Source organism: Sciurus carolinensis, chromosome 1 (assembly GCF_902686445.1).
Source record: "Sciurus carolinensis chromosome 1, mSciCar1.2, whole genome shotgun sequence".
Taxonomy (NCBI): Eukaryota; Metazoa; Chordata; class Mammalia; order Rodentia; family Sciuridae; genus Sciurus; species Sciurus carolinensis.
This window is the reverse complement of record NC_062213.1, coordinates 23299415-23371503: the sequence shown is the minus strand read 5'-3', so window position 1 is coordinate 23371503 and position 72089 is coordinate 23299415. Positions and strand designations below refer to the sequence as shown.

The following is a 72089-nucleotide window of genomic DNA, read 5'->3' as shown; positions in this document are numbered from 1 at the left end:
TTATAGGAGGCTCCTATAATTCAAAAGCAAAACAAAACTAAATAACACGAACCACCAAAGTAACTGAATAAAAAGATAGAAAAAGAACTTGGGTAGACTTTTCCTCAAAGAACACATTCACATGGTCAAAAGGAAGTAGGGAAAGATATTCAACATCACTAATCTATTGCGCTCCCTCTGGCCGCAGAGAGAGACACGACAAACGTCTGAAGCTTTGGAAGTTTATTGTGCACAGTCTTCCTTTCTTTCCCTCTTTTCTATCCCCTTCTCTCTTTTCTTTCTCTCGCTCTCTTTCCCTCTGCTTAACTCTCGCCTGCTCTGGTCGCTCCGCTTCTCCTGCTCGGTTCTCGCCCTCGCTTGCACGCCTCTACTCCCAGCTTCTACTCCTACTCTCAGTTTCTTCTCTCTTTTCTTTCTCTTGTTCTCTTTCCCTCCGCTTAACTCTCGCCTGCTCCGGTCGTTCCGCTTCTCCGCTTCTACCCCTACTCTCAGCCTCTTCTCTCTCAGCTTCTGCTCTCAGCTTCTGCTCTCAGCTTCTTCTCTCAGCTTCTGCCCTCAGCTTCTGCTCTCAGCTTCTGCTCCTACTCCCAGCTTCTTCCTCTCTCAGCTTCTTCTTACTCCCAGCTTCCGCGCCCTCCCAGCTTCAGCTTCTGCTACTCCCCCACCCATCAAGCTTATATACACCTCAACCAATCAGGGGAGAGCACACGAGGTAAACACGCGGACAGCTGCAGGTATAGAATAGGTAAACGAGGGGGGCATGCTCTAATCACATCGTTAACTAGCCAATCATTGGAATTTGCTGGTTGTTTACTGTATAGCTGGCCGCTTTTGGCTCAGCGCCAGGCGCCATCTTGACCGTGCCCAAGGCTGGGGGTCCCAGAAACCCTGACACTAATCATCAGAGAAATGCAGCTTGAAACCATAATGGGATATCACCTCAAATCTGTTAGGATGTTAGGATGGACATCATAACACAAAAGCCTCCAAATAGCAAGTATGGGTAAGGATGTGGAAAAACTAGAATCCTTGTGTACTGTTGGTGGAAAAATAAAATGATGCAAATACTATGGTAAGCAATGTAGGATTCCCTTCACAAATTAGAACTATCACATGATCCAACAATTCTGCTTCTAGATATATCCAAAAGAGTTAAAATCAGGATCTCAAAGAGATATTTCCAGCCCTATGTTCACTGCAGCATTATTCACAATAACCAAGATGTGGAAGCAACCTTAATGTCCATCAGTGGACATTGAATACAGAAAGTATGGTACATGCATACAATGGAATATTGCTCAATCTTTAAAAGAAGGGAATCCTACTGTCTTTGTCTATTTGTACTGCTACAACAACTACTATAAACTAAATAGCTTTTAAACAAACAGAAATTTATTTCTCACAGTTCTAGAATCTGGAAAGTCCAAGTCCATGATGCTGAGGGATTCAGTGCCTGATGAGGTCCTGCTTTTCAATTCACAGATAGTGCTTTTTTTTTCTGTGTTCTCATATGGTGCTGTCTGAAACGTCATCCATGAGGTTTCTTCCCTCATGAACGAATCACTTCCAAAAACTGTACTCCCTATTACCATCACATTGTTGATTGGACATGCAGATATGAACTTTGGGGGAAGAAACCATCAAACTATACAGCACCTCTCATAAGCTGTAACATAGATGAATCTTAAGAACATTATGCTAAGTGAAATAAGTTGATCTCAAAGTGACAACTACTGAATCATTCCACTTATATGAGTTACCTAAAATAGACAAACACATAGAGGCAGAAAGTAGAGAGTTGCCAGGGGCTGGGATTAGGGGGAAAATGTTCTATGGTTTGATTTGACGTGGTTTGTTCCCCAAAGGTTCCTTAATTGGAAACCAGGTCTTTGGGTGGAAACTTTAAGAGGTGGGGCCTAGTGGAACTTGTTATTACATTATTAGGGGTGTTGTCCTTGGAAGAGATTAAGGATAAGAAGATTCTTATGGGGCTGTGAGTTAATTCCTGTAAGAGGGGTTGCCATGAAAGAGCAAAGCTGACCAGTTCCACCATGGTCTCTAGCTTTCTGTCTCACCATATGATTCCTTTTCCACATATACCTCCAATGTGATGTCACCTGCCATCATGGAAGCAGCCAGGGGGCCCCTCACCACAGCCAGCAACATGCTGTTTGGACTATCAATCTCCAAAACAGTGAGCTAAATAGACCTCTTTTCTTCAGAAGTTATCTAGCCTCAAGTTTTTGTTATAGTAATAGAAAACAGAATAATACAAATGAGTATGAAGTTTCACTTAAGCAAAATGAGTAAGTCCTAGAAATCTGATGTCCAGTATTGTGCTTATACTTAGCAATACTATCCACTTAAAAAATTTAAGGGGATAGATTTCACATGTTTTCTTGCCAAAATGAAACAAAAAGATGAAATGTAAGGTGTTCTTAAGTATCATCTATGATGTGTGAATTTTACTAAAATCAAAACCAGAGTATTAGAGTGATAATTTACAATTGATCCTGTTTTACTGGATATTTACAGTCAGGCTAATTACTTATTAATAACTAGAGCTTAGAAGCAATGATAACAGGGGCTTTTGTATGGTCTATATAAACTTACTATAATTGGTTTATAGTAGGGATTTATGTGGGAAAATGAGATTAAGAGACCTACTTGCAACTGCAATGGTTAGGTCTGACATTCTTTAGTAATGGTAACATGTCTTGACAGCTTGTGGAGTGTTAAGCAATATTCTAAGTATGGTTCATATGTTGTATTTAATAATTAAGACAATCCAGTGCATTAGATATTGTTACAATCATCTACCTTTTGTACATAAGGAAATGAAACAAGACACTTTCCAAAGTTATCCAACTCACAAATAGCAGAGTTGGGATTCAAGTCCAGGCCTTCTGCCTGCAAGAACCATAAGGATTTGTCCTTGCCCTCTCATCATTTAACTCCGCAGTTTCCAACAGCTGGACTCACCATCTAATGTGGCTCCAGATGATTCCACAGTTAAAACAGACAATTTTAAACATGTTCATACTCTCTAGGAATGGGTTCTACACCATACAGAAGACCTCCCTCATTGAGGTCTATGTCTCTTTTCTGGTGAGTAAGGATCTTATGGCCTCTTTTGTGTCCTTGTTGATCACCACATGCTTCCTTTACTCCATAGAGTATGTCAATCTCTGCTTCGCTTCCTGTTTTTGCTCCTCTGTTTAGAAATCCCTGAGTCAGTTGCTCCCCCAGTCATGCTGGAGCTTGTTATGATCTGTGATGCTGAACTAGACATTTCCTCTATGATTAGACTACATACCCCAGTGGAGAGAGACCTGTTGGATTTATCCACCATTGCTACTTCAGCACCAAGCATATTGCTCAACACAGTATAGACATTCAGCCAATGTGCACTGGGTAAATTAATCCACAGTTCTCCATCCTAAGGAGGGTAGACCTCAGGCCTGTCTTCATCTCCCCAACCTGCACCATTTGCTCTTTGCCACTGGGAAATTAAACAGCCTCTTCTGGGCCCAAGTTTTAATATATGACAACAGACAGACTGTGCCAACATTTAAACTTTCTCATTTATTCAGATGACACAGACCAAAGGTCTATTCCCTGACCAGACGAGTTCATGTTTTAAAAATGTGACCTAGCTCATTTTATGCAATGTATAAACAGACTTCAGAATAAGACTAATGAATGACATTTGCATAAACAGGCTATCAATATTAAAATAACATGATGGAAACTTTAAATGTAACATTAATTAGAAACCTGAACTAATTTCATTATTAGTCATTAATACCCTTGGACCATGATTGCACCTCTTGAAGTACTGAAATGAAAGTTTATATGGCATCTTTTGTGTGCAGAATAACGTGACAATTTCATTACATAAAGCAATATTTTATTTTAGAATTTGTACTTTGTTTTTAAGACACATTTTAAATTGTCATTTTATAGCTTTTTTTTCAGATATAATTCACCTACTACAAAGTTCTCTTGTTTTAAGGGTACAATCCAGTGATTTTTAGTAAATTCACTGAATTGTGCAGTATCACCACATTATAATTTTAGAACACAATGTGTCATTCTTGTTGTGACACACACACAAGGTTCTTTAATTTCTCATTCATTAATAAGCCAAGAAAGGACGCTGAGATATTAGGTATTACTGATGAGGAAAGTGAACAAAGAACTTGCATTGGATATTAGCTGGTATAATTAGCTGTGAGGAAACCTCCCTTCTCACACCTGTTGGGTGCACATCTTCATTATATTCTTGGCAAGCAAGCGCCTGGTTAGTTTCAACTTAATAGAAAATGTTCAAGGCAAAGCAAAGCTATAGAGAGGTATGGATGGGTATAAAGACCAACTGATTCTCATGAGCACAATCCCCCACAGTGGTGCCTTAGCAGGCATTGAGACTCACAGAGAACCCTGTCAGAGGATAGAATCTGATTTGAATACTCACTTCCCTTACAGTAAGGTCTGGTCTAAGTTGGAGCAGGTATAATCTTTGGTCACAGGATGAGCAGAGAAAAGGATCGTGCTAATCTTTGACCATAAGACTATTATATTAGTTAGAAGAGGCTGGTTTGTGCTGCAAAAAGAATCAAGTCACAGATCTCAGATGCTTACCTCAATGAAGATTTGTTCTCTCTCATATTAGAAGTCTAATGCAGGTCAATGGCGAGACTGATGATTCATTGATATCATTCAGGCAACCAGGTTGATGCTGGCTGAATTTCTATTCATAGAAGGGAGGTCTCAAATTGGTATTTAAATACCTCAACCAGAAAGAGATTCATGTGACTTTCATTCTAAACCCACTGGGCATTAACACCATGACCACATCCAATTTCCAATCTCAAGGAGGCAGAGAAGTCTTGTGTTCATAAAGAAAAGAAAAAAATAATTGAAAATCAGTACATAATTGTGAAGATGCTACGTATCTAGCACTATTTAATGAAATGAGGAAAATAATAAATTGAGATACCAAAATTCTAGTGTCAGAATTGTTTTTAGTGAGAGAACTCTTCATTTGAGAAGCTATCTTAATAGATGTCAGTGAGAACTAAACTAATACACAGGGAAACAGAAGATTATCAAGAAATTATTCCCAGGGTCTAAGTTTCAAAATTTGCTATGATTTTATGAGGAACAAAAGAGAAGAAAATCAAAAGAATAAAGAAGTAGAAGTTGGCAAGATGGTAAGACTGAGATAAGCTGGGTGAAAATCTTAAATGTACTAATAAAGTCACTGAAATACCTTTCCAAGACAGTGATGTCTATGGTTCCATTTCACATGGCTGCAATATCACCCCTCATTGGTCTCTGTCCCCAATCCTTGGTAAAGTCTGCTACATTCACCCACACATTGTGTGCATAGACTTCCTCTGTGAAGACATGAAGGAGAGTTTCTTTTCCAGCATAATCCAATGCTAAATGAAGGTAACTTACGTAGAATCAGACCCTGGAAGCAGGCATCTTCTTTCCCCTTCTGCCCCTTTTTGTTCTCCATGAAATTTGCAAAGATACAGGAAAGACTGGATTTCCATAGGGTCTGGAATTTAAGGTTAAAGTCTGTGTCTCAAGGAGCTAGGAGATCACTAGATGGTCAAGTCAATCTATATCCAGGATTTTTATGAGTTTTTGTTCTATTCTTTTTAACTTCCCCATGGCTTTTTATATATTTACCATTCTTTCTATATTCATATGAAGAGACGCCAGCCGAGATTTGCCTGATGCTAATGTTGTCAGTGGAGGAGGAAGCAGATATTGATGCCACCAATTTTCATTTCTACTTCTGGAACCTCAGAAAACATAAATTTTAGGAATTTTTTTCAGCTCAAGGAAAATAAGTTATGAAATGTTTTGAATGGAAGTGTGCATGGGAAACATGCTATTGGTGGGAGAGGCACTGGGGAGAATAAAACTCTTTATCAACAACAGTTCTTGAGGCTTGGAAAATCAATGTGGTCAGGCTGCTGGGAAATGAAATCCCTCCCACTGCAGATTTTGCCAGTTAGTTGTGCCCTTTTTACTAATTCCAGCTGCAATTATAAGGATGATAAAATGGAAAAACAAATATTTGTGCAATGACTGAGAAAAGCCAATTAGTTTTGCACCAATGAAAAATAATGCAGAACTTCTCATGTCCTATAATAAACTGGCTTTCTCCATATGTATCTTAAAATGCATGCTTGCTGAACAAATGTACTTAGAAATTGAAGTGGCATAGAATAAAGTAATACAAACGAGACAACAAAATATCAGTATTTTAAGCAGAAAAAAATAATACAAATAAGGTCTAGGTGTGTAATAATTTCTCTAGTAAATGTCAGAATTGTTTTTGTTTTTCCAAAATTCATCAGCTTTCTCACTATCTTCTCTCCTTAGCTGTCTTTTTCCTGCCTCAAGGAAACATAGAGGTGACCAAGACTTGCCAGTAGGCAGTGCAATTTCAGGCTTAATACCCCTGACACCTCCAAATATTATTGCTTTTTCAGAGACATGAACGTCCAGTCTAGGGTAGCTTTTTTCCCATGTTACTTGTCTTGACAACTGGAGCTGAAAGTACCTTTGATTTTCTTTTTTTGCTATTGTACATTTGATGTATTAATTTATAGTAGACTTTATGTATTGAGCAATGACTATGAGTTTTATATTTGATATGTACCTTGTCTGAATTATAGCACTTAATTTGTATAACAATGCCAGAGAAATTAGAGAAAAATCTACTTATCCCTGTTTCGCAGATAAGAAAACAGGTTCAGAAAGATTATAATTCAGCTGGTGATGCTGAGTATACCTGACTTCAAAGTCTTTATTCTCAATCACTATGTAACACATTCTTAGCAGTATATTCCATCCACCCATCATCAATCCAATCACTGATTCCTAAAACTGTGCTTTTCTTCCGTGGTGTGCTAGACAGTCCATAGAAATCAAGAACTGGTGATACAACAGTGTGAAAACAACCCAAACCCCTGCCCACCAAGAGCTTACATTCTTTTATGGTAGATGAGAGAAAACAAGCAGACAGAAACAGAACCAGAGATGATATCAGAGAGTGCAATGAGGACTCTGAAAGGAAGCAAGAGTGCAGAGTGAAATAGAAACAGAGGTCACTCTGCTTTTCATAGGGAGAACTGAGAAGGGCTCTGTGAGGAAGTACTGTCTGCTAGGATGAGAAGACACCATCCTTGATCCATTTTGAGTTGAGTTTTGTGCAGGGTGAGAGATAGGGGTTTAGACCTCAGAATCAGACCAGAGACCTCTTGCACCTTATAGAAGAAAAAGTAAGTTCAAATCTTCATCATGTCTGCTTAGGACCAGATTTCCTTAACAGGACTCCCAAAGCACAAGAAATAAAAGCAGGAATCAATAATTGGGATGGATTCAAACTAAAAAGCTTTCTCTCAGCAAAGGAAACTATCAACAATGTGAAGAGAGAGCCTACAGAGTGGGAGAAAATCTTTACCACACATACTTCAGATAGAGCACTAATCTCCAGAATCTATAAAGAACTCAAAAAACTCTACACGAAGAATACAAATAATCCAATCAATAAATGGGCTAAGGAAATGAGCAGACACTTCACAGAAGAAGATCTACACACAATCAACAGATATATGAAAAAATGTTCAACATCTCTTGTAATAAGAGAAATGCAAATCAAAACTAGCCTAAGATTTCATCTCACCCCAATTAGAATGGCGATTATCAAGAACACAAGCAACAATAGGTGTTGGCGAGGATGTGGGGAGAAAGGTACACTCATACATTGCTGGTGGGGTTGCAAATTAGTACAGCCACTCTGGAAAGCAGTATGGAGATTCCTTAGAGAAGACACCATCCATGTGCACAGAGAGGGGACTGGTCCAGGCAGAGAAGGCATTATCAGGGCCATTTACATGTAACTGAAGCTCACTCTTTGGAGTGCCAATTTTAAAAACAAGGCAACCGGTGGAAATATCTACAATTAATAATACACTATTGTATTGTTCTTTAGAATCAAGGCCTTTGGGGCTGGAACTGCAATTCTGTGGTAGAGCACTTACCTAGCAAGTACAAGGCCCCTGGGTTCAATCTTCAGCACTGCAAAAAATAAAATAAATAAAGAGACCACTGGACATGTCCTTGGGTTTTTGTTAAATACATTGAGATCACTGTTATATCCGCAGGTGTTCATTTTAGCTCGGCAACTCTAAAGTCTAATTACTATGTGAAGCACATTTGTTTTTGAAACTTAAGAAAGCATATCTCATGTGGAAGTTCTTAGGGGAAAGCGGTGGGCACCCCACACTTCTAAGGAGTCTTTTCGCATGTTTTAATGTCTTAGTTAAGTTTCTCTTTTGGTAACCTTCCCATTTCCTCTCATCTGCTGAATAATAAGTTGCTGAGTGTTTGTAAACACCATGCTCAAGAGTAATAACTGAAACTCTCCAAGCAAAAGAGATCTGCAATGCAGAGTGACAGGATAATTTTGCCCTTAGGATGTTGGAAGAGATATTATTTCTTGTGCACTGTCATTACTCCCACAATTAAACTAAGCCAGAAAGATTCACCTTCTTGTGACATTTTTCAAGGCAGGAAAATATTTGCATGCATGTGACAAAGTGAATGTTTCATTTAAATCATCTAACTGTTCAGAACAATAAGTTTCAGTGTCTACAATTCAGAGTCTAGAGATTGAGATTTTTTTTTAAGCCATGAGAAACTACAAGATAATATGTGATGTGTAATATTGTTTTTGATTGACAGAGTCAGAGGCAATAATCCAAGGAGAATCCTATTCCTAATTTTCAGTGTTGACACTGAGGTTGACTGGGCTGGCAATATTCACTTTTGTTCTTCCTTATTCTTTGTTCAGGTTTTGCTAATAAATATTATAGAATTTAAGGATAAACTATTGGCAGTACTGTGACAAATTTGCTGGTTTGTTATTGTGGTGGCCTATCGCCCACTACCAAGTGGCAGTTCTCTCTTGCATTATAAATCCTCAGAGAGTAGAAGTTATAGCTGTCTAAATTGCTGAAGCTCAGCAAGGACTTGGAGCTTCATCATGAGACAAAGGCATCTCCTTAGGGGTTTGGAGGAAGAGGAGGATGGAAATGAGGTGGCATTCATTGGGAGAGCACTGAGCTCAGTTGTCTCCCAAGGCTCCTTGCTTTTGTCTTTCACTTTTTTCCCAGTGAAAAGCAGCTTTTGTGCACATCAGTCTGTTTTCTTTGCTAGTAAACAAGATAGGAGGTGGGAAGTGGCGTTGCCCTTGCTGATTCACAGGGCATTATGGAATAGCAGCCACAAGCATCAAGCCTCCTGGTCCAGTGGGTAGAGGACAGACCTGGGAGCCTCCCAGGAACAGTCACAGGGAAAAAAAAAATAACTTCATTATTGATGCTACCTTAGCAGTCCCAAGTCAGTGGCCTTACAAAAAATCTGGCAAACTTGGTTTAAAAAGATATGTGTGTGTGTATGTGTCCATAAATGCACAAAGAATTTTGTGAAGATATTCAGAATAGTCTTTAAAAATTGACTTATTCCTGGATCCCAGGATCTGATGTAAGAGGAGGACTTAATGTTCATTGTCTACCTTCTTGAATTTTGAACATACTTTACCAACCAAACCTGAATGCTACTTTTTAGAAAATGTTATTTAACTAGCATATTTTTCTGACAGCATATTTTATTTATTAATAAATGACTTATCAATCTTTAATGGAAAGTGTTTTGTTTAGTCTGAAGGAGGAGGATTTTTTCCTGATGAGAGTCTTATTAAGATTTGACTTCATAGATAATGACCATGAGGACTAGAGTGGGATGCTCTGAAGTTTTTACTCTGGCCAGTCAGTCATGCAATAAATGTATGTGGGCAGACAGTGAATCCATTGTATCTGAACTTTAGGACTAATCAGCATTCCACTTTCATTAGAGGCCTGGTCTTTATTAAAAAGTTGAAGAGAAATGATTATTTGCTAAAAAAGTAGATTAAAAACAACTGTTTCTCACTTGACAGCAGCATCCTTAATAGTAAAGATTCTAAGAAGTGATGGAATTTTAGTATTCATTGGAACATTACATTAACCATAGAACTGATTTCTATGTATGTTTCCTTCAACAGAAAAAGTCCAAGGGACCTCTGAGTTTACTATTTGCCAGATTTCTTGGGAACTAACTTGTGACAGGGAAAGGCATGTTATGCCAAATCCCATTCTAACCAACTCTATCAAAAACTGCTTATGCTGACTGTATTAATTTTCATTCCCTCCGACAGCAGCAAAATTCACAATAGCCAAGTTATGGAATCCACCTAGGTGCCATCAACAGATGCATGGGTAAAGAAAGTGTGGTGCATATATACACAGTGGAGTTTTATCCAGTCATAAAGAAGAATGAAATTAGGTCATTTACAGGAAAATGAATGGAACTAGAGAACATCATGGTAATCTAAATAAGTCAGACTCAGAAAGGCAAGCATCATATGTTTCCTCTCATATGGAGAAACTATAGGGAAAAAAATGAAAGAGAAAAAGATCCCATAAAAGTAGAAGGAAAACCATTATGGTGGAGAAAGGATTGAGGGAGAGAGGAGAGGAGGAAAAAGAGATACTGAGGAGTGAAACTGTTCAAACTGAATTGTACCCATGTGAATATGCCACAATGAAACCCTTTATCCAAATAATTAATATGCACCAATAAAAACTTCATACTGTTTATCATATTGACTTTTGCTGCATAAATAACACTTAAAATAGGAGGACATTATCATTGTGTCTTGGATTTTTTGTGATAGCGTAATATGAACATTCATAATGATTAAAATGAAGGAAATATCTTGAATGATGCAGTATCACATTTCTGGTGAAGACACAGAATAATATAACTCTGGATGTTCAAAGGGAATATTATCCTAGGCACATAAGGCTTTTAAGAAATCTATGGTTAAATACAATATTTTTGATGATGTTTTGTGTTTGCTCATAATTAAATATTTGTTCTCTTTCAGAGTTAACTGACTGCAAAGAAAGTGCAATCTCCTGTCATCTGTTGCCTGGTCAACATCTGGGGATTTGAGTGTAAAGGTTAGGCTGTACTAGGTAACATAATGCCTCACTTGTCTTCGTTGGATGCAAACTCCAAGAAATTATTCTTTGCTGGTGGTGATGATTTACTACAATCGGATTAACAGCATTTTCAAATGTATGCTCACTGGAAGCAAATTCACTAATATCAAAAGAAGAGATGAATTAGTTGCAATGCCTTATGGTTGTGCTTCCAAGCAGAAAAGACAACTGCTGTCCCTTGCTGCATTTTGGATTCCATGTGACAAGCAATGGTTCAGTCTTTTGAGGGGAAAGCTCTGAGGACGGTTTTGTCTTGTCTCTGGGACTATCTCCTGAGAGGTAGTCCTGTCAGCTAGGATTCAAATAAATCCAGGCTTCCAGACTCAGAGGAGAAGATGAGCTGTGCGCTTGCTCTCTTGGCAAGCATCCAGGGCTCTCTGTGAAGATCCTTCTCCTTAAGACAAATCATGGGCCCCTAAGGTCTTTCACCAAAGGAAACATTACTCATGCAAATTAAATTGTGCGTTCTAGAGGGGGTGAGAGGGCTCTATTACTAGTATTTTTTTTAATTCAGGAACTTAGGGTTTGAGTTTTCAGTGAAGCACTGTGCTATTTATAGACCATGAAGCTGGAATATTAGAAAGAATGTATTTGTCTACCTTTTGTATCCCGATGGCTTAGGTCTTTGTAATCCTTCCTTGCTCGCTGGTATAAATATGAGAGACAAGCATATTTATGAGTTTGTGAAACAAGAACACTGTTGCTTTAAAGTTTGTAAGACGTAATCAACCATGTCTAGCCTGCTGGGTGATTTTAAGGGTTAATTAGTTCAAATTTACAGAATGCTTGGAAAAGAAAGTATGGTATAAAGAAACTAATTAATAAAATATACACTTCATAAACATGTCAACCATCTCACCCTAATCTTCCTCCCTCCAAAATATTTCTATTTATTATTGTATTGATGTATTTGCATTTATGAGACCCAATAAAATATTTCTCTTATTGTTTTATATCAATATTTTATCAAGTATTTCTTTTCTCAATAAATACAAATTGCATTTTTTTGGAACATTTCTACAGCTCAATCTCTTAAAAAATAAAAATGGTAAAATAAAAAAGTTATATGGTCTTCATTAATCAAGAAGAAAATAAAATCCGATGACTTTCAGTCTGTTTTCCAGTAATGTATGAAATATTGGAAATGGTTGGTGTTTTATATATGTTTACTTTAGATTTAAATGAAATTTTTATAATGCTGTCTAAAATACAACCCAATTAAATTTCCAATGTCTTTGTTTTCATTTGTCTGGATAAAACTTTTGAAAAACTTACTCTATAGCAATAACCATAAAATCACCTTGCTAAGGAAATTCTGCAGGACTTGGAAATAGTATCTTTCTTGTCTGTGTGGGGGTACATAAGTCTAGACTCTTTAATAGCAGATTGCCCTGGTTGAGTTTGAATTTTTTCCACTGGTGTGGAAGAGACCCGTTCTGAATGGCACTGTACTGGTCAGGGGGTGTTATGGGCAGGCATAGATTTATCATTCGCGAGAGCCACCTAAACCATGCCACCAGTGGCAGCTTTGGGTTCCCAGGACTTCTCAATAACCTCCACTTCATTAATGGCTACTTCCATTCATGGGTAATTATGGGTAATTTTTAACCTTTTGTCAAGACTGGGGGCAATTCCTCAGGGGTAGTCAAGATAATTTACTTAGACATAGCAACACACAGCTATGTAATGCTGGCTACAGTAGAAACTATACCTAGACCTGTTTGTACATATTTACTCCTTTCTGTTCTCAGGAGCTCTGTTAGATAGATTCTCTTACTGCCCCCATTTTATAGATGGGAAATTGAATAACTCAGAGGTCACTCAACTTGTTCAAGGTCACATATCTAGGAAGTGGTCAAACCAGAAACCTATACTAAGTCCCTCATATCTGAAAGTTCACATACTAAGCCACTCCGCCCCTCCACGAAAGGGGAAAGAACCAAATGTGATGAAAGTCCACATTGTTATTTAAAAATAGGCACGTTTTGTGTCACTTTTGAGAAGATAGTCATAGGCAAACAGTGGCATCATGAGACATTTTCGAAATGTGGGTTTAAATTTGGGGAGCACTAATTGTAAAACCTTGGTACTTTTGTATCTAGGGATGATCACAGTCACTTTGCATAAATACGAAATCCTTTTGGCAAGTAAAATATCGAACACTGCTTAAGGTACTTGTGCATGTTATTTTTACCCAAGTATTAGCTACTGTTTGTAAAATTCTGTTAAGAGACGGTTTGCTGACATGAGTTAGCACTGGGAGCCAAACCGGTCCTTCCATTATGTCAGTGACGTTCTTGTGACTGACAGAATATTTATTCCAGGAGGTAACTGTTATGAATTGCGCTTTGCCCCTTCAGTTGCTACGAGCTGGTGATGGAGAGTGAGTGGGAAGGACAACCTGTAATTCAGGGTGGTTTGGAAGCCAGTTGCCTAGGAAACTAAGATGAGCAGCATAATGCCCACCCAAACCAACTGTCAAGAAGAGAGGGGATTTTCTTATTTGAGCCAAGCTGCTTTCTGAATACATACCCTGTGCCTCTTGTGGAGCCTAATTAGGGTCGTTGACCCTTGGTAGCCATGCCAGAGTGCACCACAAGTCAGTGGATGGGAAATTTTTCATCAACTGTGCTGACAAAATATTTGGGAGGGGGCATTATGGTGCCCTTGAAATGAGTTTGTAAGAGGATAAGGTGATCAAATGACGAATAGTTCTATAGCATAACATACAGGCAGTTGGTGATCATAACTTCTGTGTGTCTACATTTATAGCAGCAAAGCTCACCTTTTTCTAAACATGAAAGTTTCATTTGCTGTAATCCACTGCTCCCTGCTCTTATGCTACTCATACCAGATGCTCTGGTTTATAGTCATTATCTTTAAGAGTAACACTTAGACATTCATGAATCTTTGATGAAAATGGTATCTAATTTCTCAAAACTTTTAAAACATGCACATTTAATTTTTAATTTGAAATGTATCAAGCACGTCTACACATGTATTTTTTTCTGTACGTACATATTTAAGTTGAACCATATGAAATTGCTGATATTAGACCAAATGGAGACTATGACAATAGTAATTTTATGTAGTTCAACACATAATATATAGAAGAAATTGTAGAATAAAATTTTGTGCAGTGTTTTCTTTTCCAATTTTGCTTGAATCCCCTATTCCCTCTTTCTCATCTCTTCCTCACACTACCCCATACCAACCTATCCTACCCTCATTCTCTTTTTGTCCCACAGGCAATCTACATTATAACCAACTATGTAACTTCTACACTTACTGTTATAGTTTGGGTCTGGAGTGTTCCCCAAAGGCAGATGTGTTAAAGACTTTGGTGCCCAATGTGACAATATTCAGAGATGGGGCTTCTGGGAAGTTATTGGATTGAGACCTTTGATCTCATCAGTGGATTAATCCATTGAAGGATTCATAACTGAATGGATTATTGGGAGGTGGTGGAACCTACCTGGAGGGAGTAGGTCCTTAAGGGCACACTCTTGGTGACTACCTCTTGTCCCTGGCCACTTCCTTTCTCTGTTTCCCTACTGTATGAGGTGAACAGTCTTCCTTGGTCATGACCTTCCACCATGATGTTCTGCCTCACCTGAGGGCCAAAGCAATGAAGCCAGTCAACCAAATAAGGCTTTCCTTCTTTTAGTTGTTTTGTCAGGTAATTTTCAGGGATGGAAAGCTGATTCACACACTCACAGACTCAGATAAAAGTATGTCTGTGTATTCATGTTCACACTAGTGACAAAAGCTGTGGTATGGAATCTCAGACTCCCAGACTGATTTTTGGGTTTGTTTTGCCTGTTATCAATAGCTATGTATTCTTTTTCTTATATTTGAATATTGCTTCTCTTCCCTCTTTCCTCCTATCCTTAATTTCAGCCTGGTTTTAAATAGTTTCCTTATTTTTTAACATTAATTCATTTGAATTCTAATTCTCTTATATGTGCTAGAAGGACTGATAGCCTCCCCAGAGTTATTTCTCTGGTTCCCCTCCATCAAAGGAAAGGTAACATCAGTTAGGCAATAGGGCCATACGAGGAGCCCTGGAGATTTATGTTATATGTGATGGTGTTTGAAGTCTTATGATTTATAAGCGGTGCAGCTCCACACAGATGTGACAGGAGCTCGTACACCCTTCCTCTCAGTCAAGGGTAGCTTCTCCACTCACTGCCAACTTCCATTATGATTGAACCCCATTCTTCTGAGAGGGGATGATATTTATTTTATTAGGCTATTGTGAGAGATCTTAGCTGGACAAGATGGGAACATTTCTGTGACACTGAGCCGCAGGGTTATTCTGGAACTAAATCACTGTTTTCAGCAGAGGGAGCACATAGGGAGAAAGCAGTGAGGGCTCATGGTCAGGGGCTCATGGCTTTTTCCAGTCTGCCCTCACCTACCTCTCTCCACATCTGTGCAAGTCTTTGGCCACATACAAGTGCCTGCTGTTGACCCAGCTCTTGTCATGGGTGATAACTCCTTCGCTTATGTGGAAAGGAAAATGCTTTGCAATGAAGTAGAATGTCAATTCCTAGGAGTTGTGAATTGAAGGTCTCTTGGGAACAGCTCTGGAGGCTCCATTCTTGAGAGCTGTGATTGGTATGCCTCATAGGTTTTCCTGGGTGAGTCATTCATCCTCAGCAGTGGAGACCCTGGCCAAGGACAACACGATTCACTCCAGTTCTCATGTGAGGGAGGGATGTTATTTACTTGGAAGCAGAGTCTACCCTTCTTCTGCCTGTCAAAGGGTTTCAAAGCTGCCGTACCAGGAACAGGAACAGGTTCAGAACACAGACTTCAGTGACTAATGACCCTTGTCCTCCCCTTCAGTAGTGAAATCCCTCAATAGTCCTAGGGGAGAAGAAGCAAATCCTGACAGCTGCTTAGAAATCATCTTAGAACTCAGTCCCAGAAGAAATACTTTTAAATAGAAGGAAAGAGTGAGATCAAAAAAGAAAAAAAAAAAAAAAAAAAGAGGAAAAGAAAACAAAAAATCCAAGAGTTTGGTGTACAAAAGGGTAACTATTTGCAACTCACTCAGGTGTGCTCTGAAGGTCAAACCCCTACATCAGCATTTGGTAGGAACGCTTAAGCTCCTCTACCTTTTAGAAAGCACAGTTGAATCACACACACACACACACACACACACACCACACACACACACACGCACACATACACTTCATATGATCCCACCTGCAAATCTCCTAGGGAGGCAGTTTCTGTGGCCAGGTGATGTTCTAAGGAGGCTGTAATTTTAGCAAATCTACCAAGAAGATTGATGTGGGAGGCTCCTTAATTTAAATCCTAGAAGCCTTTTTCTATTTTCTTTGGGAAGTGTGTGAATAATTGCAGTACCGCTTTGTGTAAAAACTGGACAGTGAATCAAACAACAACGTCGAGGACAACAGCGCTAATCCTGGTCACCATGGAATTTCTTGAAAGAACTTCCCTGGTGAATGACAGAGCCCCTAAGATGTACGCCTTCACCCTAGACAGGTAACAGATATCTGTGTCTGCTTCTTCATTTTCCATGTCTTAAATACTCAACAAATGCCCTGATACTGTTGCTTCTGAGTGGTAAATCTTTGTTTTGCAACTTGGGGTCATTTTGGAACATTTTAGAAAACAACCGATTGACTCATATAATACCTATGCTGAAAAATGCGATATTCTATATAGTTGATTTGATTCCTCAAATATCTATTAAGTGCATGAAGAAAACATTTTTATTGTTTTTTTTATTCTCTAGTTTTTCTTACAGAAAATAGACATGTACAATCTAGTATGTTTCCTTTTCATTCTCTCAATTACTCCCACTTTTAAGATACATAATAAAATTAATAAGTTGTATTTAGAAAAAAAATTGACTTTACTACAATAGATGATATTAGTTTATATTGATCATAAAATTATTTTTTATCCATAGATATAGCAATTATTGCAAAATTTAATGTTCTACATATTTTCAATGCCTCCCACATTGCTATATGCAATCTAATATAATTGCTATATGCAATATAATATCTCCCACAGTGCTATATGCAATATATTTGTTCATTTTTTACATGTTCAACAAATTTTTATTGTGCTGAATTCTGGATGTATAATAGAAAAGAAAATATTCCTGGTGCTAGGTTTCTGTCCTCTTGAAACTTTAGAGTCTAATGTGGAATGCACACAATAAAAGGCAATTAAAAATAGCCTGCTAGGGTCATTGGATGAGACTACATCAAGGGAACGTAGGTCCTGGTTGAATTTTAGCTTCAGAGAACTATTTTCCCCCCAGAAATAACAGTGTAAGGACTGAAAAATAAAATGGAATTGGAGGAAGTTCGGGGAATCCTATGTAATATGTAGGATTAGGGAAAGTTTACCAAACTGAGACCATGACACAATAAAGATAGAGATGTGTGAGAAAGAGATTTTGGTGTGCTAAGGAAGTTCAATCAGAATGAAATGCATTCAGTATATACAAATGAATGAATTAACATCTGAAACGAATTCACCTTGGGAATAGAATTTGAGAGAATACTTACCCACTAATAACATTAGTAATGCTTTTGTTTGTTTCCTGGGACCAAATTAATATTATAAAGAGTAACAATATATGTTTGATAGCATCAAATATTTTAGTAACTGCAGAGCAATTTGTTGCCTAAAGGACATTTATGAGTTTGCTTTTAAAAGAGTATATAACAAAGAATCTAGCACCTGTACTATGTCACACTGGAAGAGCTATTTCTTAGACAATAAAATGAGATGTGATTTATTGTGGTCATGAACACCAAAAACAAAGCCTCATGTTAGGCCAGATAGAAATTTGGGGTGACAAATTTTTAACACTAAGGACACTCTAACAGAGCATCTCTATGTCATAGAAGCCACAGTATTTCTTTCCTTGTTAAAATAGACTATTAGCACTCTGTGGTGCATGCACACACACACACACACACATACACACAAACACAAAGTCAGTTATAATTCTCATTCTTCTCATTGATGGACATGGTTTATAGAACATAGTATTTTTCAAAGTCATCTTTATTTGCTGGTTGAATAAAAAGATTAAATCTAGGAATGATTTTTCCTGCTCCTTCTTTCTATCAGGTAGGCAACTGAATAGCAGAGTTAGCAAATGCTTTCCTTAAGGTCAGATGGTTCAGTATGGCAGAGCTGACACATGACCCAGGCCCTCTGTCAGTCTAGGGATCCCTTTCATCTGCACCTGCATGTCCATCACGTGCCCTCTGCATCCTTAATTCAGGTCCTCCAGAAGTCATGTGCACCTCAGTTATCATGCTCACTTCCTTTCCTCACCTCTTCCATCTCCTTTGTCATGTATTTTGCTCTGTCTCTATTTAATAAATGAGTGTGTTCCTTCATATTCCTTCTCTTTTCTCGTTCCTTTTATTTCCTTCTATTCATCACTAGATTTCTATTTAAATTTTTACCTACTGTTAAGTAATCTGGAGGAAAACTTACCATCTACTTCCGCAAAGGGAGTGTTTCATGTATCTGTTGCTATCCAACAAACTACCCCCAAACATAGTGACTTGAACAACACTTCATTTTATTACTCACAATTCCGTGGTTTGGAAATTGGGCAGAACTCCATGTGTAGTCAGCTGGCTTTGCACAGGAGGCTACATTCTGCTGGTGTCTAGGCTGGACAAGGAGGTCCAAGATGTCTCCACCTGCATGCCTGGAGTCTTTGTGCTGGCTTTTGCCTGGGGTTTTTTTTCTTCTTCCCATGGCTTCTCTCTCTTTATGGGTACTCATTTTATCAGGTTAGCCTGGGGTTCTTTACATGGCAGTGCAGGGTAGCAAGAAAGCAACTGTGGACACCAGCTGCTCTCAGATGGTCTAGACCCAGCACTGGCACAGCATCATTTCGCCACACTTAATGGGTTAAAGCAAGTCTCAAGATCCAGATTCCTCGAGTGGGTCAAAAGATTCTACCTCCCGGTGGTATGTTACAGACCGGATGAAAAATTGTGGGCAGTCATTTTATACACATTTTTATCACAAGAAAGCATAACAGCGGGCCCTGAAGGTACCAAGAACACAATTGTGCACTCTTCAATTTCTTCTCAATTCCTGGTTCAGTGATGGGATTCATGGTAGAAAATGATATTTGTATAAAATTGACATACATGATTGATATGTTTTTCTTGGTACTGGTGGGAGGAATAGGGTTTCTCTTTTTCTCAAGTTATATGATAAAGGCATGCAGGGAAGCAAGGGCAGGGACTGCTGGTAGGGATAAACTGCTGGAATCTTTTCAACAACAATTTAACTGGTGAAAATTTATATTATCTATCCATTTTATCTATCTATCTTAAGGGTATGCAGAAAGTAAAAAACTACTTATTCAAGAAAACCTAGTAAGTCTCAGTGAGAAGTGAGATTTGGGGCATTTGAGTTAGGACCTGTCTATTACCTCCTTCCTTTCAAAAGTTCAGCATGAAGGTAGCTGTGTTCTGAATTGGTATAGCCAAAAGACAGGGATCCCCCTCCTCCAAGCTTCTAATTAAAGGCTATAGTTCATCCTTGGAGAAAAAGGCACCTGGAATCACTCATTGCCTCAGATTCATGTTTCAGGACCTCCATGCAAAGTGTATGTGGCAAAAAGGACCAATGTTCCTTTTCTTCACCCAACCCACATTCACAGGGTAAAATGTCTATTCAGTAAGGTTTGGAATATCCCTGTACCAACTTGCTCATAAAATAGGAGTTCTATTTTAGGGGGCACAAGCAAAGAAGACTAGGTGTTACCATCCTCATTTAGTGCTTCACTTATAGACCAAGAGAGTCACCCCAGCACAGGTAGGTCACTCTCCATCCCACCACCTCTGGTGCAATGGTGAAAGGGTACAACTCATGGGAAAGACAAGGCATGAGAATAAAGAACCATATGTCTTTCCATTAGAAGATTGATGATACACAAGTTTAAACATCATTGGAACGAAGAATAGAGATTTTGAAGCATAAGGGTGCTAATTGAAAACAACAGAGATTTTTCTGGTGAGCAACTATGGGTAGACTGGTTACTCCATGATAGTAACAAGCTAAAGGTAGAAATAGATAGACATTTAACAGGGGTGGACTAGGAAGGACAAAGATAAGAAGATTCCTTCTGGACTTGTTGCTAACCTCAAAAGTTGTTCTCAAAATACCCCTAAAATAGTCTGTTATTAAAAGTTCCTCCCAAATTCATATGTTGAAACCTGAATGCCCAGGGGACTAACTTAGAGATGGAGACCCCAAAGAATGAATTAAGGTTAATTAAGGTTGTAAAAGTGGGGCCTTCATCTGAGAGGATTAGTGTTCTTGTAAGAAAAGAAACCAGAGAGATCATTCTGTCTTCCTTCTGTGCATATATACTGAGGAAAATCTCTGTGAAAACAACAAAAAGACAGACATCTACAAACTATACTGTGAGAAAGTAAAATTCTGTTGTTTAAGTTACCCTATCTGTGATATTTTGTTATAGCATCTTAAGCTGACTAATATAAGGCCCAAATTTATTGAAACATTTTGTGTCTCAGGGCATTGTTGAAAACAGTGGAGTAGTCATTAAGCAATTAAAGAAGCCAGAATCTGAGTGTAATACCAATATAGGCAGAGTAATCAGAAGATTAATACTGAGGCCACAGGAAGAATCAGCCAAAGTGAACACAACCAAAATAGTCACCACCCCCAGGGGATGAAAAAATGGTAAGGATGACTATAATGTGCCCAGCGATATGCCTAAGAGGAAATGACAAGAGAGTCTGCACATAGAGAAAAGCCAGAGAAAATAGATTCCACTATCCTAGACAAGCCAAGACACTAAACAAATAAATAAGTAAACAGTAGTAAAAAGAAATAAAGGATCAGTATTCAGAACTACCACAATATACTATTTAAAATTTCCAGTTTTCAACAAAATTTCATGAGATGCAAAACAACAGGAAATAAACAACCTATATATGGTAAAAAGCTAGGCAACAGAAACCATTTTTAAGGGGGCCCAGATGTTAGATTTGGATTTCAAAGATTTAAAGCAAATATTATAAATATACTGAAAGCATTAAAGGAAATAAAGTTTAAGGATATAAAGATAGATGTGACCCTAATGCTACACCAAGTAGAAGATAACAATGAAGAGATAATAGAATTTTTTAAAAAATTGTAAAAAATGGAAATTTTCAGGTTTATGTGTATAATAAATGAAATTTGAAATATTGCTATAGGGGCCTAACAGTAGAACTCTTCTACTGGTAGAATGCAACATTAAAAAGAATCAGTGATCTTGAAAATAGAGCAATAGATATTAAATAGCATAAAGATCAAAGAGAAGAATAAGTATTGAAAAGAAGTTAACAGAACCACAGGGAAATATGTTATGGAATTTAACATTAATATATGCATAATAGGAATACCAGAAGGAAAATGAGAAAGGAGCAGAAAAATATTTAAAGCAATAATGACTGGAAGCTTTTAAAATTTGGTGGATACTAATGTAGATATTAATGATGTTCAATGTACTCCAAGAAAAAACAAGCAAACATATCTATATCCTGACTTTCCATAGGAAATAATCATTGAAAGTAAAACACAAAGAGAATATCTTGAAAGCAGTTTCAAAAATCCATAATGTGACTTTGTTTCATCTTATTGAGACTACAGTGTCTCTGTATGATTAAAAACAGAGAACAAGAAACAAGAAACAGAGAAACAGAAACAAGAGTAGAAGACAGTGGGATGCCATATTCAAAGTGCTGAAATTAAAAAACAAAACACAGCAAGACAAAAAAGCAAAGAACTGTATTGACCAATGATGTCCAGCAAGACTTTCTAAATAAAAATCTAAATAAATGCCTAAATAATTATCTCAATAAAATGAAATAAATACAAAAACAAATTTGTTGCTAACATCAGTTTGTGAGAAATAGTAAAGAAGTGGTAAAATAAATAGTAAAAAAAAAAAGTGACACCAGACATTAACTCAAGTCAACATGCACTCACACACACACACACACACACACACACACAAATGGCATCAGCAAAATTAACTATGTAGGTAATTATAAAAAACAGCATATTTAGTGTCCTTTTTTAACTGATTTAAGGATAACCTGTATAAAATGAAAGGTATATCATCTTCAAAGAAGTGTACAAATGCATAAGAACACCATCTACCAAATTAACTCAAGAAGAAATAGAAAACCTGAGTAAACCTATAAGAAGCAAAAAGGTTGAATTACTAATAAAACTTCACAGAAAGTCCAAGACCAGATATCTCCACTGATGACTTTTACTGAATATTTAGAGGAGAATTAATATCAGTTGTTCACAAATTCTTCCAAAAAATAGAAACCAAGTGAACACTTCCCAATTCACTCTATGAGGCCAGTACTATGCTAATATCAATAAAAGAATGGAAGCTATTAAAGAATTCAAGAAGATATGAATAAGTGAAAAGGGAGTTTTGGGAGTGGAGGAATTTATATTGCTAACACAGAAAATTCTCAAAATTGGGCTGTGGTTGTGGCTTAGTGGTAGAGCATTTGCCTGGCATGTGTGAGGCCCTGGATTCGATCCTCAGTACTGCATATGAATAAACAATTAAATAAAATAAAGGTCCATTGATGACTAAACAACCTTTTTTTTAAAAAAAAAATTCTCAAAATTGATGGAAGAATTGATGGAATCACAACTAAAATCACAACTTCCTTTTTTGAAGAAATAAACAAGCTGATCCTATAATTCATATAGAAACAAGAGAGATGTAGAAAAAGCAAAACACTCCCTAAAAAGGATAAATTTGGAGGGATTACACATCCTGATTTCAAAAGTTAATACAAAACTACATTAATCACAATGGTAATATATTGGCATAAAGTTTAGACATTTAGAATCGAAAATCCAGAAACAGCCCTTAGGATGTGTGGTCAATTGTTTTTCAATAAGGGTTCCAAAACAATTCAATAATGGAAAAAGCCTTTTCAGTCAATATTGCTAGAACATCTGGATATCCATATGAAGAAGAATTGACTTCTGTATCTTTCTGACACCTTACTAAGAAATTCATTAAAAATGAATCATAAACCTAAATGTAGGGGTTAAAACTAGAAAACTCCTAAAAGAAACATAGATATAGGACTTGTGGTATAGCTCAACAGGAAAGCATGTGCTTAACATACACAAGGCTTGAATTTGCTCCAACCCCACTAAAATTACCATAAGTATAATCCCTTGTGATCTTGGGTTAGCCTATAATGTCTTGATACAAATCCAAACCATAGGTGACAACATAAAATTTACATAAATAGAAGAGCATTGAAATTTAATACTTTATTTTATGAATAATATTATCAATAAAATTAAACCACAGATTAAGGGACAATATTTCCTAATTATCTGATAAAGGATGTGTATCAGAATATATAAACGATTATTACAATTCAATATTTTAAAGATAAATAAATGAACTTAAAAAGTGTAAAGAATTCAGGTAGACATTTCCCAAGAGATCAATAAATGTATAATAAGCATGTTAAAAGCACATTAAATAGGCTCAACATAATTAGTCATCAGGGAGATAACAATCAATATCACAATGAGTTATTACTTCATACCCATTAGGATGTTTACACAAAAGAAAAGATAAAAGAAAAGAAAAGATAAAACAATAACAAGTGTTGACAAGGATATGGAAAAATAGGAGTTCTCATATGTTTTATATGGGAATGTAAAATGATAACAGTGCTTAGAAAGACAGTCTGGTAGTTTCACAAAAATGTTAAACAGTTACTTTGTGACACAAGAATTCCATCCCTAGATATTTATTCAAGAGAAATAAAAAATTTACATACAAAATTTTATAGCAGTATTATTCATAATTATTCCACTGTACCCCCAAGAGGAAACAACTCAATGTCTATTAACTAACAAATATATGAAATATTATATGTCTATACAACGGAGTATTATTTGGAAGTAAAAACAATGAAATGTTTATGTAATAATATTTTCTATATCACGGATGAACCTTGAACACATAATGCCGAATGAAAGAAGTCATTCACAAAAGTGTACATATTATTTCATTCTATTTATGTAAATTGTCCAGAATAAGCAAATTTATAAGGATAGAATGTAATTAGTGGTTGCCTGAAGAGAAGGATGTCAAAGGACTGGAAAATTACTGCTAATGGATACGGTGTTTCTTCTTTTGGGTGCTGACTATCCAACTCTGTGAATATGCTGAAAACCATTATGTTATATACATTAAATGGGTCATGGTAGGCCAATTTTATCTTAAAAAAACTGCTAAAAGGAAGGTGGATGATTGGCTAATTTCCAGGTCAAGAAGTTACATCTAATTATGTGAACGTGTCTATCCCTTGCTCCCTCCAAACTACTTCTTTTTCCCCTTAAACTGCTTCTTTCACATCACTCATTTCACAAGTATTAAGTGAAATATAATCCCAACACATATGTATTGAACATCTACTATGTTTGAGAAAGACTTCCATGTTATGAATGTGCAGAATTATCTCAGGGTAGACGAGGGAAGTGGTTAAGCAGGGGAAAGAGAAGCCAAGAAGTGCTAAGGGATCATAGGAATGATGTCTCTCTCTGTGACATTTATTCTCTTTTAGGAATGGACGGTCTATCTCCAGTACACATAAAACTTTTGTTGTCACTGGAATTGGCTAGAATAATGGGTGTAGACAAAGGGGAAACAAAACAAATTGTTTTTGATTATTTAAGACTGTTTTAGTCAGGTTTTTTTTTTTTTTTTTTTTTTTTGCTTCTATGACTAAATGACTTGACAAGAACTATGGTAGAGAAGGAAAAGTTTTATTTGGGGGCTCAGGGTTTCCGAAGTCTCAGTTCATAAGCAGCTGGCTCCATTCCTGGGTACTCGAGGTGAAGCACAGCATCATGGCAGAAGAGTATGGTGGACAGAAGCAGCTCCAAGATGAAGCAGCAGATGAAGCAGCAGAGAGAGAGAGACTCCACTCGCCAGATATAAAATATATACCCCAAAGGCACGTCCCCAATGATGCATCTCATCCAGCCACATCTTACCTGTTCTAGTTTCCACTGATTGTATTGAAACTCTCATAACCCAATCATTTCACCTCTAAGCCTTCTTGCTTTGTCTCATACATGAGTTTTTTTGGGGACACCTCACCTCCAAACCATAATAAAGGCTTATATAAAAGTACATATTCTAAAAGTTGTTTTCCAACCCTGTCTACTTTATTCTTTCTGAAGAACAATGGCAATTATGGAATGTAGTTCCATTATTTAAGAACAACTTTAAAAAATATGCACTTATCTTGCTCCAGACACACTTTGAAGTCTTTATATGAATTATTCAATCTCACAGCCACCCCATGAGAGATATGCTATCATGAAGAGACTGAGGCACAGAGAGGTTAGGTAGTTATCTTATGGTCATGATTAGTGAATGGTAAGGCTGGGAGTTCCTCTTTGGTGGTGGGAGGCCAGCACCCAAGTCCTCAGCCTCCACACTGACTGCCATCTACTTAACCTCATCTCAGCAATCTGTATGCCCATCTTCCTGCTGCTGTAAACAGAAACTTAGAAGCCATCTGTAGGTCCCACCCTTCTCTTATTCCCGTTGACTGATGTAGTAGATTAGCAAGCCCTGTCAATTGTATCTCCCAAATATCACTCAACTATGTCTACTTTCCATTTTCATTTTCAGCACATGGGCTGAGCTGCCAGTGTCTTCACCGTAGTCATCTCCTAAAGGATCTTCCTCTTTTGTCCCTCTACATTCCAGCCACCCATGAAGTACCCAAAGTGCTTTGGAAATGCAAACCACAGAAAGTTACTTCCCCTGTGCAAAACTTTCCAGCTGTTTCCATTTGGCTCCTTCTTGCTGCCCTGACTTTGCTTCCTGGCCAATAGACAGAAAAGCCTCCCTCCACAGCCCCCTCTGCCATGATGTTCTTCCTTATCTTGGGCCCAGAGCAATGGTGTCAGCTGACAGTGGACTGAACCTCTGAAACCATGAGCCAAAAAAACCTTTTCCTTTGTTCTTTTTTTTTTTTTTTAATTATTGTAAACAAAAGGGATACATGTTGTTTCTCTGTTTGTACATGGCGTAAAGGCATACCATTTGTGTAATCATACGTTTACATAGAGTAATGTTGTTTGATTCATTCTGTTATTTTTTTCCCATTCCCCCCACCCCTCCCACCCCTCTTTTCCCTCTATACAGTCCTTCCTTCCTCCATTCTTGATAGGTATTTTGGTCACAGTGACGCAAAGCTGACCAATAAAATGCCACAGGAGCCAACAATATACTTTCCTTTCTGTTCAAGCTAACCTTCCAAGCAAGAGAATACCATTCCTGCCTTTGGGCATTTGCACCAACCATGTCCTCTTCTTGTGGTATTCTTTGCTCACAGAGGTCTTCTGATCATCCTTTAACTGGCTGCTAAGACATGACTTCCCTAGAGGGGCCTTTCCCTACCTCTTCCTTTTGAGTAGCTATTGCACAGCATTGACTACAGATAACAACAGTATCATGTATTCTAAAAGCTAGAAGAAAGGATTTTGAATGTTTTCACCATAAAGAAATAATAAAAGCTTGAGGAGATAGTTATGTTTAACCTGATTTGAACATTTTGAAAAGTATTCAAGCATCAAAACATCATGTTGCCACAATAATACGTATAAATTTTTTTTTGGTTTTAGTTATAAGTTAAAAATATTTTTAATTAAAAAACCAAGTTGTCTTCCTCTTCAACTTCCCAGTCTCTGTCCATTATACATAGCCTCTGTTACCATTGACCCAGTTACTGCTTCTCTCTATTTGCTGGGTATAAACTCTTCCATCTGAATCTTCACTGTCTCAGGATACAGTATCATTAGCTCCTCTGGGAGTGAGGGCACATCTTAAGCATGCAACAAGTGTCGTTGAATGAATAAATGAAGTGCTGGAAAATGCATGGTGAGATCGAGGCCTTTTCCCCCTTTTCTGACAGGAATAGTGATTTGAGGTTCTTGGGAGAAGTAATGAGAAAATGAAAAAGCACGTGCAGTCATATCTCATATAGTGAAAACAAGAGGGTAAAAAATAATATTACCAACTCCATTTCAGAGCTATGAAAGCAAAGGGGCTTAACTTCTATCACCAAAGATAAGATAAAAAACAAATTTAAAAACCTACCCAACATTATACAAATAAAGCCTCATTTCCTAAATCCTATTTTAACAGACAAACTTAGTTCAAGGCTACTTGCACAAATTTTTCTGAAGTTTCTGTTTTCTTCTCTCTACTCCCCTCCCCGCCTTTTCTTTTTGATGCATTTTGACCACATTTGAATGCATGAGAATCTTTTGGTATTTATTCATTAATATCAAATTCATATTTAATTTTCTAATGCCTCATAGCATTACTTTTCTATATAATCTTTTTCAAAAATAATACTTGTTAGAATTCACATCGCTTTTCAGATCCAAAGTCAGTTCTGAGTCTAGAGACAGATCATGTTGCCTTAATGAGGGATGAGGAATTTATTTTGACTTTGGTGTTTAACTTCTTGTGGGGTCATGGGCCCTTTGGGGAGCCCACTGAAGATCGTGAGCTCTTGCCTCCTGCTTAACACACACATAGATAAATATAAACACCATATCCAATGCTAAATCCAACCAGGTTGACTCTAATTGCTGAGAATAGGGTACCTTCTTCTCAAACCACATGACTGCAACTCAGTGGATATGAATGACAGAACCACAGCAGGATCCTAACAGATGCAGCTTCGGAACCTGATTCCTAGCTCTACAGTTACAAAATTTTCAGTGCTAAATCTTCTATATCATATTTTTAACATATGGAGAACTTTTATTTAATATAGATGTGTCATAGTATAATTAACTGGTATGATTACCAGTGATTTTTGTCTTGGTTTTGTACTTTTCTGTAATTCTAGATTTTCTATAATGAATATATATATATATATATATATATATATATATATATATGCACACACGCATATACATATATATATCTAATTTGTTCTAAAAATATAATATAATGATAATTAGAGGCCACATAATAATAATCAGCTAAGCCCAAATCATCAGGTTTTTAATGGAGATAGGCCAAATGAAATAACTCCTCCAGGAGAAACTAATTTATTGCCTTCTTTCTTTCTTTCTTTCTTTCTTTCTTTCTTTCTTTCTTTCTTTCTTTCTTTTTTCTTTCTTTCTTTTTCTTTCTTTCTTCCTTTCTTTCTTTCACCTTTCAGAGCCAGAATCATGAAGTTCTTAATTCCAGAATCTTACTAATATTTTCAAATAAGTTTATTTTAAAATTTAAAAATCTTATTAGTTTAAGATCCTTGGATATTGACATCTGCATGAGGGAAATGAGTTTTAGGCACACCGATATGGAGACAGGGAGGCAGCAGGTGGTATGATAGAAAGAGAGTTGGTTTGGTCTCCGTCTTATCACTTGCTCATCTTTTAGCCTCTGCCAGTTACTTAACCTCTCTGAATCTTAGTTACTTCAGTCGAGAAATTCTGTGGTTGGACTAAATGCTATCCACAATCTTTCCATCAGTAAAATTCTAGGATTCTCTGAATGACTCTAAATCACACTTTATGTTTGAGCAGAACTGATAACTCACTGCCTACTTTGAGAAGGGTAAGTAGGTTTCACTCTCATGATATTGACTGGTAGAGATTGTCTACCAAGGAGTGGGGGTAAGAAAGTTTCTAAGGTCCCCACCGGCTCAGCAGGACAAATGGTAACCGGGTTGGCCTTTGTCTGAATCCTCAGTCTGGCTCATATAAACATATCATGCAATGTCCCCTGTTGATTTTATTATCGTACAGCTCTCAGTGAAGTAACTGGGGAAGACTTGCATTAAAGTCCTGTCCTTTGATGTCTCTAAATCTTTGGATAAGATTAATATTAATAAGAAAATATTTTTGCTGAATAAAAGTAAAACTTGCAGTAGGTGTGAATTCAGAAGGGAATTCCTTGCTTGCTCCTTACACGTGATACTTTGTCCTGGGAGAAGCTGTGAACTAAAACTTCCGGGCTAGTTAGCAAATGTCCTAACGGTGGCTCTGAGAACGGTAAGGCTGCCAGCGAGGTGTTTGCAACGATGTTCACTTCTTGCTTCTGTCAAACTCAACCACAGTGCGGAACTCCAACAGAAACCTGTGAATAAAGATCAATGTCCTGGAGAGAGGCCAGAGGCACCGGAGGCAGGAGGCATTTATCACTGCCACAGCAACTCCAAGGCCACCGAGAGCCGGGTGAATGAGCAAGCGCACGCCAAGTGGAAACTGTGCGTGGCCTCCGCAATATGCTTCATCTTCATGATTGCGGAGGTCGTGGGTGAGTAGTGCCCAGGAATATTTCTCGGACTAACAAAGCAAACAAAGAAAATCCTGCAGAGTTATGGGAGGGGTGCCTAAATTCTTCCTTAAAAGTAAGATTTATTATTTTCTGTAAGAATAAAGTTACAATATGCTCTCTGTAGATAAGTTGGAAAATAGAAGAAAGCAAAACGAAATCATCATTTTACCACATTTGAGTGTTAACCTCAATAACATTACCGAATATTTTCTGCAATATATTTTTTATGCATGGCTCATGGCTCACAGGTTGTTTCTTTTACATAATTGAGAGCATACTGAATGCCTTTCACTATGCTTTTGCATACTGTTCGAAAACATTTTTATGCCTGAACAATATTCTATAATATGCTCACTGTAATTTCCATAACCATTTCTTTATTGTTAGAGAGTTTTTTCCTCCTTGTGGACAATACTGCAATGAAAAATCTTGAATAACTGTCTGCCTTTCTGTTAACATTTTCAAAGAAAATTTTTAAAGTAGAAGTCATTGGTTGAAGGACATTGTTTTAAATCAGCTTTTTCATTGCTGTGGTCAAAAGACCTGACAAGAACAGCATAGAGGAGGGAAAGTTTATTTGGGGCCTATGATTTCAGAGTTCTCAGATCCTAGATGTTCAGTCCATGGTCACTTTGATCCATTATTCCTGGGCTCGTAGTGAGGCAGAACATCATGGAGGAAAGCACACGCAAAGCAGAACTACTTATCTCATGGTAGCTGAGAAGAAGGGAGAGAAAAAGAGAGAGAGAGAGGGAGAGAGAGAGAGAGAAGAAGAAGAAGGAGCAGGAAGAGGAGAAGGAGAAGAAGGAGGAGGAGAAAAAAAGAAGAGAAGAGAGGAGAGGAGAGATGGACCAGGAACAAAATATACCTTTCAAGGGCAGAGAGAGAGAGAGAGAGAAAGAGAGAGAGAGAAATGGACCAGGAACAACATACGCCTTCAAAGGCATGCCTCCAAATGATCTATTTCCTCCAACTAGGCTTCTCCTCCCAAAGTTTCCACCACCTCCCAACAGTCCATTAATTATGAATTATGATTTACTAATCCACTGCTAAGGTTAGATCCCTCATGTTCCAATCACTGCCCCAAAGTACCCCCTCTGAACTTTCCAGCACTGAGAACCAATCCTTCAACACATGAGCTTCTGTAGGACTTTCCAGATCCAAAGCATAGTTGTCGTTTACCTTTTAATTTTTGCTTTGTCTTCTAGAAGTTTTAAATTTTACATAGGTAGTGTATAAAACTTCTCATTTTGAGATGGTTTCTTTTACTATTTTAGTGTTTAATAATCCTTCCCCTTTTACAGAGAAGATAAATGACATTTTTTGGTAGTTGTTCAAACTTGTGCATTTAAGTTTTAAATCAATGTGAATTAAAATGAATTGAAAATTATTTTTTAAAATAGCTAACATTTCTCAGCTTAATTTATGGTAAAATTAATTATTTTCCTTATTAATATTTGATTTTTTATTATCTATCAAACTTTTATAAATAGTAAAGTATGTATTTAAGGTCATTCACTGATCTGAGTTCTTATTCTGTCAATAACATAATTAATGTAAAATGTTTATATTATAATATCTGTTGTCTCCTCCTCACTATTCTTTTCTTAAGAGAAAAAATAACAACTATTCATCCCTGCTTGTTATTCTAATTAAATGTGTGTATCATTTCTTTCAGTTCTCCCACAAATCTAATTATGATTTTATTGGATATAAGTTAATTTGGGAATATGAACAGTAGTTAATAATTGAAATTTAACTATAGTTTTCTCTTTGTTGTTCTTTCTTCAGGGTTTTAAAATTTAAGATTATGTGTGCTAAAAATGGAAAATGATTTTAATAATTTTCCATCAATAAAGTTGTATGTTCTCACCAGTCATAAGATGTCTTTATTTTTTAAGATACAATTTGAAACATTTTGTCAGAAATGAAAAAGTTGTATCTCTTTGTGAAAAAAAGAAACAAAAATCATAAAACATTATGGTTATCTCTTCCTTTTTAGATAACACTATGAATATTGGCTTTAGAAGTTTTTTGCAGATAAGTTTTTGATATATTTTTTAGTTTCCTTGTCATTCATTGATATAATTCCATGTTCTAGTTCTTAAGTACATTTTAACCATTTGTATATTTCTAAAGGCATTCATCTTATTGAAATTTTCACATTTATTATTATACAATGGAACATGATAGACTCGTACTGGACTTTACTCAGTTGAAAGATTTTGGTATGTATTGTTATTTTATTTTTTCCCCCAAATATAAAAAAGAATTAAACAAAACACTGTGGGCTACTTGGTTTTTGGACCCATAAGTGACTACCACTCTGTTATTACTGATAACTGTCACTCTCTGCTACCAGTATTTTGGTTGCTTCCTTTCCTTTCTCTTCTCTAAAAGGAAGCGACTAGAGAAAGATAGACTCTGCTAAGTTGCTTTTGAATTATAATATCTAACAACCAGAATTAGCTGTTTTTTTCTAACTGTAGTCTTCTGGCCTATACACTTGTATTTAGATGTTTATAGCTTTTGAAAACAAGAAAAGAGCTTACACCCATCCAATTCAAAACAACCTCAGTATTGGTACATACGTTTACAATCAAAATTTACAAGACTAATTAATGCCATACAATTTCTAGAACCAAGACAAGTCCTTTGAGCAAACTGACTTCTTAGCTTAAAGTAATTGCAAAAGAATTTAGGCAGTTCCAATCCATAAAATACCCTTTGGAAAATCCACCAACCTTGTACACACACACACACGCACACACATAGAACCTACCTGACAGTAATAATTGCTTTCTCAGACAGGGTCAAGAACAACTTTGGAGAGGAGGTGAACTGTGGACAGGAGTCTTGAATTATGGCCAAGATTTCGATTATTGTAGAGGACAAGGAGAAGGATTTATATATATTTCATAAGACTGTGGACAATATTCAATTGCTCATGTAAGAGATGACAAAATGTAAACTAAGCTCCTCCTTTCCTTTTCACTCCTACAGTTAGAACCCATGAATTCTAATCTAAATTACTCAGAGTCAGAAGTGATGTCAGTCAGTAAGGGAATGAAACAGGTACTGACAGTCATCTGGATTTTGAACTGTATTGATATTAAGGTGATTTTCCTAAAACAGTGCTCTTATCATGTTACTACTATCTTTGAAATTCTCCATGTGGCTTCTCTTTGTCTAGTTTGGTTGTTGTTCACAGACTTTTCCCTATTGTGGCAGGCAGAAGAACTTTTCTGAACACTGGGCTAAACTGATAAGTGTGCTTATAGCTGGAAGAGACTGGTTTACAAGCTGCCTCTATGTTGGATCTCACTTGACAGCCCCAAGTGAAAAGAGATCAATATGTGGGAAAGCTCTGGCATCTAGAACAAAATGAAAAATTTTTTCTTTGGTTTCTCAAACATTCTACAATCTTTCTGCAAAACTGACTGCTAATTCTTACCCCATCCTTACCTGACTACTCTGTTTCAGTCAATCCATGTGTTCCATGTATTCATTCTCTGCAAAGTAACTATTGTACCTTAGAGTCCCTATGTAAAAGCTTTTGCTTTTGATGTTGTTGAATGCAAAAGCCCTCTCCTTATTCTTTGTAATAGTTGAAATCCTGGTCATCATTCAGGACTCCTGTCCACAGTTCACTTCCTCTCCAAAGCAGCTTTTCTTGACCCTATCTGAGAAAGCAATTATTACTTTCAGACCACTTTTGGGAATCTAGGAGGTCTTTCTGCAGGATATGCACTTTAAGCAAGCCCTTAAAGAATGGAAATGTGGACAAACAGAAGATGAGAAGGACCTGAATAAGCAGCACACTATTTACTGCTATAGTCAAGAGGTAATAAATATGAGACCTTATCTTGAAAGATTTCTAGTGGATAGGTGTGAAAGAGAACAGGGAATGGTGTTTTTAGAAATGTGGGTGCCATTGTTTGAAGTGGACTGGCATTTCATATTCAGAAAGCCTTTTCATCTGCTTTACTCTGGTTGTCATTCTGGTCCTTTTGACTTGAATACTTCATGCTCACAGGATGCCAAACTGGCTTATCAATCTGAGTCTCTGGATGTTCATAAAGGAAGGCTGAGTAAAAACTCTCTCCCTTTCCTCTACAAACACTAAGCTAAAGTGATAGAGGCCTGGAGTTTCTGGAGATAGAGCAGAGTCCTGATGACATCTTTTGAATCTTAGGAGAAGGCTATATCTGATCCAATCCCAATCAGATTCATTTAGGTGAACCAATAATTATGAGGTCATTGTTGTTGTTTAAGCTAGCTTGGGTTAGCCCCTATCTAGGGGCAGTGTTAAGTGCAGTGGTTACTGGAAGGTATAAACAGAATGATAGTTGGAGGGTCAAGAAAGACTGAAGCCCAGTTGGGGAATGAGATTTATTCTATAGGCCTCAGGGAGAAATTGACATTTAGAATAAGGAGAAGTAAGTCATTGAGTTGGGTTTAGGGAGATAACTTTCACAGGTTACAGAGCACAAAGGAGAAAGAACTAAGAGAGGAAGGATTTGAGCATAATATGTCCACTCTTAATGGGCCTTTGAACTTGCTGAGTCAGGACTGGTTTTGGTTACTTGTGAAAATTCCTCACTGGAGAAAATTCATAAGGAGGAGTTATGCTGCAGATATAAACTCATATCTCTGTTTGAAAAGATGAATGTTCAGACACTGAGAACTCAGAGAAATAAACTCAAGTATGTCATTGTTGGAAAAAATTGAGAATGGTCAGGGAGAGGCATCAGAAGCAGGCCTATTCAGAGCTGAAGAGGGTAGAGGAAATGAGATAACTTGACAGGAATACAGAGCTGGGAGCTCATTGGGGAAAATGCTAAATATCTGAGAGTGAAAAATTTCTCACTAAGAGAAAGATACAGCTGGGTGGGGTGAGAACCACAAGCTTTTTGATAGGGGTACAGCCAAGGTGTCTCAGTGGCTCAGGTCGCAAGTATTTTTCAAGGTTCCTAATATCAAAAACTTAAGAAATCTTAAAACGTGGCTATGAAAACTGTGGTAGATTTTAAATACTTGTTAAACCATAACTCAATGAGATTTTGATATAGTATATTATTTAGTACAGTATAATACTGATATTCATAATATAATTAAAATAGTTTTTAAAATGTCAACTAATAGTATACAATGGTGTAACTCAGTCATGGGACACAAGGCTAATGTTGTCAGATGAACATTTGCCTTTTTCTGAACTGTCAGTATCTCTGTTCTTCATGGGAAATATCATAGGGATTGTTATGGTTTTGATATGAGGTATTGCCAAAATTCATGTGTGAGACAATGCAAGAAAGTTTAGAACTGAAATGATTGGATTATGAGAGGTTTAACCTAATCAGTGTATTAATCTGCTGATACGGATTAACTGGGTGGTAACTGTAGACAGGTAGGGTGAGACCAGAGGAGGTGGTCATTGGGGGTATTCTGTCCCTGGTGAGTGAGAGCTCTCTGTGATTCCTGATGGTCATGTCCTGAACTGCTTCCCTCCACCACACACTTCTGCCATAATGTTCTGCCTCACCTGGGGCCAGAGCAATGGAGTTGGTCATCTATGGATTGAGACCTCTGAAACCATGAGCAAAAAATAAACTATTTGTCCTCTAAAATTGTTCTTATTAGGTCTTTTGCTCAAAGAAGCCAAAAAGTTGACTAGAACAGAAATCGGTACCAAGAAGTGGGATTGTTGCTTTGACTAACCTAACCATATGGTTCCAAAGCCTTTGGAGCTGGTTTGTGGGGGGAGAAATTTTGAAGTTTAGAGATGCAAGCTGGAAAAGCTTTATATTGTTGTAAGCAGAGCCTAATGGGTGATTCTGATGGAAGCTCAGAAGACCAAAATGCTGATAGGACTGTGGACAGTAAAGATTGGGCTCAAAAGGTTTCAGAGGAAACGAGGGACTCTATTGGAAACTGGAAGAGAGGACATTCATGTTACATTCTGACTAATAAGTTGTCTATATTTTGCCCATGTTCTGAGACTTTATGTGAAGTTGAACTTAAAAGTGATGAATTTCTTGATTTGGCACACAAAATTTCTAGGTAGCATAGCATTCAGACAGTGGCACAGATATTATTAGAAGCTTTTAGACAAGTTTACTCTACTAATCAGGAGCAGAAAGTGGCAGAAAGATTTGAAAAATTTGCAGTTTGGCCAGAAAACTGTAAGTACAACTGGGGTTAAGGAAGCTGTGGTAGTTAAAAAGAATATAACCACTAAAGAGATGTTGCTAAGTATTCTATCAGAAAAAAACCCAGAAAAGATGGCATGAAGGCATCTCAGGAATTGGCAAGACCACACCCAGCTAGGATCAATAGTGTAAAAGTAAAAATTCCTTTGAAAAGAGACCAGTGGGACACCCGGCTTTTATAGGAGAACCTTGGAAGTTGTGTCACTATGCTCAGCCATCCAGGCACTCAGAGGCTGCTGCAGAGGCTGCTGTAGCCAGTTCAAGGGGTTTAACTACTGCTTAAGGTGGCAGCAGACCTTGGCATCAACCATGTGGTGCTGGATTTTGAGGATCATGGAGGTTTTCACCAAGATTTCAAAGGAAGGCTTGGGAGGCCAGGCAAAGTGTAGCAAGGTTGGGATTCCTGCAGGAAGCTCCTGAGAGAGCAATGGTGGAAGTAAGAAGGATGCTAAAGCTACAGTGAATACCTCTGAGATTAAGAGATGCCAGTATCATAGGATGTCTGTTGAGGAAAGCTGCAGGAATTGAGCAGAGGTGAATCAAGAGAGATACCATTGTGGGCCACAATCAGAAGTGGAGCTACTCAAGCTCTGTGAAGAGAACATCATGGTGCCACGTACCCCAGATGCTGGATGTGGAGCTACAGGACTTGCTTGCCCAGCTAGATTTCAGTGTTGTTTTGATCCCAATTTTTCTGTGCCCCTATTTCTCCCTTTTTGAATGGAAATGTTTATTCTGTGCTTTTGTATGTTAGATGTATTTAACATGCTTTTTATTTTTACAGGGACTCACTCTGTCTCAGTGGAGATTTTGGAGTTGGCGTTTGGGCAATACTGGAACCGTTAAGATTATCAGGGTTCTTGAAAATAGACTAAATGAATTTTGCATTATGAGATGAGCATGATCTTTTGGGGCCAAGGGCAGAATGTTACGGTTTAGATATGAGGTGAGACAATGCAAGAAAGTTTAGAGGTGAAATTATTGAATTACAAGAGGTTTAACCTCATCAGTGCATTGATCCATTGGTAGGGATTAACTGGGTGGTAACTGTAGGCAGGCAGGGTATGACTGGAGGAGGTGGGTCATTGGGAGTGTGCCTTTGAGGTTTATATTTTGTCCCTGGTGAACGGGAATTCTCTGCTTCCTGACTGTAGTGTTCTGATCTGCTTTCTTCTGTCATGCCCTTCTTCCTTGATGTTCTGCCTCAGGTTGGGCCCGGAGCAATGGAATCAGCTATTTGTGGACTGAGACCTCTGAAACCATGAATGACAAATAAACTAACTTTTCCTCCTCTAAAATTGTTCTTTTACTCACAGTCATTTACTCACAGTGTTAAAAAAAAAAAAAAAAAAAAAAAAAAAACCTGATTAAAACAGGGACTTAATACCAGCTGTCTAAACTTAAGGTGGCTAGTGAATATGAGACCCAGGCCCAGGGCTGTTCTGTTGTCACCTTCACCCCAAGGTCCTAATAGGGTCTATTTCTGGGACTGAGTCCTCTTTGTGCCTCCCCTACCTTGTTATAAGTGAGCTGTTGTGCATGTCTTGCCAAGAATTCCAAAAATATGACTGCTACTACCTTAGTTCATGCCTTTATCATATTTTTTTCTATGGCTATTATGGTAGCATTTTAACCCCTAACTCCTCATCCCTCTAGGTCATCTTCCATATTGCTGACAAAGATCTCCCCCAGATTGCAAATGCAATCATGTCACAACTTTGGCTCAAAATCTGAAATAGATCCTCTTATCCCATTGAATAGCATTCAACTTCTTTGGCACGACAGATAGTACCTCACACAAGAATCCCTAGTCTGCTTTTCAAGTTCGATTTCTAGTATCGCCAATATTTCATACCTCCTGATTTCCACAAATATGCCACATCCTTCCATCTCTGTATCTTTGTCCCTGTTCTTGTCTCTTCCTGAAAAAATGCTTTTCTTCTTGCTAGTTATTATTTCTCTCTTTTTTCAAAAGTTCCTCAATGCTTCCAGTGCTCGCTGGTCTGCCAGCTCTTTAGCAGGTCTTCGGTGCAGTGAGGGTTAGATCACTGAAGAGAGGACTGTGATTTATTTACCTTTGTGTACCCTGTCTCTGGTACCATGCACAGTAAAGCTCAATAAATACTGGCTGGATGATTTAATTAATTGCCAATAACCTTCCATGCTTCCAGGAGCAAGTGCAAGTGCACTCATGAACTTCCTCTTGCAAACAATTTGTTCTATTGAATTCAGCAGTGGTTGTCCACAGTTTTCTGGATAGCTCTCATAAGCAGCTTCGACTGTTACAAAATGATTCTCAGGTCCTGGACTTCCATATTAGCATGCTTCTTCCAAAGCAACGCTTCTTTCTCAGTTGTTTCCTGACTCTGCAAAGCCTGCTGAAGAATTCCTCTAGGACTATCTCCTTGACTTAGACTACAATTTCAGTGCAGCTCACAGGATCATCATCATTCATTGTTGAGATTGCAGCATGCTGCTTATCTGCATGAAGTCATTCTCCAGGCAAGAAATAATGCATTATTAACACAGCTTTATTATCAGGACCAAGTTTGGCAGATATAGCAACATTAGAGGATAATTGGAAGGACAGCTGATTTGTTAGCAAAATGTTGCCTTTTGGCTAATGAATCATTCCGATTTTTGCACTGACAGCTCAGTAACAAGCTTGAAGACTACTTTGCTTCAGACCATTAAACTTTGACAAACCAGTTATTAAGTATAGCTAGAGCCAACGGTCTGTGGGGATTATTGCAATTATGAGCCATCTCTGTAATTTTTTTTAATCATTAGGCGAGACAAGGTGAGTGTGATGATGGAGAGCCTGATGGCGGACAGTCCCTTGCTTTGTAGTACACACAGCAATAAACAGCTTCAGGAGGACTAATCAGTCAGCAAAAGCTCTTTGCTGGGAAGATGTAGGAAGAGCAATAAAGGTTATTGCTCTCAAACGACAAACCCTGTTCAGGAAGAGAATGATAAGGCTTTTCTTTAATTTCTACTTCAGAGGCCGGAGGTCTTTTCAAAGGAGAATTAGAGGGATGGAGAGGGAGCATTCTACATGGACAGAAAAGCAAGGCGGGGTTCATGTTAGGAGTTTTGCTGGGCTCAATTCCTGTGCTGTTTTGGATCATTGTGTCATTCAACCTGCCCATTGGAAAGTACCTGCCCTTTTTCTTCCTGTTCTTCCCTATTTGTGATAGGGATCTTGAATTCAGGTGGATAATAAAAATTAAATGAACAAAAAGAACTGATGAAGACTATGGTAAAATTACAAGTTAATTAATTATACATCTATGGGCCAGATGGAAGCATCTGGTCTGCAGACAGAGGTCCAGGTCCTCAGTCTGAACTTTGAGACCCTTTGAATCTGCCTATACCTCACTAGCAGTACCTTTCCACATTCCCCTTTTCTGAATCCATATGCCCCAGTCCAACTGTGATGTTCTCCATATGTGCCCTACACTTCCCAATCTATGTACCTTTATTCTTCCTTGAAATTCATTTTTACATGATCAAATCTCATTGATTTTGTGGGTCTGTTTCTTTATCTGTCAAATTAAGAAGAAGAAATGAATTAAGACAACTTGAAGATGCCTTACTCCTCTAAAGTTGGGTGTGTCTGTAGCATTTCCATCAGCTATGATTAGAATCGCTGTGAATCTAGCTGCATTCCGGGGCCTTATGATATTTTGCATTCCTTAGGTGGGCACATTGCTGGGAGTCTTGCTGTCGTCACGGATGCTGCCCATCTCTTAATTGACCTGACCAGTTTCCTGCTCAGTTTCTTTTCCTTGTGGTTGTCATCGAGGCCCCCTTCTAAGCGGCTGACATTTGGGTGGCACCGAGCAGGTACAGTTCTTCTTGAGCAATAATAACAAAGTAGTGCTACAGAGTCAAACCAAGGGTTAAAAAGGAAGGTAAAGAGCAAGTCCTAGTTCAAAAATCTCTTAGGGATACACCTTTGTGCACAGGATAAAATAGATGAATGTTGTCAATATTAATTCAACTAACAACCAGATGAGTGGTGCTGCCTCCTCTTTTAAAAGACAGTTGGAACACGTGTGTCATTTTCGTAGCTACCCCAGCACCAGGATCTCAGTGTATGGTAGCAATATGATGTTATTTATTTAATTTCTTTGTATTTCTGGGAGAGAGGATTAAGCCAAAGCTTCTGCCATATTGTGGAACAAGAGCCAGAGAGCCTAAGAGAGTTGCAGAGATTGAAGAACTTCTCCCTAGGGAATCAAGATCAGATAATGGGCTTTCCTGCTCACAGACAGCATTTAGTCATTGCTATGGTTTGAATGATGCCTCCAAAATGAAAGTTGCAATGTAACTGCCATTGTGATACCATTAAGAGGAGAAACCTTAAGGAGATGATTACGTCATGAGGGTTCTGTTCTCACTAGTGGATTAAAGCCTTAATTGCAGGAGAGGGCTCTTGACAGAAAGGATGAGTTTGACCCAACTCCCTCTGTCTCGTGTGTGCTGTGTCTTGCCCTTTCACCCTCCTATGATGCAGCATGGAGGCCCTTGCCTGATGCTGACATCTTGCTCTTGGACTTCCCAGCCTCCAGAACTGTGAGAAATAAATCTCCTCTCCTGATAAATCACCCAATGCATAGCATTTTGTTTTAGCTTCAAAAAATGCACTAAGACAGTCATCAGAGAATGTCTGACTATCTTGCTCCACCAGTCATCACCAACAACAACAAATGAAAAAGAGGAGAAGTAGGGAATGAAATTTCACTTTGGGGAGCTTTTTATTTAACTGAGTAATTGCTTCTTCTTGTCTAGGAACTGGTCCAGGTCATGACAAAGGTTTAATCTCTGGAACTTTTTAATTTTGGCTCATTTTTACAATTCACCTGCCATTTCCTTATCCCCCACAACTGCAATTCTACTTGTCTTCCTCTGTCATGGGAACCAATAGTTACAGCTCCATATTTTTACATTGTTTGAGAAAATCAATATAAAGGGGAAGAGGGCAGAGCAAGAGTGCCCACATTGCCTAACTAAAGTGTGCCGGCGGACACAGACCACAACTCTAACTACAGACTGTAGGTTTTCAAGGTTAGAATGGTAGGAAGTTCTAATTTCATACTAAACAATTTATCATTGCAGATATTTTGGATTGCTTTCCCTTCAGCATTCAGAGAGAGATGTGGCAATTAAAGCAATAAAATGTTTGTCACTAGATAATCTGAGAATGCTTCCACCAGTCCCTGAACAGAGTCACACCTGAAAAATCAAGATTCCATCATTTGTCTGTATAATTTTTTTGCACGTGTCTCATCCTTAACAATACCATCAGACAGAGCTGTTTTGTAAATGTAGGATAGCTTGTAAACACAGGATGGACTCAGAATTTAGATCATTAATGCACTTTGTCAACTTGACCATGGAAATTCATGAACATTGATATTCTAGAAGACCAGGGCTGTTCAGTAGAACTCCTTGCTATGAGGGAAAATATTTCATAATTGAGTATAATATGGCTATTGAGAACTTTAATGTGGTTGGTACAACTGAAGAATAGTGTATTTTATTTTATATATTTTCATTTAAGTAGCCACATGATTGGTAGCTATCATGTTCCAGCCCAGCCCAACCCACCCACAGACTGGTTTGGCTAACCTGATGACCTTACTCATCTCATGGTTTTCTTAGCAATCATAGTACCACTTATAAGTGGTTCCTGAGGTGCTTTTATATTTTATTTTTTTAACTAGTTCCTTTTGGATTCCTGTCTTAAGACCTGACTCTTGAGTCTTGGTGTTTGGGCTTTTCTCCATTTTATTGCTTTAATTGCCACATCTCTCTCTGAATGCTGAAGGGAAAGTAATCCAAAATACCTGCAATGATACATAGTTTAGTATGAAATTAGAACTTCCTACCATTCTTGGGTACAGTGAGTTCCTTGCCTCACTGTATACCTCTCTATCCATGGCTTTAGAGTGGGACGTGCTCTATTTCCATATCCTGATTTGGATTTTTACAGGTAGAATATTCAGGACTTGACATTGATGAACCCAATTTCTGTTTCTAGATAACCATAAATTCTTGAGCCTGGTCCTCATTAACTTTTGCAAAGGAAGTTTCAGATAGTCTGAGGAGACTAATAAAATAATAAATATTTCTTGAATGTTTGCTATATGTTATGTTGGTTTTCAGAGTTCCCTTATCAAAGTGCTTCAAACTGGATGGCACAAATAGAAAATTTATCATCTCACAGTTCTGGAAAACAGAAGGCAAGGTTGAAGACATCAACAAGATTGGTTCCTTTAGAGGTCTGTGGGTGAAATCTGTTTGTCTCTGAGCTTCTGGGGATGGCAATCTTTGTCGTTCCTGGGTTTCTAGATCTCTGCTTTGATCTTTACACATCATTTGTCCTGTGTGCATGTCTGTGTTGAGATTTCCCCTTAGAATATAGGATTATGGGACCACATGACTCCAATAAGGCCTTATCTTAACTAATTACATCTTTAAGGACCCTATTTCTAAGTAAGTTCACAATAAGAGGTACTAATGGTTAGCACTTCAATATATGAATTTTGGGAGAACACAATTGAACCCATAACATATGCTATGTTGTACATATATGGCATTTATTATACCTACTTTATAGATAAGGAAACTTAGGCTCAAATAAGTCAACTTACTTGTATAAAGTCACATGGTTAGTCACTGACAGATGATCTATCTGACACTTGAACTCATGCCCTAAATACCTGCACCAGCATTTCCCATAGTATGGGAAATATTCCATGGTTGGATGGATAAAAGATGATTTTTAACTGTCATATGGACAATAATTACACATCCTAATATGCATTAGAAAATAAACTAGCATATCAAATTTGTAATTTCATGGATAAATTTGTTTAGGAAGAAGCTAAGGGTACAAAGTGAATTTATTTGAGGAAAACATGAAGTGACTAATGAGATGGGTGGCATGTGAATATGGAAAAAAATCATGAAGTTTTTATGTAAGTGACCGAGGTCTGGGAAACAATAGCCACACACTGGATAACAGCACTTTACATCATCCAGATTACAGGTAACTGACATCTGAGATGAGTTTAAAGCAGGTAAGTACAGTATAGCATGTGCCTGACCATGGCTCACAGAATATTCTAGACCCCCCTGGGTCTGTAGAATCCACCAAAGAGACTGAGTTAAAGAGCAGGGTAGGTGTTAAGTCATGCCTAAGTAAGCAAAGGTACTTTCCTTGGTGGGTAGATTGAATGCCATCTTACCTTTAAATATTAATGTAATTGTCTCCATTCTGATGGTTCTTTTCCTTGCAGTTGCTTTTAAAAGGCAGTTAGGGTGTTGATAAGGCTCCGAGCTTGCCTCTGTGTTTACAATATGTTGGGCTGGCAAATGAAACTCATTTTCATCAAGTACGATTTTATTCCACTAAAGGTGCTAGTACTGGCAAGTCGTAAATGTTTTATGGTAAAATTAAGAGTTTCTAAACACATTTTACTCCTTGTGTCTCATTATTTCATCCCCTAATAAGTTTCCATCATTTTAGCACCTGTTTAAATTAAAATCCCTAAGGAAAACAGTGAGGGCAGGCAGCAATTAATATGTTCTAAAGATGCTAAAATTGCTTAGAAACATGGTTCATAATGAACTCAGACACTGGTGTTTTATGAATGCTATGTTAATAGTGCCTCATGTCAGCTCTAAAATCCACCCACATTTTTGCTTCATGAATCACTGAGTGAACTATGTTGAAGCTTCCTTCTCCAGGGAGAAAGGCAGAGTCTTATGACTTGCATGTAAGTAGGTGATGTGTGAGTCATTTGTGAGGGCTGTCTTTGTGTTTTTGCATCCCTAGAGATCCTTGGTGCCTTGCTGTCCATCCTTTGCATCTGGGTGGTGACTGGCGTGTTGGTGTACCTAGCCTGTGAGCGCCTGCTGTCCACTGACTACCAGATCCAGGCGACTGTGATGATCATCGTCTCAGGTTGTGCAGTTGTGGCCAATATTGTGTAAGTCACCCCCATGCTTAGAGCCCACATGCCTTATCTTCAACCCCGTCTGGTCAGGCACTGTTTTGGAAACTCCTCTACTTGAGAATACGGTAGAGATCTGACACAGAGTTTCAATGGCTCTAAGAGTGACGATAAGGCTGTAGACCAAAGTAAAAGGATTTTAAATATTGGCTTCTGTGACCTACCAATTTTAAAAGTCTCCACTGTGCCAGGGACAGGGCTAGGATCCTTTGATACACATCAGGTTTAGGGTGCACAACACTCCAACTTTACTGATTAGGAAACTTCAGTGCAGTGGGTTAAATATGGTGCCACTTAGGCAGAGTCAGTATTTGAATCTAGAACCACAGATCAGAATTGAGCTCCAAGTCATTCTGTTCTTTCATGTATGTTGACAGTTCTGTGTGGAATATGACTTTCTCCTGTTTAATTTTTGTTGGTTGAACAGATTATGAGTTTCCAGAAAGCTGAGTAGGAAGGCATCTTAGAGTTTATTCACTTCAATCATCTTTCTACTTTTTAATTCTCTTTCTCAGTAGCTCTATAAAATTGCCATTCATTTTGTATATTATCACAGAATTAATAAGAGAGAATTTATTTCCCTCAAAACCAATTTTTTGTCTTTGCTTCACTGTGCCGGCATGAAAATTCTTTAAGATATGTTAGCTAGACTCTCCCTTTAGTTTTCACCCATAGATTCATTCTCTCATCCAGCCAACCTTAAATCAATCTTATTGGAAATGATGATTAAAAATTTCTTGCCTATAGGTTTACTCTTCCCAAAGTTAACTATTGGATTCCTCATGCCTGTGGAGTTTGAATCCCAGGGTTTTGATACTTTTGGGTAAATTTTCTCCTTCCTACTTGATGATCTAATTTTAATTCTAAAACTATCTGTCTGTCTATATATCTATCTACCTGCCTACTAACTATTCACCTACCTACCTACCACTCTAAATGACACTCTAAATATACTCACAACCAAATCCCTAGAATTTCTGAATATGTTAACTTAAACATGGCAAAAATAATTTTGCATGTCTGAGTAGGATTTTCAGATGAGCAGATCATGCTGGGTTTTTCACATGGTCATGTGTAGCCACATGGGTCCTGAGATGAGGAAGGGAGGAGTTCACAGAGAAGAGGAGATGCTATACTGCCAGCACTGAAGCTGGAGGAAGGGACCGGCAGCCCATGGGATAGAAGTGGCCTCTAGAAGCTGGACAAGGCAATTAAGTAAATTCCTTCCCATGGATCTTCCAGAAAGAATGCAGTCCTGCAACCCCACTTTAGACTTCTGATTCCCAGAAATATAAGATAATAAATTTGCCTTGGTTTAAGCCATTAAGGTTTTGTGGTGATTTGTTACAGCACTAATAGGAGACTCAAATGCAGGTTGAAAATTCCTGATCCAAAAACCCCAAATCCGAAATGTTGGGAATACAGAAACTTCTTGAGCACCAACATCTGCTCAAAGCTTCAGATTTTTGAGCATTTTGCATTTTGGATTTTCAGATTAGAGATGCTTAATCGATAAAGTCTATGCATGTATCCCAAGATGGGATGAACTCCAGAATCTGAAACACCACTGGTGCCAAGCATTTTAGGTACTCAACCCTTTCCATCTACTTGTCATCTACCTGTCTTACAATGCAACTTGATACATGCCGCGTGGTCAGTTTTTACCACGGGAGTGAAGAAGACAGCAGTGGAAGAATGGTGCTTTGGACAGAGGATTCTAAGAGAGGGTACAATGGAATCTCTGGAATTTAGGGACAAGCTGAGCATGTGCAGTTTTCAAATGCCACTTCGGGTCACTCTAAGTCTTACATCCTGGGGCTACGGTCCCCCACCTCTCAGTTCATGAACTATTGTTCAGTCTGTGAGCTAAATGATTAACAGAATGATCTTTAATCTGCTGTCATTAACTAGATCCTCTCTCCTACCAGTTAACCTGAAACTGCACTTCACTTTGGCACTGGAAGAAAGAGTGTGGGCAGATCGATGCAAATCTATCATCTAGAGGAGATAAATACTCCAGAGCACATGTACTGCTGACTGGGGGTCAATAGCATCATCTTTGCATAAGGAGAACAATATGTCCTCAAGGCAGCGGGAAGAATGAAAGTATTAATAATTTCCCGAGAGTCATATGTCACATAGGTTGTATCGATGCTACACAAAGATGAAGAATATTCCTAGCCAACTACCACATCAATCTGGGACTTTAATGGTGAAGTTTGACTTTCAAAATAGATACCATGCAAGTTTTCTTTTTATTTCAACTGCTTTTGAACATTGACCTTAACCTTGCAAGTACTTTTCATTCTTAGAAAGACAAGGAATTGAAAAACCCTGACTTCCCTGTGCAAACAGATAGTTATTTATGGATGAAGGTGCTGAGTGACTCTAATGTTTTCTCCAAGAACTAAGATTACAGGTTACAAGAGCTGCAAGACATTGTAGTGACTGAATATGGAGAGATCAGAATTGCAGTTTGGAAATAAATGTATTCCTTAGGAACCCAAAACCAGGACAGAAAGTTCCAGTAGATGTGTGAAGGAGTTCTGTGATGAAGGGTATAGACAGAGTTTTAGCCAGGCTATTGCAGGCTAAAATTTTCTGCCTAAAACATTCCATCCCTTCAGTATATTGAACTGGAGCCATAACCTTTTGAGTTCAGTGCACTTGCTCCATCTCTCTAAATCAAGCTCCTCTGTTGATACTATCCATACTAACGATTCTTAGTAGCCATACTATAATTAGAAATTTCCAGTTTTGTGAGTTTGTGCATGTGCTTGTGTGTGTGTGTGTGTGTGTGTGTGTGTGTGTGTGTATGTGTATGTAAAATCTTTGCTGTCTCCAGCACAGTTAAAGCTACACTGAGGAAGAAATACATCTATTTTTACTCACTTTATAGCTGAAGCATTTAATCGTACTTGGCACACAAGTTCCTAAGAAAGTTTCACCCTTTTAAAATAAAACAAATAAAAGAATGAATGACAATGTGATGAACATATATGGCAAATCTGGAAGAGGGTCTGTTATCTGCCAGTCTCGTTGGACTGTCTAAATAACTTCCAATTGTAACTCATAGCTGAGGGTGCTTCTATCCAAACACAACAGTCCAAAAACTGTAATGATCAAACCTTGGCACATGGCAGCCATTCCATCTTGTGATGATGGTCTACGATTTAACAAAAAAAGACTAGATACCCTACAAAAGACTAGACACCCTGCAAAAAAGACTAGATATAGATTGTATCCCAAGCAACAAGTGGTTTTCAAAATATCTTCGTTCCAAAATGTTCAGAAAGGGCATCTAGGCAAAACACTCTTTGTTGGTCATCTGAGAAACAATTCTCATTTTATATCTAGTCTATTACCTGTGAATTTTGTAGATAAATAACATCAGGTGAAAAACTTATAGTGACTATCACTTTATCATCTTGACTTAGACAAGAGATGCTGAACTTTGCAATACATTGTTTGTGTGTGTACCTCAACAAGTATTTTTACAATATATTAATGTATTTCTGCCTCTAGATAATTAACTACATATACATACACAACACTCTTACCATATGCCATTAAGAAATTAATCGAATTTTAAGTTCTCATGGAAATGAATAAAATTAAGTAAAATGAAATTTTGAAAAACCATTCCATGATGAACCATTCCAAAATTCACTACTATTTTATTTTATCCCTTTCCACTGCTTTTTGAATTTAAAACCAGTACATTAAAACAAGTTCTCCCGAAGCTCAACTTTAAGCATTACTCAGTGCCTGACATTTAGTAGATGAATGAGATTTCCCCTCTTCATTGTAAATGCTTGATTTTCATCAAAGAAATGATGCTTCCTGGTTTTAATGTGAAACAGAATAACATTAGGTGGATGAATAAGAAAACTGAGGTAAATTTTTATAGTTTGACCTTGTGTGAAAATTTTAAAACTCTTTGATACACTTGCTTTCAAACATAACTCTAAAATGATGCATTGTAAAACATACATTTTTAAACTATCTGTCATTTTGAATAATGCATGCCATTTCCAGCTCCTTCATTCTGCTGTTTGTAAGGACTAATCTCATGTGTGCCAAGAACATTGTTGTCTTTCAGACTAGCAGTTGTTTTGCACCAGAGACGCCTTGTCCACAATCACAAGGAAGTGCAAGCTAATGCCAGCGTTAGAGCAGCTTTTGTGCACGCCCTTGGAGATGTATTTCAGAGTATCGGTGTGCTGATCAGTGCTCTTATTATCTATTTCAAGGTGAGTGTGTGTGAGTTTAGCCATATTGTAGTAATTGCATGCATTAGTTAGAACAGAGACTGACCCTCCAATATTGTAAATACCAACTACCTGACCTCTGTTTGACTATACAAAACTACTTTGTGAGATTAAAATACTCAAAACCTGAAATTTGAGTCTTTCCCATATTCCTAAGAACTATGTCTTAACTATTGGACTGCCAGTCTTTCAAAAACATAGTTTCTTTTGCCATGCTCTTAAGATGGACAGCAATGAAACTATTAATACATTAGAGTACTTAGATAGTAAGCAACAGAAAAGATCTGACTCTTTAATAAAAAATAAATAAATAAATACATGTATTGACTGAAATGTATTGAACATATTCCAGGACAGAAATCAAGGTAGTAATATGGGCAACATTAGGTATCTAGATTTCAGAAATCATAACAACTCCTATCTCAAGCACTAAGCTAAAATAAATGTGACTTGACCATTTTTTTTTCCTGTTCTTGTCACTGCTGAGGATTTGTATTTCTGGGAAGGGGAGCCCAACTTGGGTCCTGTGTCTGCCACCTGGTTGGGGAGAGTAAGCACTTGATTCACTGTCCTACAAATAATGCTTACAAGGTAGAGGGGTTTGTAATCCCCCAAAGCAGGATTCTAATGCAAGAAGCCTCTCACCCTGTACAAAGAAATATGCTCTAGAGATTGCTATCTGCTACTATCAAGAACGAACAGGGGTGCATTAGGTAGGGTGGGGAGAGCAAAGAAGGAGGAAAGCTTTTAGCTCTTCCCTTTTGCATCATGATGGTCCAATTTGCAGGGACTCTACTATTTTTCTTAAGATATAAAAACATGTAAGCAAAAATCACGAAGACATATCTGAATTTGAGAACACGTTCCTTGAAAACTTCAAGTCTAAGGCAGAAATATTTTTTAATTGGAAGGATTAGTGGAGTTTGAGAGACCCTTTACAAAGGTTAGGTGGATCCTGAGTTTCTTAGGGAGAGTGGAACCTGGACTTGCCTGTGGCATTGAACTTCATCAAGGGAAGAACAACAGGTGTTTAACCCCAAGGCCAAGGGCTCCAGTGAAGAGAGAGAGGGAGCAGAGCTGCCACTTTGGCTTACACCCTTAGGGCTGTATGTATCACAGGTGCCTGTCTTGAGTATGTGTTATAGTGGAGAGGGAAAGAAAGAGACTAACCCAGTACATCAAGAACAAGGGCTGGTTGCACTTTGGACAAAAACAACCTCTCAGTAGATGACATCCTTTCTCACCCTCATCATATTTAAGGCTGAAAAGGCATTGCACAGTGTGGGCATCTTCGTGCTTATTTTCATAAACTCTGCACTTGTATTAAGAGAAATTAAATCAGGCCTTTTAAGAATATTTTTCACTTTCATTTTTAAACAGTCTCCATTCTTTAGTCACTGGTAATTTAAAGCTAAAAAGATGGATGGAGTCTTCAGGAAGGACATTTTGCCTTTGTGTTGGATGTCAGGTGTCAGGAAGGGACCTGTGAACTATACCTATTTTATTAATTAAGTTTTCTCCAAGGGAAGTATGAATTCAGTTAACCAAAATTGCTATGTTTTCTAGCCAGACTATAAAATAGCCGACCCAATCTGCACGTTTATCTTCTCCATTCTTGTTCTGGCCAGCACTCTCATGATCTTAAAGGACTTCTTCATCTTACTCATGGAAGGTAGGAGGGATCTCATGATTATTCCTAGGATCATTTTTTTTTTCTATGATCACACAAGGGGATGGTTGCAAGTCTTGCTGTTAATTTGTATTATGGGGAAAATTAAAACTGAGAAGGAATTTTTTGGTGAAAATAAATGTTTGATTTTTATTTATATGGGAACAGATAAAAAGTGGCTTCTACTTGTGCCTTGAGTACCTTATCCCACAGCATAAATATGCTAAGTATAAACATACTATAATATCGGAGGAAGATATTGCAAAAATAAAATGATGTTCCTAATTAGACCTGGAGAAGACTTAAGAAAGACAATAGAAATATACCTCTCAGACAACATTGTAACTGAACATTTATGTCTGATTGTGTCTCAAAGTATAAGAACACCAAGGTGACTCTACTTATTTGTCAAGTGCTTCCTGAGCTCTGACAGCTAGATCGTGTACTCAAAGCTAGAGTTACAGAGATGAGCTAAGTGGGGACTCTCTTTGTCCTCATGGGGCTATATTTTAGTGAAGGGAGAAAGAATATTCAAATCATTACATAGAAATGGAATTGAAGTGCTACTGAGAAGTGATGTAGGGATTTGAACAGCTGGGGGAGAGGGACAGGTGGTCCCCAAGGTGTGTTGAGGAAGTGATGTTTTTTGACTTGCTCTCATCCTGGTAGGATCTCATGCTAATTAACCTCATTCTGCACAGCCAGAGTCTAGTCCTCATGACTCTCCTGGTTGGTCTAGCTCCTTCGGTCTTCTAATTAATCAGGAATAGATGACATAAATGTCTTCCCTGTCAAGAAATTTTTCTTATGACTAAAGCTTACTGGCCACCTTTCCTAACATTCTGCACTTTGCTGATTTTCTTCTCATTTGGCATAAAATAGTTGAAGAACTGCTAGTTTCTGCCCTTTTCAGGCTACATCATTACTGGCAGTTAGGTTGGGGAGACATTGTGCAATCGAAAGGGTAGAATCACACAGACCTCTGTTTAAATTCTAGCCATGCAAGTTTCTAGCTGTGGGACCTGAGACAACAACCTTAACTCTGAACTTCAGTTTTCTCAAATCTGGAAATAATATTCACCTTGCAGTGCTGTTGAGGATTAGATGGCTATATGACATCACATCTGGAACACAGCAAGACCTGGATGTGTACAACTTCTCAGCCAGCTTTCTTGGTTGACTAGAATATTAGAACTATAAAGTTAGGTTGTGGAAATGAACCTTGCATTGCATATTATCCTCACATCAAGAAAGTCCCAATTCTTGGCCACGGGGCTATGTTCATAGATCTGGTCAGTCATTGATACTGATGGCCTCAGAAGAGCTAGATAAAAGAGTCTTGATCAGAATAAATTCATCTTTGTCACCAGAAAAACTATTTGATACTAGTTGAAATGGGAGAGCAATTGACTCACAGTGATGTTATCTTAGTGTACAAGTTGAATAGCCATTATCTAAAATGCTTAGGACCAAAGTGTTTCAGGCTTTATATATATATATATATATATATATATATATTTTTTTTTTTTTTTTTTTTTTGAATTTTGGAACATTTGTATAATGAGATAATAATGAGATCTCTTGGAGACAGAACCCAAGTCTAAATGTGAAATTCACTTATGTTTCATACACAACTTGTGCACAAAGCCTGAGGTAATTTTAGACAATAGTTTTAGTGTACCTGTATTTTGACTGAGACCCATTACATGAGACCAAATAAGGAATGCTCCACTTGTGGTATAATGTTGGTTCTGAAAAAGTTTTGGATTTTGGGGGATTTCAGATTTTGAATTTTTGGAATAGGGATGTTCAATGTACTACAGTATATTAGAGGCACAAGGTACTTGTTTATATTTGCAAGGTGATTTATCATTGTTACATTGACCATTTGTAATGAACACAAATGATATAATATTTTCTATTCTACATATTGGAAAAACAGATATTATGAAGGATTAGCCTAAAAATCTTGATAGACTAAGCCAGCAGTTATCAAATTTTGGAGGCATCAAAATTACTTAAAGGTGTTATTGAAATGCAGATTGCTGGGTCCAATCCCACAATTCTTGGGTCAGTATGTATTGTGTGGAAGAAGGGGCTGAAAGGATGAGAATGTGAATTTCTGCCAGGAGTTGATGCTGCTGGTCCTGGCACCATACTTTGAAAACCACTGGATGGACCTTACATAATACTTTGGGATTCGTACATGATGACGATGATGGTACTGGGAATATCACCTGGGAGACCCAATCAGATATGAAGGTTTGCATCATATCAGTTACCCAGATGACCACGAGTATCCAAACATTGGCTGAACATTTCATTTTGCTCAGCCAATTGTGAGACATGGTAGACAAAGTCCCAGAGTGCAGTCACCTTCAGTGACACTACAGAGGACACATTTAAGGATTCTACTCTTAGTGGGCACCCTAATTATTGGCAGATGACAGTGCTATGATAGTGAAATGGATAATGGAGTTGAGCATCCACTACCCACTTTCTAAACTGAGTAACAAGTGAACTTTCTGGTTGTGAGCGTGAGAATATTTGGTTTATCAAACTACAGGTGCCTGTTTTCTTTCCTGAGGGCCAAATGCTAAGCTTCAGCGTATTTTTAGCACTTGTATCAGTGGAATAATTCAAAGAATTGGTATTGTTTCAAAAGTTCTATGTACTTAAAAAAATGAATAGATTGGCCATTTTTACCAAAGATAGCACATCAATTTCTTTGCTATTAACAGCATGTGAAATGCTCTTTTTGTCACATTCTCATCATCATTGGGTGTTATCAAGCTGGTGATTCTTTTCCCATCTGATAGGTGAAGCATTATATATTATTGATTTCATATGTAATTCTTTATTAATGACATTGAATGTTATTTTCATATATTTATTAGACATGGAAGTTATCTTTTTAATATCAATTTGGGTGTTTTCCTGGATGCATTAATATTTTTTCAGACTCTCCCTCAGTAAAAGTTTCTAGGCTATGCTGGGGCACTAACATCAGGAGGGACATGCCTCTTGCTTGTCAACCTTACTTCTTAGAACAAAATAAGTAATGGTGGCCCTTTGTTCTCCATAAAAGCAGAGAAGTAAATGGGGCAAGAGAGTGAAAGAGTAGTGACATCCTGACTTCATTTCAAGGGTCCTAGATGACAGCAGGCCTTCACAGAGTCACCTGAAACTCCCCAAAGAGATGACACACACCAGTTCTACGAGTCAAGTTTTTGATTCCAGTGCCTAAACTCTTACTTTCACTTAACATGTCAATGCTCATAATATGCACGTCAGCATCTGAACTCCCTGTCACTCATCTGTGTGGCCTTTAGCAATGTTCCTAACTTTTTTAACACCTTATTCCTCAGTTAAGTATGAATTATAACCTTGATAACTAGCCCATAAAGTTCTTAGGACTATTAAATAAAATTGTTGTTATAAATACAGTGTTTAGCGCAAAACTCATACATGCTAGGTTATCAGAAATTAACAATATCCCATAAGACTTCATGCACACTCCATGATTGATTGAAAGAATTCCTTTAGTTTCATTCTAGTGCCCTGAGACTTTTCTTGCTCAAAGAGTAAAAGGATATGTTGATCAACTCTTCATTACTCCCAAGGAACAATAAAAAGGGGATTTAAACTAGACTCAAACCCTAGAAAACTTTAGGCTAATCAGGAGAAAATGCCCTATGGGAAAGATTCTTAAATCCTAAAAAAGGTGAATTAAGATTCCCTATTTCTTTAAATAGGTTGATCTTGGCTCTAAATGCTCATTATAATCATCTGATAAGTATTTTAAAATACTTATACCGAGGTCCCAGAACTGAATTTGATTGACGGGGGAGACTTGATATGTATAGCATACAGTCAGACTAGAGAACAGGTAAGGTCATGCTACTCAGGGACTCATAGGGTTAGTGCCATGGTTCTCAATTTTGCCTGCCTGAGACTCACCTGATGAGCACTGATGCTGGGTCTTCTCCCCAAGAGCTGACTTTATTTTATTTTGGGGTATAACCTTGCCATCAGTATTTCTAAACTGTGCTGGCAATTCTAATGTGCATACAAGGTTCGGAACCACCTGAAGATCTGGGGGTTTCACAACCTCATCCATGGAACTTTCCATTATGAGGCCTTGAATGGAGTCAAGACTTCATTATTTTTAACAAACACCTCAGGTGTTTGCATTGTGAATTATATATTATTGAATTAGAGGCTAGAAAGGAATCATTCTTAGACATATATTCTACAGATCCTCTTCGGGTTATCTTTAGATGACAGGGATTTACCTAACTCAACAAATGGTTTTACCATTGTTTGCTGGTTGAGTTGATATTTTTCCAAAAAAAAAAAATAATACATTGAGTTGATTTCCTTTTTCCTATTCCAACCAACCACTGTTTCTGCTTCTCTCTCTGGAGTTAGCCAGAGAAACTGTCCTTACAAATTCATGTTCTGTCACCTACTATATGACAGATCTTGCAACATTTGAAAAAAGTGATTATACAACTCTTCCCCTTCTCTTCTCCAAGCTAGAGACACACAGTTCCTTTGCCCCAAAGAATAGCTGGGTTGGCTGCCAGACTCCCCACTGTCTTATATGCCCCATGTGGTTCTTTTAGAAAAAAGAGTTATAGTCAAACTATTTTATTCTGTGAACCAACCACTGAATGCTGACTTATGTAGTAAAATAATGGAAAATTTACAAACCAAATAATAAGATGGTATTACAGTGTTAGAATCCTCTATTAGCACAGTCCATTAAGTGACCTGTTGGATAACCAACACTTTTATAGCATTACAATTTACAAAGAACTGATATCTCCTGAATTGTCCCTCAGAGAACTCTGTGATCTACAAATTGCTCTTATCATCGCCATTTTACTACAAATATGCTGAGGATCAGAGAAGCTTCAAACTTTGGGTAAATTCACAATAGTTGTGGTCAGAATGCTAACCCAGAATTTATTGAATATCAAATCTGACATTGCTTCATTTTGCTTTCCAGAGTGCATGCAGATAATTAGGAAAAGCACAATTAGTTTAATAATATACTAAGGATGATTACTGTTGTTGATTGTTGCATAGTAAATTCTGCAAAGATTCTGCCTGTGAACTTCTGATTGATGGTAAACCTTTGGAAACAGTCTGATTTGTAAACATTTGAAGTAGGAAGCCGGCAAAGGGGAGGGCAAGTTGGTGAAGGCTTTACAACCCAGTTAACCATCTGCACTAGCTGAATTGAGTTGGGTGACAATCCCTTTCTCTCCTTCCTTCTGTCAGGTGTACCAAAGGGCCTGAGTTACAACAGTGTGAAAGAGCTCATCCTGGCAGTCGATGGCGTGGTCTCTGTGCATAGCCTGCACATCTGGTCTCTAACAATGAACCAAGTGATTCTCTCTGCTCATGTTGCCACAGGTCAGTGAATTTTATAAACACCCTAGGCAAGATTCTGTCCTTGTCCTGAAAAGTCAGTAATTTCTCTTCCTTTGAAAGATGTCTATTGCCTGTCAAAACAGCTGTCAAGTGTTTTATACTACCAAGGGCCTTTGAAAACCAACCGGTTTATAATGATTGTCACAGCAACAATGATACCAATGACATTCTCCAGGCTGATTGCAGGATAGTCCAGAAACCAAAGTGCCTCCCCAACTTCAAGGTCTTAGACTCTGAAAAATTGACTTTGCCTGTTTGGCTTGGTGCCTTATCACTAAAAATATAGGAAAGAATTTAGCAGTAAATCTTGATTGAGTCTCTCCTGTGTATAAGATGCTTTGCCTAATGCTGATGATAGAGAAAGAGACTGAGCACCCCCACCCTTAAAATTCAAATATGCTAACAGATGTGTTGGTGAGAATTAGGGAGGTCCTTCCCGGAGTGGTTAGAGATTCTGTGACCATGCGAAGCAATTTTCAGGACATTGGGTTTATACTAATAGCTACCTTTTAAGTAGAAGGTGATTTTTGTCCCTGATATGTCTCAGAGAAATAGGAACTGGAAGGTCTTTCACTGCCTCGGGAGAGAGCTCAGGCCAAGGATGATAGGTTAGGCTGCTAAAATATGTCTCATGAAGTTACTTAGTGGCAGGGGACAGGGACACCAGTGACAGTCATTTGAGGGCTGCACTTTCTCAGACATCCTCATCTTCTCTGAGGGGCTCAGATCTGGCTTCAGGGAATTTACAGCATTCTCTACACCAATATTTCACTGCAAATGAAAGAAAATAGTAAACAATCAGGTTACCGTGGAAGGGACTTTACAGCCTCCTGATACCATTTGGGACAGGAAAAGAGATGGCAGTGGGGGTATCTGCTCCAAGAGAGGTCTGTGGGGAACTCTGAATGCTTCCTGCTTCCTGTCACTTGCCTTGATATAAATTCTAATTAAATCCAAAACTGCAACCCAGAGATCCCTGGAGGCTGGTGAGCAGGACTGTATAAGAAATAACAGTTCTTTTTGGCTCTTTCCAGGGCTTGCCTCCCCTCCATATTCAGCTCCTGGGAGTGCCAGACTCCAGAGTTAACTATGGGCAGGAAGAGTTCCCATAGTGACAGGGTACTTTGCTGCACTAGAATGTCCCCTGCCTTGTCTGTGTGAACATAGCAGAGTCAATGTGGCTTCTTCTGAGTGCTCCCCTCCTGCCCCCACCCAAGGCCAAGACAAAGCACTTGAAGCTGAAATCTTAGCCGTAGCTCGTGTGTGCAATCAATGCTAATCTCACCCTGGTTCTTTATCAACAGCAGCCAGCCGGGATAGCCAGATTGTCCGGAGAGGAATTGCCAGAGCTCTCAGCAACAGCTTTCCTGTGCACTCACTCACCATTCAGGTGGAATCCCCAGTGGACCAGGACCCTGCCTGCCTTTTCTGTGAAGACCCCCGGGACTAGCTCAGTCCCACTGTCAGCTTCCTGTGTTTAATAGGCCACAACATGCTGCTAGGCAGGCAACTTCTGAAACATCAGAAATAAGTAACCAAAGGAAGAAATTCGAGAAAATCATGATGCACTGAAACACACATTTTATTTTGAAGATGCATTTAGATCACATCCATCAGCTGGATTATATACTCGCCAGTAGCAGGGTTCAGTTATAGGAAGTGTGTATAGACTATTTGTAACTGGCACTGAGATAACAGCTGTTTGTAACCAGTGGCAATAAAAGTTTCACCTTCCTCCAATAAAGCATTCTGAAAATGAGTGGGTAAATATAAATTTAAGAAAGTCTTATCAGAAATCAGTGGGAGAAACAAATAGCCACAAAATTTCCTCGAAGCCCCATCAGGGATAAAAGAGAATCTGGAGTCATTAGAACTTGATTCTTCCACCATCCTTAGTTAAGATGACCTGGGGCAACATTATCTGTTCCCATCAACATCAGTATCCGCTAAATGGGGTAGAAATTCCCTCTGTTAACTTTGCATGCAAATTATGTCATATGTCTGAAACTATTGAATTATATTTTACTTTTCTGCTTAGAAGTCCTGGGCAAAAGAAAAATTGTGAAATTACTGCTTTTTGAGTGTTTTTATGTGGTATAACTTAATAATGCAAGAAAATGAGGAGAAACAGGTCACATGGAAGGTAATTGGTTAAGAATTAAGGTCATAACATTCAGGTTTTGAAAAACATTGATGAAGCACTAACTATTGTTCTATTAATATACTGAACTATTTATATATGTCCATTGTTAATTTCATTCTAAAAATAACTTTGAGAAATTGAAATTAATGCCATTATTGTATTGGGGGGACACAAGATTCAAAAAGGTTAAGCAACTTATCAACCTTATTTAGGCATTTGTTCAAAAAATATTTTTTTGATGGTTGCTATGAGCTGAGACATTGGTGAATGTCTTAGTCTGTTTTCTTAGTTGTAGCTGTTGCTACAACTAAATTCCAAAGACTGGGTAATTTATAAGGATAAGAGGTTTATCTGATTCACGTTCTGAGGCAGGGAAGTTATAAGTCAGGTGAGTACAACTGATGAGATACTTCTGCTTGCAGATGCTCTCTTCAGAGTCCTAAGACAATGCAGGCATTAAACAGGAGAGGTGATGAGCTTCCTAGCTCAACTCTTTTCTTCTCCTCTTAAAAAGTCATAGTCCCATAGATTAGGGTCCACATTTATGATCTCATTTTAACCTTAATTAGCTCCCCAAAATTTCACTTCCAAATACCCAAGATTGGATTAGGATTCCACAAGAAAGATTCAATTTCAACAAGAGTTTTGGTGGGGCTATTCAAACAGCCATGACCCAAGCTAGCATGGCTTTTTCTCTCACAGAACATTTTCTTTTCTTTTGTGGGGGTGACAGTCATTGCATGGGTACAATGTTTAACCCAAGAGCATATTACAGGTAGCAATAATGATATGAAAGAAGAGAGAATTATGTAGATTGAGGAAAGTCAACAGAGTTCCTTTGAGGAAACAGCATCTAAATTGAGAATTGAACAAAAAGTAGGTACTGCTGAAGTGAATTACAAGAGGAACTGTGTTCTAGAAGAAGGAAGAACATGAATAGACACCCTGAAGAACTTGGTGCATTTTTGTAACTGAGAAAGTCCCTTGCAGCCAAAGGATACCCTGGGGAAGGTGGTGGGTTAAAGAACATGAAGGACATAAAGCAGGAGAGACAAGCAAGGCCAAGTCAGAAAGTGGCTGGATCTTTTTGTCCTAAAGCCCACCCATGTTTTCTCTTTGAACATTCTTTTTCTGTTTTTGTTTTGTTTTGTTTCTGACCTATAAATCTGTGCCAACACTTAGTCATTGCTTCAGAAGTGTATGAAAAATAATGATTCTACATTCTCCAAAAGAATGAGATGAATAAAATGCTGAATGTAAAAGCTAAGGTATGATGGTGTTTCTTTGATGCATCCCGTCCATCACTGAATGAGTAGTGCTGTTCATAGGTAGCATTGGACTTGACCCTGTCTACACAACAAGTCTAGCCAAGGCAACAGATGACCTGAAGGAGTTGGAAAGGTCATGAGCTGACCTTCTAAAGGGCCTTGCTGCCTAGATTTTGGGTTACACCATTGGCAGCAAGGCTCTGAAAGAGGGGAGATGGAGTGGCATGGGTGAAATCTAAAACCATGGTGGAGGAATGAATGGGAGAGAGAGTTAGAAAATGTGGTTCCCATTCCTTTCTGCTTCCCTTCAGGTCTCTATCCTTAAATTGGTTCTCAGTTTCTCTGGGTTTCAGATTCCTCATTTGAAAACAGGGAATTCCATTTTCACCAAGGGATTTCTATCAGAATTGTATGGGATAATAAATGCAAAGAAGAAGATTCTATGTGTGGCAAATACTGAGTGCTCAGTAAATGCTCCCTTCAGTCCAGGGTTTCTCAATGTCAGCATTACTTCTTTGTGGGGCTGGATCATTCTCTGTTGAAGAGGCTGCTCTGAGCATCACAGGATATTCAGCAGTATCCCTGGTCCCTACCCGACGAGCTACCAGTTACGTTCCCCACCCCTAGTCGTAACAACCACACAGATGCACAGACACTCAGAGAGACAGCTGGGCTATACAGGAAGAATGGAGGTTGCTTGGCTGGTGGGGATTTGGAACCTGAATGACAAATTCCAGAGCACAAGAAGAAGCAACTTTGGACTGCTGCATGGGCATGATCACTGAGGATCCATGCCAGTGGGGTGACAGTCATGCTGAAGGCTCTCCAGAGAGACAAAGAACAGGGCATTCTAGACAAAGGGAGGGCTGTGCACAAGGCACATATACGTTTATCTACTAGTTCTTAATTTTAAAAGTGAAATAAGTGTGACAAAGGAAACTCTCAACCCTGTGATTTTTAAAAGCATATAATTGATTTTCTGGTGTTAAGATTTTTGAATTTTTTGTATATCCTGGATACTAATGACCTCTCTGAGGAGTGGGTGGTAAAGATCCTCTTCCATTCTGTAGGCTCTCTCTTCATGCTCTTTTTTTTTCCTATGCACAAGTTTTCTAATTTAATGCCACTTCACTTACTGATTTTTTATTTAATTCTTGTTAAGCAAATGGGAAAAGAACTAAACAGACACTTCTCAAAAAGAAGAAATAAAAGTGGCCAACAAACATATGAACAAATGTTCAACATATCTAGAAATTAGGGAAATGAAAATTGAAACTACATTGAGATTCATCTGACTCCTATCAGAATGGCAATTATCAAGGATAAAAATAAGAATAAGTGTTTGCGAGGATGTGGGGGAGAGGTACACTCATGTGTTATTGGGACTACAAACTAATGTGACCACTCTGGAAAGCAGTTTGTAGAATCTTCAAAAAAACTAGGAATGGAACCACCATGTGACCCAGCTATCTCACTCCTCAGCATATATCCAAAAGATCTAAAATCAGTATACTATGGGGATACATATAAACATCAATGTTTATAGCAGTACAATTCACACTAGCCAAGATATGGTGCCTTTCAACAGATGAATGGATAAAGAAAATAAGCTATATACACACAATGGAGTGTTAGTCATCCATAAAGAAGAATGAAATTATGGAATTTGCTGGTAAATGGATGGAACTGGAGACTATCATGCTAAGTGAAATAAGCCAGTCCCAAAAAGTCAAAGGTCAAATGTTTTCTCTGACATGTGGAAACTAGTAAAAAATAAGGGTGTGAAAAAAAATAGAGAAAGGAAAAAGTGTGCATAGGGGATTCCATCAAAATAGATAAAAGATCTGTGGACTAGAAGAAGTGGAAGAGGTGGACGGGGTAAGGGAAGAACGGTGGAATGAATCTGACCTAACTTTTTTATGTACATATATGAATATAACAGAGTGAATCTCACCACCAAGTATATCCACAAGATATTAACTAAAAATAAAAAAAATAATAATAAGTAAACAGCAAAGAGATCAGTAGAGTGGAGGGAAGGGAGAGGGGAAGAACTGAGGACTGAATTAGAGCAAATTATATTCCTTGTTTTTATAATTATGTCAAATGAATCCTAACATCATGTATAACTAAAAAGAACCAATAAAAAGAAAAAAAGGTATATGATGTTTTCAACTCTATGAGTTTGACTACTGTGAGAACAGGTGTCATATCTTATGACTTTTACTCCATCAACAGCTTCTAGCAGGATGCTGGAAACCTAGCTGTCATTAATAATTGTTGAAGCAATGACTCTGAGGCTACAGGTGAACCTTGTCATTATTTTTCATTTACATTGTGTTTTTCTAAAATTTCAAGGCCAAGAAAACATTGACTTTGACAGAGGGGGATGGCATCTGTGCCATTTTGGCAAATCAGTCAGTGATGTTAAAATGGCTACTTAGCATTCTGCTGACAACTCGCCCTGCTGGGTGGAGACAAATAGACTTGTCCCTCACCTCAATGAGCACGTTCAGACAACCAGGATTCCTAATTTCTAATGTTTCCTCCCATGGCTGGCTCTCTGAATAGTAGGGACAGTTCATGCCAAATACCCTATTCTGTCTCAAGGGCCACCGAATGTTTCTGAATTTCCAGGTTTTCTGCGGGACAGGTTCTGAAGACCAGATGACCTGGCAATTGGACAAGTTGCAGGGCAATTGTTGGCTTTTGTTTTCTCTTGAAAATCAGAGTTAGATTTGATTTTATGTTAGAAAGGCACTGCCAGGTAGTTATAAGGGAGGGAGACTGGTGTGTCAACCAAAGGAATTGTCCCGTGACTTCTAGTTATTTCTGCTATTTCTCTGAAATTCAACTTCAGGTGACTCAGTTGAAAAGTCTGGATGGTAAATTAAACAAGATAATCATCAATGAGAATTTCAAGAATTTTAAGATGAAAAATCAGATGCCACCAAGAACATTAAGTACCACCCATCAATTTTGAGTTCTGACTCCCTTTTGCGCCCCTTCCTTGGCATGATCGGAAGTCCAGGCCATAGAAGTTAGGGCAGAAGTGTTATGGGATTCTTTACTCTGAGCCATCGTGTTCTCCCAGCTATCATAAAGGCCAGGACCTTTCCTGTCTTTCAAAGGAACATGTCTCCTTCCTCTGAGTACGAAATCAGGTCAACTTCACTGCCACCTTCTATCCTTAATATGCTTCTCCATCATTCAGCACCCTGTTAAGATGCATACAGGGCTCTCTGGTGATGTTAGGGCCTATAAAAGAAATTTATGTGTTCCATATGTTTGGTTACAGATGGGAAATGGGAATTCTGAAGGACATGAAAGAGAAAATGTTTACATGTCGAGCATCAGTTCTGAAGTTAGATTGCCTGAGTTTGAATCTTAGCTTTTCCCTTTATTAGCTCTGTAACCTTAAGTTAGTTGCTCAAATGCTCTGGTCCTCTATTTCCTGAGCAGCAAAACCTCCCTATTCAGGTATATGAATGTGTAATAAATTGGGACACTCAAAGGGTTTGACCTGTGCGTAGCCTGTGGTCAGTACCTGGTACATATCAACCATTATTTACTATCACATACAAAAGTGGATTTTATGGGAGCACAGAGTTTTCAATCATCTCAAATTGTAAGAACTTTTCAGCCATCAACACAACTCCCACAAGAGAGTGGCGAAATTGTTAGTGAGAATTAAGCAGCCTGTTCTCTAGGAGCAACTGAGACTCGCTGAGATAAAGGTGTTGACTGCAAGAGTGAAAGAGTCATGGATTAATTAAAATAGCCCAGATCCTTTCTGCCAGTCTCTGGAAACATCTACTTTTATCTTTGAAGTAAAAACTGAATTAGTCACTCAAAGTACACTTATTAACAAAATGCAACTGTCCAGTTCAATGGAGGCAAAGTCATAAATCTCTTGGGTGTTAAACCATTCCTGTGAAAGACCTGTACCTTGGCTTTTAATTGTTTTTTCTTTTTTCTTTTTCTCTGCCTCTCTCTCATGCAGTCCTAACTCACTCTAACCAGGTGCAGTTCCTAGTTAGAGGAAGTGGAAATTTCCATCACTTAATATCTGTTAAATTTTGTGAGCCCTCAAAGACCTTTGGAATTCTGGTGTCAAAAGAAAGGGATGTGCTCCCAGGCATACTTTAATAGATTCCTGGAGAATGCTGCTCCCGGCTGTATCCCCTTCTAGGGAGACATGCTACAGAGAACCCTGCACAGAGACAAGGCTCATTCTCCACAGTTAGCTCTGAAGTGCCTTCAGGAAATTATTTTCTCAGCTCATCTCCTTGCGTTCCCTGTCTTGGATCACAGGACAATCTGTTTAAATGACTAATTACAGACATCACTAAAGACACCGAGCAAATGTTGTCTTTGAATACCCGCCTTCCCAAGTTTTACAGTTCTTGCTAGGCTTGACAGTGATGAGGCCATTTAACAGTCCAGTGCAGGCGGATGTTAAAAAAAAAAGTTTTTAGAAGTGACCATATGCGGTTCAGTTTCCTAACTTTCAAATTTCACACTTAACGTTTGTCATTCTGCTGGACACCTGTTTAAATTCTATTTTAAAATGTTAATGTATGTTGTTTAGAATAAAATTTTTTAAAAAGAGAGTTCAGGTTAAGTCGACATTTTTAATCACCAAAATCATGGCAGAAAATGTTTTCCGTGACACCTGCTGGGATAATGCACTCTTCCATTCTGTCTTTTTTAGGAAGAAAAAACCCATTTGGGGAGCAGATTTTGAAATTGTCTCCCAGAGGAAAGAGGGATGGTGGTCAGAGGCAGGGCCATCCTGGATGGTTATAAAAAGCAAACTTGTGCTTCTTCAACCATAAAGGCCAGGAAGTGATGATAGGTGTCAAATTGAGTCATACCCCTCCCAGGGTGTCAGTCAACATATCAATATAACTGCCCCATTTCCTTTCCTCAAAGAGTATTCACTTGCTAAAAACATAATTGTCCTATGTCTAGCCATTAAAACCATATGCTTGCTGTACATAGAGCAGTGCTACCATCAAATGCTATTTTTCTAGATCTGTAGCATTTAGGAGTGCGTTGGGGATACCGCAGAAGAAGAAAGGGCACCAGCTGCATTGAAGCTATTGTAAACCATGGTGAGTTCACCTGCACAATAGAGTGAGGATCAGATGTCAATTGGAGGCCTCCTCTGAAGTTAAACTTCACCTTGAAAAATGGGAGTCAGTAGGGGTCTAATACACTGTGCCCTGTTTTTTTTCTTTTTTTCCATCCCCTACCCTATTTTTTGAGATGAAGAGGGGATTTTCTTTGGCACGTACATAAGATGGACAAACAAGAATTTGCCATTATTTTTCCATTCCAAAATTGCCTCTGACACCACAGAAGTCCAGGATCAGAAAACTATGAGTACTCTGAGTTGGCTTTGTTTTTGAGGGAGACTTTCTATGAATAATTAACAGCTCTGTAAGTTGAAGCCTTCATTTCAGCTTCCGCCTTCTCATGGAGTTCAGTGCCCTGTATCCATCTGGATGGAGAAAGGATAGTTCAGATTTCTCTGGCTCAGTAATTCATAAACAAGAAGCAGATTCCCTTCATTCTCCAACACTTTATACACATAAAGTCACATACAGGATTTTTTTCAGGATTGTAGATTAATCTTTCATGTTGAATAAAAGAAAGTTCTAAGGGAAACACAGTGACCAAACACAACTGACAAGAATATACAATTTCTCCTTCTCCTCCTCCTCCTCCTCCTCCTCCTTCTTCTTCTTCTTCTTCTTCTCCTTCTCTTTCTTATTTCTATGATTTTTAAATGCTATAGACTTTGCCACTGTAGCCTCATGCTATAGACTCATGCCTCCTTATGGAAATTTTGGTTTTTTTTGGAACCGGAAATTGAACCTAGGTTCACTGAGCCATATCTCCAGTGCTTTTTTTTTTTTTTTTTTTTTTTTATTTTATTTTGAGGCAGGATCTTGCTAAGTTGTTTAGGGCCTCCCTAAATTGCCAAGTCTGGTTTTTTGGCTTTAAACTTGCATCCTCCTGCCTTATCCTCCCGGGCCACTGGGATTACAGGTGTGCACCACCACACCCAGCTAAACACAGAGGTCTTTTTGCCTGAGTATAAATATTAGCACAACAGTAGAGTCACTTCATATATATATATATATATATATATATATATATATATATAACATTTATTCATCAACTACATGTCAAACACAGTGTCAGAGATTACACTATTGCTCTAGATAGATTTAGTGCCAAAGACTTGTTTTCATATCATGGCTTTAAAAGATTACTGAATGCTAAACCCTAGGGGTCCTGGAAGAGGGTCACACATTCATGTGCTGGACATCAACTATAAGAAGCAAATGCACCTGCAGTGCTTCTTCTTGGAAGAAGAGATTCCCTAAAGGGATTGTTCAAGTGCCATCAAATCATGAAATTAGTTACATTTCCTGTTTTGTTCCTGCTCATTCACTTTCTTTTTCCAGTTTCTGAGATGTGGGTATCTGCCTTGCACAACAGCAAATAGTGGGTATTGGAATGAGTGTTGTGTTGGGCTTACAATGTTAATACTGGGGTAGACCTCAGAACAGAGCTGGGAAAGGTAGAAGGGAGCATATTTGTGGGGTGAAGCAGGACTAGGAGTTTAGTGTGAGACAAACAGAGTTATTGAATAAGCAATTAAGATGTTAAACAGACGACTGTTCATATGAGTCTACAGGTCCGAAGGCTGGAATGCAGTTCTAAAAATGGGAGTCTTGTCAATTCCAAACAGTCACTCTAGTATCCAGGGTCAGAAAGGCTCTGCCATCTTGTCAATCACATCATCAGATAACAGTAGAAAACAAAAAAGCAGAAAAGCACTGTCTTTTAACTGCATCTTACTTACACTTGGAAATTTTACTGCCTTTTAAACTGTCACAGCTTAGAATCCATGGGCCAAACGAATCACATAGGCTCAACATAACTGAAGGGGAATTGGGAAAACTAGGGAAGTACCTGGGTTGTTGGTGAGTATTCACGGACACTAATTCAGAGAGAGGAGAGAATGCTGGAGAGGTCCACAAGTAAGTCAGAATCTAGGGCAAGAGTAGAGGGCGTGGCTCTAGAGGACCATTTATACACAAAGCAGAGCATGCGCAGTAAGAGAATCCTGCTGGTAGGCGGTGGATGTGGAGAGTCAATCCGGCACTCTCTTCTGATTGCTTCATTTTTCCAAAGTCAGGTTGGAAATGAAACCATGAACTGACCATGGAAACAAAGGAGCATTGAGAATTTACACCCAGAGGAGCCAGAGTGACAGAGTCATCTAGGAGAGTGGGGTGACGTGATGGTGGTAATGAGTCTGATTGCCTAATTGTGCCTGTGTTTAAGCTGTTGTCTTCCATCCCCCAAATCTCTCATTTATAGGTGGCTCCATGATGCTGGGGCAGGACTGGGCTAACTATAGCTCTCCTCTGCGGCTCCTCCTTGTTAGGAAGTCATAGCGGGTGATCAGAAGCGTACATGGGCAAGAAGGGCACATTCCTTTGTTCTCTGACTGATCCTCTTGCGATCGGTGTCACCCAGAAAAACTGATTTACCCTGGAAGCAGCAGCTCCTCCTTGCTCCGCAGTATTTCGAATTTGCAGTTTATTCAAAGCCGGTCTCATCACACCTCTTTGGAGCCGAACACCAGTTTGCTGTTAGAGAGCAAAGGTCCAGATGAGATGGTAGCTCCACATGGCCCTCTTTAGGCCATGACGTCAGCGTCGATCAAGCAGTGTCCCCTCCTCAAGGCTGGGTTCAGCCCCTTGGAGCTTTAATCTTCCGGCTTCTGAGTTCTGTCAATTCCCCAAACCCTAGGAGTGATAAATGTTTTCAGTAATCCTATTTCTACTATTTCGATCTTCTTTTTTGCATTTCAATTTTTAATACTTGCTTCAAAGTTTTATGTGAAACATAAAATAGTATTAAAAAGAGGGCTGTGGTCTCATTGGAGCCTGTCTGATACAGTGGCTGTCTGAGCACCAGCAAAGGAAAGCTTGTGTAAGCCTTAGTTTTATTCTTGGTGAAGGAATTGGGAATACCTACTTTGGGGTCTTTGTGAGGATTAAATGAGAAGCTGTATGTAAATCTCTTTTCACAAGGTACCACTCATATGAACTTCTCAATAAATGCTAGTTATCATATTTTCAGTTTGCATAATTTGAAATCTTTCTTTGATATCCTATCCAAATGCCAGTCATTCCAACTTCAGTGCAAACTTGTCAATCACTTACTTCCTGGTGCTGTTACTTTTGTTGCTTTGTGTCTGTTGTGTTTTTATCTCTTTTCCATCCTGAGCTGTGAATTTCTATTTATCTTTTAATAATAATACCTAGCACAAGGCCTTAGCAAAAAGTGATATTCAATGAATTACTTTACCTAGAGTGACACACTCTTGTTTAGAACACCTTAATAATTATCGGTAAGACACTGAAGACTTTTAATTCTTTCATGTTTTTTTTGTAAACATAGACATCTACCTTTAGACTCTAGCCTTTGACTCACTCCACCCATGAGCAGCTGTTTCTGATTCAGTACATCTTCTTTTGAGCTGCATGATTTGGGACATGTTAGGAAGCAAAGTTCTCTTTCTTCACAATTAACTGGAGATAATGACAGCTATGTCATGAGCTGTTGAAATCATTAGATGCGACTGGCACAGAGTGTGAACTGAGTGCAAGAAAACTTCTTTCTCTGTGAACTACATCCCTGATCTTAACCATGAACTTGGGTACTTCATGAATGGTATCATGGGAGGTCAGAGTTCCTTACTTAAAAAGAAAGACTGATGGACTTATTTGAAGAACCAAATGATCAAAATAGGCCATGAAAAGTTTCCTGGTCCATATTAGGGAACCTTAAAAATTAGATTCATTTTATTGAATGTAGAAGGAATTTTTAGAAATGTGTGAAAGGTGGGAAAGATAGGTAGAAAGGAAAAGGAGTTTGTAAAAATGGGGGTGAGTAGGTGGGGCAGTTATTATTCACATTTGTAGGGCCTGGCAATAATTAGAGGGTGTTTGTAATAAATTGCATTCAGAGATAATATTTATGAAATGCTCAGTATAGTACCTAGAATGCTAGGGCATTATCCCAGATAATAAGCATAAATTGCTGCCTTGTCACTCATAGAAATAGAATAGACTGGAAGAGCAAAGACAAGCGGGGGGGAGAATGAGGTGGAGTAGAGAGAATGGTAAGGGGTTGGAAATAACGTAATAAAATGGATTCACAAATGGCATGTATTCCTGGATGAAGGACATTGACATGATGGGATGAAAGTGGAATGACATGTGCCTTTCCCTCCATACTTGGCAAAGTTCAGTAGAAATCAGAGCATATGAAATACTGGTGCCAACGCAAGGCGGAATTTAACTCACTTCAAACTGCCTCTGCTTTTTCATGAACATATTTATTTAATGAGCATTTAATGATTATCTGTTTTGTGCCAGAGCCTGTAGTAAACCTGGGAATTTGGAAGTGATGATGAAGCTTATGTGCTATTTAGGGACATGGTCAAAAACAAATACAGACATAAATAAGACATTTGCAGATAATGATAAGCAGGAGGAAGGAAACAGCACTAGACTACACAGTCATGATTGGGTATGAGACAGAGAGAGGCAGAGATAGTTACAGTGTGGCCACGGAGGTTCTTTTGAAAAGGTGGCATTTGGGCTGACTGTAAAGGAGTCAACTACTAAAAGTAGTAAAGTAAAAGGAAGGAGTAAACTGGGTAAACTGGATTGGAATGAAGAAAAGCCCTGTAGGCTGCTGTAAAGAGCTATATCTTTATGGACTGGGGATCTGAACCAGCCCTTACATATACTAGGCAAGAACGGTATCACTGAGCTGAATCCCCAGCCCTTTTTACATTTATTTGAAACAGGGTCTCATTGAGTTGCTCAGACTGGCCTCAAACTTGCAACCCTCCTGCCTCAGCCTCCAGAGTAGATGGAATTACAGGCATATGCCACCACGCCTTGTAGAGGCTGCCATTTTATTGTAAATGCAAAGATCTCAACTTCATGGAGTCAGCTTGGTTTGCTGAGATTCTCTACGTTTGTATTGTTCTGGAAAACACATTTTCAAATAAGTTCATCAAAGATTTACCAAGCACTGGAAAACCTCTTGTAAAGAAATGCTTCATTTAGTATTTATTACTTATTTAAAATGTACACACAGAAAGCAGAGCACACTCCAGAGGAAATGGCCCACAGCCTGTGTCAGAATCCTCAGGCCTGACTGATGCGGGCTCCTGTATGCCACATGCCTCTTTAGGAGGAATGAGCATCTGAAGAGGGTTTGGAGAATGTTGATGTTGAGGTGATTACAAGCCAAACCATTTGGTGTAGTTGGAAGCCCCACAGGTTTCCTGTGAGCACTGATTGCACTGGTCCAGATGGTCTTTTTGGATGTGCTGTTCTCAGTCACATATCCAGCCAGCTCCAGGTTCCCTGCTCAACCAAGAGGCCGAGAGACTGCCCCCACCTCCTGCACGCCCACAAGCGCTGTACCATCTCACTGCTTGGTGCATATTAAATGACCGAAAGGGCAACAGTGGCTTGAGCTTGGTATATCCCTTCAAAAGTCTTGGACAAGAGACAGGAGATAACTGAATTGACTGCTGAAGGGAAAGAAATGTCCTAACCTGTCCTCATTATAAATAATAAACATGACGGTGACATATTATTTTTTAAATATTTTTCCAAGTTTATTGAGGTTATGATTGACAAATAACAATTGTATTTTAAGTTGTACAATGTGACTGTTTAACATAAGTATACATTATGAAATGATTACCCCAGTCAAGCTAATTAACATATCCATCATTTCACAAAGTAAATTGTGTGTGTGTGTGTATGAAAAATACTTAAGATCTCCTCTCCTAGTGGATTTCAATACATTATGATCACAATACATTATAATACATTATGATTAACTCCAGGCACCACACAGTACACTAGATCTCTAGAACCCATTCGTATTGTACCCTTTGTACCCTTACTAATACCTTCCCGTTGTCCCCTCACCCCAGCCTTCTATTCTGTATTTCTATGAATTCAACACAAAAATGAGATCATGTAATTATTTAAATAAGCCTGGCTAATTAGCACTATATCTTTGATATCATATCAGTAATATTGATAATAGTGCTTGGTAAGGTGTCAGGCACTGGGCTGAAAATCTAAACATATTTTCTTACTTAACTCTCAACAAAGCTTCCCAATATATGTATGGCGACTTCCATATCATAGATGGGAAACAGAGAGTTTAAGTGACTTTCCAAAATCTCATAAGTAATAAAAGTGAGATTCAAACCTAGATAGGTAGCATTCCAAAACATAGACTCTAAAATTTTTTCTTATACTTCTTTTCCAGCCTGTTCCTTATGGTAGTTACATAAATATCACAAAAAATAAATTGAAGGTTATGAGAGAGCCTTAACTCCCTCATTTGGCACCACAGAAGAAAAGGTCCTCATTAGTGGGTAGAAGATGGGATGATGAGTTAGAGGCTGGAATGGACAGACTGAAAATAAAGAAAGTAAAATAATACCAGATATGTTGCAAATGTCTCCTAACTCACTACCCCAAGGAATAGTGAATTTTGCCTCATTTGAGAAAGCCAATTATACTAATAATAATTGTGATGATGATGGCCACATAGCTTCAGAGAAATTTCTTCCCAGCTGTTGAATACTGCTCAAAATATCATCAAGGTTCATTAACTAAAGAATGGTAAAGGCAGCTCCCACATGCTATATTCTGGAAACATCAAATATCCTAAGAAACTTGCCAGTCTTGAGTATGCCTTGATTTATTCTACTTAAAAATTGGGAAACTAGAATTTTGCACCTTGTTAGCTGTTGTTGAAATGGAAACTGAAACTGCCTTATCTGAGAATGTCAGTACCTTTCCCCTTCTCTTTTGGATTATCAAGCAAAACAAATAGAATGGGGAAATTAAAACCTTCCTACTCCATTTTCAGTCACAGTATGAGATAGAATCCCCTGAGTCAAGCATATGCAGAAGCCTTCAGTATTAGTTGGAATTGAGCATGGGAAGAAGTAACTAGCATAAAGAGAAGCCTGCAGAACACAGATCTCACACACACGAAAACACATTCAAGACCGTCACCAAAATGAAGATCATCTCGGTAGACACAGGTTGGATATTTGACAAGAATCAAACATCTCTGCATGATAAAAAGTATTCAATAAAGTAGAAATGGAGGGTAAACTCCTCAACCTAATAGAGGACATCTGTAACTAACATCGTGGTTCATGGCATGAGACCAAAAGGTCTCCATTTTAACTAGGCAACAGGGCAAGAGAAAGAATTTTAGAAAGGGAGAATTTAAACTCCCTTTATTAATCAATGACATAATCTCATATATAGCTATCCTAAGAAATAAATAACTACTAGGGGTAATAAATGAGTTCAGTGAATTTATAATATATAAGATCCATATGCAAAATTCAGTAGTATTTCTACACAATGAATAATTAAAAATTAAATTGTTATTCCATTTATAATAACATGAAAAAGAACAAAATGAAAATAAACAAACAAGGGTAAGACCTATACACCCCAAACTGCAAAATGCTATGATAGAAATTAAAGAGCTAAATAAAGGGAAAAACCAGTTATATGCAAGGGTCAGAAAATAATTTTTTAAAGATGGCATATTATGAAATATGAATCTTAACAAAATTCTACCTGTGAACTACTTTCTCACATCATGCACAAAAATCCACTCAAAATGAATCAAAGACCAATAGCTAAAACTGTAAAGCTCTTATAAGTAAACAGGAGTAAATCTTCACAAAGTTGGGGTAGGCACTGATTTCTTAGGTACAACACCAAAAATGCAAACAACAAAAGAAAAAAATAGACAACTTTTACTTCAGCAAACTTGAAACATTTGTTGTTGAAAATGATATCACCAAGAACAAAGGCAAACCCATAGGGTGTGAGAAAAATATTTTCAAATCATCTATCTGTTAAAGGATGTTCATCTGGAATTCAAAAAGAATTCTTATAACTCTCATAAAAAGGCACCCTGATTTTAAGTTGGCAAAGGATTTGAATAGACATGTCTCCAAACATTTATGGTTAGTCAATAAGCACATGAAAAGATGCTGAACATCAGGACTCATCAGGAAAATGAAAATGAAAACCATGAGATGCCACCAACACACACTAGGATGGCTATAATAAAAAAGACAGAAAATAACAAGAGGATGTGGAGACATTGAAGACCTCATCCATTGCTTGAGGGAATGTAAAATGCTTCAAAATCAATGTGGTGGTTCCACAAAATGTTAACCATCAAGTTACCCACAGGACCCAGCAATTCTACTCCTATGTATGTCCAAGAAAATAGAACCCACTTCCACTAACAAATCCTTGAACACTAATGCTCATAGCAGCATTATTTATAGTAACCAAAATTAGAAACAACCTCAATACCCATTGGC

The 72089-nt window shown here is 38.1% G+C and overlaps 1 protein-coding gene across 1 annotated transcript; it reads left to right on the top strand.

Annotated features, from left to right (window-relative positions):
- Nucleotides 1-16581: 16581 nt before the first annotated feature.
- Nucleotides 16582-56627, top strand: Slc30a8 (solute carrier family 30 member 8). The gene is given in 8 exon segments (XM_047522924.1): nt 16582-16667; nt 29339-29538; nt 39471-39617; nt 43618-43771; nt 47898-48048; nt 49633-49738; nt 55025-55159; nt 56482-56627. Coding segments are annotated over 8 exon segments (1125 nt in total).
- Nucleotides 56628-72089: the final 15462 nt, after the last annotated feature.